Source organism: Elaeis guineensis, chromosome 8 (genome assembly GCF_000442705.2).
Source record: "Elaeis guineensis isolate ETL-2024a chromosome 8, EG11, whole genome shotgun sequence".
Taxonomy (NCBI): domain Eukaryota; kingdom Viridiplantae; phylum Streptophyta; class Magnoliopsida; order Arecales; family Arecaceae; genus Elaeis; species Elaeis guineensis.
Window position 1 is genome coordinate 126520344 of NC_026000.2, and position 72089 is coordinate 126592432.

Genomic DNA, 72089 nt, shown 5'->3' on the forward strand with positions numbered 1-72089 from the left:
TAGATTTTCAGATAAATTTTTATCCATAAAAGAATAGACCCTAAAGGGCCATCATTTTTAGTTGCTCATTTGCTTCCTTGATGGGGTCCAAGTCTGCCTCAAACTCTAAGTATTCAATTGGCCATCATTTTCATATATTTTGAATTAAGTTTAGTAATTGAAGTTTTCATCATGTGCTAACTTCTTGTTGCTCCTAACCTTCTCCATTGTGTTCATGTTCTAAAGCAGTGCAATTTTAGGATGTTGTTGATCCTTCATAAATCTAAGGACATAAATGATGTATTCACATGCCCACCATCATGTGGCACTTTTATATGGACTTTCAAGCATGAAGTTTCTAATAACTAACATATATATTTAGTTCATTAGTGTTGATAGAGGGGGCCAATCCAACCTAATCCCGGTCATCTAGAACCAAAGTCATACATATCATATCGCATATGTATAAGGAGAATTTAATAGTAGTCCTTGGCCTCTATCTAATTGTTTGGCTTTACATGATAAAAGTGTATTTAGGGAAATGAGTAGGGGTGGCAATCGAGTTGAGGTGGGTGGATATTGTTCAGCTTGGATGCAAATCCAAATATGATTTTTTTATTAAATAGATAACCCGATCTGACCTATATATTCTATTTAATAAATAGGTTGGACTAAGTTAACAGAGTTAAATGGGTCTTAGATAGATTAACTAGGTCAAGTCATGATCTAACCCAATTATTAAAAGGGTCAAAGATGGGATAAATAGGTTAGAAGTCTAACTTTTAACTTAGCCCATTCACTAAATATGTATAGGTAGGTCAACTTATTTATTATGGCCGAACAGGCTTACTATAAACTTGAACTTAATAGAGTTTGGTTGCGGTCAGATTGATGGGTCGAAACATAAATTATCATCCATATTAATAAGAATTTGCATAAAAGCTGGTTAGTGCTATATTGATCTATAATTACTATCTCAAATTTCAATTTGTATAAGCAACTAAAGCTTAGTATAGTCTTGAGCCGTTCCCAAAGTAGTTAGACCCCAAGCTTTTTCCAAGAGAGCTCATGTACCCACTCATTAGCATGACCTCTTTATTTGTCTCTCTTTGAGATGGGGTGAGGGAGTGCTATCTTGTAGGAGAAGAGAAGGTATCTAAGTTTGTTTAGGACATGAATGCATGCACTAAGGATTTTTACATAGAAATACCCCCAAAGGTCGAATGTCCTATGGAATTTGAACATTTGGCCCCTTGCTTGGAGGGAAGGGACTGTGGTACTAAGCTAAAGCTTAATTTACACTTATTGGCATAAGCTATCTAAATGAAACTATGTTGAAGCCGAATAATAATACCTTACATTATCTTACAATATTATTTATTTTGTTGAGAGTAATATAAAAATTTTATTTATGAATGTTAAATAAAATTCCTTTTATTTCTCTTGGATAACAAACCAAGCTACAAGGAATACTTTGGCAATAGGTGATGTTATGCAACATGAGATGGAAATAGGCTAAAATAGATAAGATATGGCTCAAATATTGGTATGTTCATATCTACTGTCTTCAATGAATATAAATATGAATGAAGGTATTAAGCGAATACTCAAGTTTCCATCTGTATTTCTTCTAAATGAATATAGATATGAATTGGATACTAATGAAATCTGTATTTGTTTTAAATAGATAGTAATATAAATTAGATATTATTTTGGATACAAATATTAAGCAATTTTGATTGAAAAATATTTGAGACAATACTAAAAATATTATTGAATTATACCATTTAGGGATGTTTGGATGTCGGGGCCTAAAATCCCATAGGATTCGTGGGTTGGATCAAAACAACCAAGTTAGGCTGGATTAAACTTATATATGTAAGAACACTTAATTCGGTCTAGCCCACTCTAATGATTTTTTGGATACAAAGATAAGCCTAGCCTAGCTTGATCTAACTAGTCATGTTGGTTCAACTCATGAATCCCATGGGATCTTGGGGGTCCAGACATCAAACAGAACCTTAGATATATATTTATTTTAAAAAAGTAAGAGAATGATGTGTATCTTACATTGAAAATCGCTATATGTATACTTTGAAAGAGTTTACAATTTCCTTCCAAGAATTACTAGTTTGTTTTTGCTTAAATCTTAATTGACATAACTTGTACTTCCTTGACTACATTTTTTTGTTATATTAATAATTGATGCAATCTTTTCATTGGATATTATATTCTAAACTAATGATTAGTATCAAATGCTAAGACTTGTTTTGGTGTCAATTTTTTTTAAAAAAATGAGCTTCTATATTTGATTGGTCCAACAATTGTTGGCAATTACTTATGCACTTCTTAAAGATTATAAAGAATTATCAAATGTTATATTCTCTGGCTTAAAGGATTTTTAGATAGGATTAATAATCATCTTTGTATGTGCATGCATAGGTATGTACTTATAAGCCACAACATGTTTGGTCACAATAATGAATTTGTTTTTGAATGGGTTTAGTTGCAAGTTTTCACCCACCGATTGCTGCATATATTCTTATCACCTATCTAAAGTCAAATTTACAACAAAAATCTTTTATGCATTTTGTTTATTAGGATATCTTAGAATTTAACTCATAGTTCCCACATTGAAAAAGTAATTAACGTAACATAAAATTGTGGTTATGTGTAACACAGTAGAGATATGAGGTATACTTTGGATATTCATTAGAATAATTAATGTAAGTTATATACAACATCTATTTAATACATTAAACGATAGCTCTCCCAGTATGCCATCTATTGGAAGCAGGGCGAACCATGTATCAAGTCCATGGCTCTTTCAGAATATCGTCTATCAATAGTTAGCTATGCCACGTGTTGACATAGGATGGTGCCATGTGGCTTGCTACTAGTTTTTATCTGAATGAAGTAAAAAATATACAAAAAAAAATTATAAAATAAAATAAAATAATGAGTTATGGTATTGTCATATATCGCTCATTGGAGTATTGATGTGTTGTCGCCACTAAGCAGTAGCCATCATCAGTCAATGCGCGAGATCAGCCATGGCATGTTGTCTATAAAATAACTAATCAAAAAAATATTGAAAAAACTATAAAAAAAATGAGGCACTATAGAATAGTCAGAGACAAAATTAATGCTGATCGATGATCCTTACCATCAAAATTAAGATGGCTTTTAGAAAAATAAATTAAACCTACTATATTTCACACTCCTGTAACTCCAGTGTACTACACTACAGAAAAATAGAAGCTGGGATACCATAGTGGAGGGGATGGTTTAGGATGATAGGGATGGAGAAGGGACGGGCATGTGCCATAGGGTGGAGAGGAGGCCTGCTAGCCCACTCCTTCGATCATTTCAACATGGTTTTAGGGATTACAGCATGGCCGACCCATATATAGAGGTTGTTCAGCTATGTCATCAACCAGACTTCATGTTGATATGCAATCAAGGTGAGTTTTTACATTAGCTTATTTTATCTCTCGCTTGTATCAGTACCCATCAGAGGAACTAATGAGAGATTGCTACAGGGACCTACAGCATTTTCTTTTCCATTCCACATCATTTGAGTAGCAAGGGATTTGCTTAAGTATTACTGGTAGGTTTTCTTTCCCTATTATAATTTTTTCTATTCATTAGCACATTGGCACGTTGCTATCAGTGGATGGCAGCCATCACCAACCAATATTGCATCATTTGAAAAAGGATAGAAAAATAGGTCGGGAGAGAGAATGAGGTGTGGATTGTATAATTAGAGTATTGCTATCGAGATGGCAGTAAGATGTAAGGTAGAGAGAGTGAATGCATTAGGGGAAGAGCACAAAGAGAAGGAAAAAGATTGAAATAAAAAGAAATGGAATTCCAACTTATGGTATCAAAAAAATGGTCACAGATAGGTGGATTTGTATAGGTTGGAAAAAGAAAAAATGGATCGGACCTTAGCCCAAAGCTTTTGTTTGAAGAAAACATGGGCTTCGACTAAGGATTGGGGTTGGCCCAGGTATAGTTGAGCATGGGAAGAAAAAAAAGATAAGATAAGATGGCTGTAGTTGGATCTATGGATCAGGCTTCGATCTAGAGTTTCGGGCTAAGGCCCAGGCTCATGACTTTCTGCTTGGGCTGAAGCTTGAGCCAGCTGTTGGGCCAAATGTTAGACCAAGTTTGGACTAAGGTCCAAGTTCGGGACAGGCCTCAATGGACAGGGGCAAGATAAAAATGGATAGATTTTCGATCCAAACTTTCAATTAAAAAAATTAAAATTTTGGGTTGAGGCCCAGTCTCCTGGCTAAGGCTTGGGCTGATGTTTGGGCTGAGGCTCGGGCCAGCACTTGGGCCGAGGCTTGGGCTGGGATTTGGGTCGAATCTTAGGCCAAACTTGAACTGAGGCCCAAGGTCGAGTCTGAGATAGATGGATCATCTAGGTTAGTATGGATAAAGATTCAGCCCAACAAAAGAAGTCTTCAGGTTCCAGCAGTGGCTTGCCTGTGGAGGACCTGGTAGGTGGGGCTTTTTTTTTTCTTTTGGAATAAGTGGTAGCTAGGGTTTGAGGAAAAGAAAGAAGGAAGAAATAAATGACTATCAGGGAAGAGAAGGTTCGACGATGATCCACTTAGGAATGTGGGGTGGTCATGCTCCAATAATATCATCGAAGAGATAGAGTATAAAGAAAATAAGAAAGAAATTTACATAATAGAGCTGATGGATGTAGGAGGTGGCAGTCGTGGTCGAATGGAGTTACCGGCATGTTGGAATATTCCTCTTCAGAGATCAAACATATATATGGACCCCGAGGAACACAGAATGACGATGGTGATTGAAGAAAAAATTACACAAAGAATCTTTGAGGGAGGAAAGAGGTGGAGAAGAGGGTTAGATTATGGTTGATCTATTTAGATCCACGAAGTTAGAGAAGCCCATTGAGACCTATGTCGCTAGATTTAAGTTGAAGAGGACTAGTGAAAAGAAGATTTTGGTGGAGAGAAAGAAGAGGTTGAGAAAAAGGAGGAGAAGGGAATCAGTCCGACTTTGGTAGGGAAGAGGGAGGAGAAGGGGATCAATCCGGTGAGTGAGAGAAAAGGTTGGGAAGAGGGAGAGAAGGCAATGGTTTGATGAGAGAGAGAGAAGTTGGGAAGAGAAAGGAGAAGAGGATCAGTTTGGTTTTGATGGAAAAGAGGAGAGATTTAGGGAAGAAGATTGTAAAAGGTGGAAAATAATATGATGAAGAGGAGAAGAAAATGGGAAAAAGAAAAAGGAGTGGGTGATTTTTCAGAAAACCCCCAAATATGTATTTTTAAAAAATCCTCCATTTCCTAAAAATATATGTTGACCCCAAAAAATTTAAAAATAAAGTTAGTAAATAAAAAATATTTGATTGTCCCATCTAGTGGTTATTTTTTTGCCTTAGCAAAATAAAGAAGAATTGAATTGAAGATTTTATAGTCAAAGAAGAATCCTGTCGATAAAAAATCTCCAAACCCCAAAGAATATTATGCTTCTACCAAGATTAAGCTCTCAAAACCTCAAGAGACCAACTCACACTGCCACAACTCGCACAAAATCCCAATCGAAACCTAAGAAACCCCTTTGATCTCTCTCAAGTGCCCTCTTTCCCCATAGATCTCTGTAAAAAAAAAATGAAAACAAAACAAAAAGAAGCAAAATGAAAAAAATTATCAATCTATGTGAGAAAATATCTTATCCTTCTATTTTTTTCCATCTTTCCTTTGTTTTCATTGATTTTTCCTATGTTTTCCATTGGTTTTTCCTCCATTTTCTTTCCATCCTTGGGGGTTTCAATCAGGTGGGAGGCTCGGGGTGGCCAAATAGGGAAGTTGAGATAATAAGACAAAGCTAGGATTTTGTGTTGGGTATTTATATATAAGAGTCTAAAGATTTAGATATATTATCAATTTGTTTATTGATCCTTTATTTTTTCCATCCTTGGGATTTCAATCGAATGGGAGGCTTGGGCAACCAAATAGGGAAGCTTAGAATGTGGCTAGAATTTTGTGTTGTTTATTAATATGTAAGAGTCCAAAGGATTTAAAAATATTATTAATTAATTTAAAAATAGATATGATTATGATAGTAGGTGGGCCATCTTTGCAGCTCAAATTTTTTATCCTCCTTTGAAATTTTTTCAGAAGTGGGTCTTGATTTTCTAAAAAAAATATTTTAGCTCCAATAAAAAAAATTATGATGAAATTAATATCAAAAAAAATTCTAAACTCAACTTGATAGTTTACTAAAAGATCCTGTAGCGGTTCTTCTTCATCTCAATTTCTGCAAAAATCTGTTATTTCAATACCTAAAAAATAGATTCATAATGAACTTTTTGAGGATGCAACTCCTTCAAAAAAAACTCCAAGTTCAACTCAGTAATTAAGATACTTTAGTTTTTGATATTTTTTTTATTTTTTTAATTCATGATATAGATGAACGTGTGTGTGGGTGCATATGTATATCACTTTGTATTGTTTTTGTAGGAAATCACTAACAGTAATAGCTACCAAAAAAATTACAATGGAGATAATTTAGATCACATTTTTTTTAAGAGAAAATTATAGAAATCCTCCATCAACTTTAGTCTAATTTTACTTACACCCCTGTACTTTAAAAAATATCAAACTGATCCTTCTAGTTATCGAAATATTTCAATATGGTCCAGCAGTTTATCTCTGTTAATGAAATGGTATCACATGACCATCACATGATATTATTATTTTATAAAATGATAAAAATATCCTTATCTCTATCTCTTTTCTTTCTCCTTCCTCCTCTCTGATTGATCCCCTCTTCCTCCATCACGACGATCCTCTTTCTCCCTCCTCCTTCTCCTCTCCTTCTTCCTCACCAATTTTAGCTCCTCCTCCATAGCGGCTCCCTTTACCTTCACCCGTTCCTCCTCCACCTCCCTTCCTCCTCCTTCTCCTTCCTCTTCTTTGATTGATCTCTTCCTTCTTTATTGTCAGTATCCCTCTTCTCCCTCCTCCTTCCTTCTCCTCTTCTTCTCTCTAATTTTTTCTCTTCTATGGTAGCTCCTCCATCTCCACCCATTCTTCTACTGCCTCTCCTTTCTCCTCTTCCTCCTCCTCCTCTCTCCTTTCTCTTCTCTCTCCCTCCTCTCTGATTGATCTCCTTCTCCTCTATCACGACATCCCTCTTTCTTCCTTCTCCCTTTCCTCCTCACCCATTTTTCTCTTCCATGGGAGCTCTCTCTATCTCCACCAATTCCTCCACCGCCTCTCCTTCCTCCTCCTCCTCCTCATCCGCCTCTCTTCTTCCTCTTTTTTTCTCTCCGATTGATCCCCTCCTCCTCCTCCTCCAAGCCATCCATAAGCCATTTCCATCAATGCGGCCCCCTCCTCCTCCATCTCCTCTTCCTCTTACTCCCTCCTCCTCTTCCTCTCTCCTCCCTCTTTCCTCCTCTCCAATTAATCACCTCCTCTCTTGTCCTTCTCCTCCTCCTTCAAGCCACCTATAAGCCATCCCCTCCACGACGGCTCCCTCATCCTCCTCTTCATCTTTTTCTTCCTCATTCAAACCCACCAGGAGCAAAGGTATTTCTATCGTTGAGAAAAAAGATAATACGTTTATGAGTAAATAAATGATTGAAGCATATTGGAACATATCGATAACTAGAAGAACTAGTTTGATACTTTTTAAAGTATAGGAGGTATAAGTGAAATGGAACTAAAGTTGAAGGGATGTTTCTATATATTTTTTTAATTTTTTAATTGATTACATATTTTTTTATGAAATATTTTTTATTCAATATACTTGGTTTTTTTTATAATTTGCCTGGATGAAAAGCATATGAATGATGAAGATTAAAATAGCTATTATTGCGATAGAAATTCATCTTGAGATCAGATTGATTGGAGCTTGGTAGCGACTGCAGGACTGTGATAATTGGACGACGATGGTAGGACGTGCAAAATTTTTTTTGATCATAGTTGGCTTCGATGAGGATCCTCCGATGCTCAAGTCAAATCTATATAACAAAAAGAAAGGAGTGAGTGTGTTGGAAAGAAGAAGTTTTATATATTGGAGTCCCCTGTGGTCTTTATTTATAGGTAAAGACTGAAGAGCCGTGAGAAGAAAGAAGAATTAGATGGTTAGTCTTGACTTATTAGGCGAGATACGCCTATTGTCTCCTACTTTATTAGGAGAGATATATTTGTTATCTCTTACCTCAATAAGAATGCTGGCTTAAATGGTTAGCTTTGACTTATCAGATGCAATATGCCTATTATCTTCTTTCTTATCTACTCTGTGGCCAACTGTCATGTTATGGTCATTTGAATTTCAAAAGAGATGCAGATTTTTCAGATCAGGTCGGCCCAACAAGGAGACCTCGGATCGATTAATGGCATAGCTGGTAGGGATGTCTCTCTGATGCTGAAAATTAGGATTGATGATCGAAATCGAGATCGACGATCGAAGTCAAGAGATTGATAGTATCACTCAAGGTGGTTCATCGAAAGGTGGGATTGGTAAGGTCCAAACTTAGATCTTTCATTTGCCTCATATCTTTAGCTAGTAAGAAATCACCTCCAACATAAGCTCCTTACTCCTGAGTTCGAACTAGAATTAGATCGGATGAAGGGAGTATATCAAGTCGAAGCTGTCGAAGATATGGGTCCATGCTTCTATTTTAGTTTGGTCACTGAGGTCTTCGTAGGTTCTGCTTGCAGAAAAATGAGGGATCTTCGATTTCATTGGCTCTGCTCATTGAAAAGCGAGGGACCTTTGGTCTCCATCAGCTCTGCTCACTAAAAAATAAGGAACCTTTGGTCTTTGTCGGCTCTGCACGCTGAAAAGTGAGGGGCCTTCGGAGGTCCTTATAGGTTAGCCCCCACTTGTTAGTCATCGAGATCTTCAGTCTGAATGATTTAAAATTTGTTGGTTCTACTCTACTTGTCCATGGACAAAAAGCATCATGAGCTGCTATCATCATGGCTACCTTTGTCAGGGGAATGAGGCATCTAGCATCATGATTACTTCATTGTTGAGGGAACGAAGCATCCTTCTCGTGGTTATATTCATTCAGAGATGGAGCACCTTTCTAATGGCTATATTCATCTGGAGATGAAGCATCTTCGAGAACTCCTGACTATATTCATCCAAAGACGAAGCACCTTTCTCGTGGCTATATTCGTTCGGAGATGAAGCACCTTCGAGAAACTTCTGGCTATATTCATCCAAAGATGAAGTATCCTTCTCGTTGAGAACTCATGGCTATATTCGTTCGGAGACAAAGTGCCCTTCTCATGGCTATATTCATTTGGAGATGAAGCATCTTCAAAAAACTTCTAACTATATTCGTCCGGAGATGAAGCACCATTCTCATGGCTATATTCATCCAGAGATGAAGCACCTTCGAGAAACTCCTAGTTACATTCATCCATCCTTCTTGTAGCTATATTTATCATTCGAGGAACTCCTAACTATATTTGTCTGGAGATGAAGCACTCTTCTTGTGGCTATATTTATCCAGAGATAAAGTACATTCGAGGAACTTCTGGTTATATTCATCCGAAGATGAAGCATCTTCAAGGAACTCCTGGCTATATTCATCCGAGATGAAGTTTTCTTCTCGTGGCTATATTCATCCAGAGATGAAGTGCCTTAAAAAAACTTCTGGCTATATTCGTCTAGAGACGAAGCATCCTTCTCATGGCTATATTCATCCAAAGATAAAGCACTTTCGAGAAACTTCTGACTACATTCATCTAGAAATGAAGTACCTTTCTTATGGTTATATTCGTCTGAAGATGAAGTACCTTCGAGAAACTCCTACGGCTTGACTGTGGCTTCTTTATCTCGGATGGTTGAACTTTGTAGGTTTCGCTCGATGCCTTTTAACCATTGCCATTATGGCTTTCGCTCGACTTGTCTATGGATAAGGAGTGTTGATCGATCTTGAAGTTGTGGATCACATTTTGGTCAATTTGCCTCTAGTCAGCCTTCATTGGTTGGTATTCTTTAAGTCAATCCTTTCACTCTAGTTTTCGGGAGCTTGACTTTAAGAGGTTGGCCTTTGGAAGTTCAGCTTTCAGGAGCTTGGCCTTTAGGAGGTCAGCTTCCAGGAGTTTGACCTTTAGGAGGTTGGCTTTCAAGTGGTTGGCTTTGAGTGCTCGGGGTCAGCTTCTAACTTTGCTTCAGCTGTACTCAAGGACCTATGATCCTACGAAAAGAACAGAAAATAGAATAGTGGATGGGGGCTTGAAAGCCTCTTATCATGAGAATTGAGTTTTGTTTGAGAGTCCTTGGGTTCTGCTTGATTTTTTCATGTTATTTGTCTCGATTTGGACTTGATCTTTGCTCCAACTTGATCTTGTTTTTGCTTCAATTTTATCTTGTTCCGTGCCTTGGTTCAGCCTTGATTTTGACTTCGGATTAGACTTATTTTTGACTTTAGATCGACTTGGATTTGACTTCAGACTGGTCTGATCTTGACTTCAGTTTGATCTTGATTTGGACTTTGGATTGGCCATCATTTTAACTTCAGACTGGTTTGATCTTGATTTTAGATTGACCTTGATTTCAGCTTCAAATTAACCTTCATTTTGACTTTGAATTGGCCAGGATTTGGGTTTCAGATTGGCCTTCATTTTGACTTCGGATTGGCTTGGTCCTAACTTTCGAATTGGATTTTATTTTGACTTTGGATTGGTCTGGATCTGAATTTCGGATTGACTTTTAATTTGACTTCAGATTGGTCTGAATCTAAACTTCAGATTGGCCTTCATCTTGACTTCAGATTGGTCTGATTTTGGCTTTGGATTGGCCTGGTTCTGAGCTTCGAATTGACCTTTATTGTGTTTTCAAATTGGCTTGGATCTAGCTTCGGATTGGCCTTCATTTTGATTTCAAACTGGCCTAAATCTAGCTTCAGATTGGTCTTCATTTTGGCTTGGATTGGCTTGGATTTGGCTTCGGATTGATCTTTATTTTGACTTTAAATTGACTTGGATCTGGCTTCAGATTGGCCTTGATATTGCCTTTGGATTACTTTGATTTTTACCTCAGATTGGTTTGATTTTCACTTTGGATGGACTTGATTTTGACTTCAGATTGGCTTGATTTTTAGCTCAGATTGGCTTGATTTTCACTTTACATTGGCCTTAATTTTGACTTCGGATTGCTTTGATTTTTACCTCAGATTTGCTTGATTTTCACTTCAGATTGACTTGATTTTGACCTCGGATTGCCTTGATTTTTACCTTGGATTAGCTAAATTTTTACTTCGAATTGGCTTTGATTTTGATTTTAGATTGCCTTGATTTTTATCTTGAATTGGCCTTGATCTTCACCCTCTTATGACATGTGGACCCACAGGAAGAAAAGAAAACATAATGATGGAAGAGGGCATATGAGCCTCTTACTATGAGAGATTTGAATTGTGGGAGTCTCTCCCTCTTAGGGTCTGTTTTCTTGGAATGTCTTTGATTCTATTCAAATAGATGAGGAAATATGGATCCATTATGATTTAAGAGGCAGAATTTGGGAGATTTTCATAATTTTTTTCCTTACTTGGATTTCAATCTATCGCAATCTCTTTCTTTGTTTGGATCTCGCTAAGAATTCAAATTTAAAATATAGGTAAAAAAATAAAAATAATTTATAAATTGAAGAACTTTTGTAGTCTTCTTTCTTAGTTGGACATTGAGATCTCCTTCATCATTTGGATCCTCCTTTTTTATCTGGATATTAAGATCTCCTTCTTTGTTTGGATCGTAAGCCCCTTGATTCTGTGGCCAATTAGGATAGTTTGGAGGACGTTGATTGATTCGGAGGTGATTAGATCGGATCAATATCGGTCGATTATGAGATGGCCAGCCTGGATCTCATCGACATCTGATAGATTTGATTGTCGGGATCTTAATGGCGTTGGGATGATGCGATGAAGTTTTTTTAACTAGAGGCTTGCTCCTTCCTGTTAATGGGCCTGGATCCTTCTTCTAGCATTAATCTATTACGGCAGAAATCTATTTTGAGATCGGATTGGCTGGAGCTCGACAGTAACTATAGGACTGCGACGGCTGAACGATGGCACATGACTTGCAAAAAAAATCTCTGATCGAAGTTGGCTTTGATAGGGATCCTCCGATGCTCAAGTCAAATCTTTAGCACAGATGAAAAGAAGAGAGCGTGTTGGAAAAAAAAAAGTTTCATATCTTAGGAGTCTCATGTGGATCTTTATTTATAAGCAGAGACTGAAGCGCTATTAGAAGATGGAGAATTAGGCGGTTAGCCTTATTTTATCTGATGAGATTCAACTGTTATCCTTTCCTTATCTGAAGAGATTTATTTGTTATTTATTCTTATCTACTCATCATCATTTATTCCTGATGGTTACGGAATTTGAAGATTTGCATGGGGACTGAAGGTCAATCTTTCCCATTATACCGAACAAGATCTGCTCAAGTATCTTATTGGGTCGGCTGGCATCAAGGCTTGGTGGAGATAGATCGTCGAAGTAAGAACAGCGATTAAGGGTCAGGATTGGAGAGACTGCCGAGCCTCTATCGGATTTCAGATCAGAAACTATCCAAAGTAAGGAATCAGGGAAGCTGATCAAGCCTGAGGTACCTTTGTGTCCTCGTATCCTTTTTGTCTTTAACTAGTACGAATCCATCCCCAACAGCTATAAATTGATTGATTTTTCAAATATTATATTTATCATTATATATATATATATATTTATAGATTACTTAAAAAGTTTCTATGATTGCAGATGGATTTGATCATATGTTGCAAGCTATGGATTCCCTATTTATCCTAATTTTTTGAAAAAAATCTCACTACGTAGAATGGGTTAAACGCTAGTTTCCTATGAATCATGTATATCTACTTATACAACAAGTATAAGAGACACAAGAATAATAAATTAAAATAAAAAAACAATGCCTCAACAATAATGTATTATATTGTTATTCTTTTAAATATAAAGATGTCTTAAATTGGTCATGACTAGGCCATGAATAAATTGTAAAATCTATATTTTGATTCCTCTCACAAAATAATTTGGAAAACTATTAATCCATGAGAAAAGCAGGAATCATTTAAAAATTTTTTAATAACCAAGAAAATATTGTCACTAATGCCTTGGTTGGGAGAGAAGAATACAAGAGAAGAAAAAAGAATAGAAAAAAAAGTTTCTCATATGTGAAAAAAAAAATTAATATCGCTGCAGCATATTTATTTTCACAACATACTTATTTTATTAAAATTTAAATTAAAATGGGCGAAAGATGGAAAGATAAGAAAATAAAAAAATAGATGAGTTTCTCTAATGGAAGAGAAGTTGATGACTAGCTGTCGCTAAAGTTATTTATCGTATTATAAATTTTATGGTACGATGTAGGTTTCATCGTTGTTGAAATTATATTGATCGTCTTATTAATCAATCTTCTATATAAAGGTGTGCAATATATAAGCACAAATGAAAGTATCGTGATGTTATTTGAATAGATATCATGATGTTATTTGAATGGATACACAAGCTTGTATAAATTTATGTGAGATTTTAGAAAAAAATAATGGTCTTCAACCCACCCAAAGAGCAATAATTGAAGAGTAAGTTGCTAAGTTCTTTATACGTTTCACATAATGTGAGGAATAGTATGATTTTATTCTTCTTTCATCACTCTAATGAGATCAATAGTCATCATTTTCATAGAGTACTAAAAGCAAAAATATCTTTAGAAGATCGATTCTTGATTCAAGCCAAAGGAAAACAAGTTCCCTTAGAAATACTTAACAATAGTAGGTTTTATCCATATTTCAAGATAAATCAATTTTTATTTAATTTATTTCTAATTGTGTAAACATGTATTTAAATGAATATTTTCATAAAATTCATATATTAGGATTGTGTGGGGGCTATCGTCAGGTAAATATTAACTTGTTGATGTGGGATATATGCTAAGAAGTGGACTTATCATACTTATAGAGAAGTATGCTATCACTTGAAAAAAATACTCCACTCAAGCATCAAAAAATTTTCGAGAGTTATTTACCCTTCAACATGCATCATTGCGTAATGCAATAGAATGAGCATTTGGTATATTAAAGAAATAATTTTCTATCATCGGAAGCACAATAGAGCTCCAATTACTCGATTAATACACAAACAAAGATTATTTTGGTATGTTACATCTTGCATAATTATTTAATAGGGATAGATCTTAATGAAAAACTTATTGATGAAGTAGATCAAGAGATTTTAAACCAATCTTCACCTCAATAAGAAGTTCTACTCCAATGGATGATGATGAAGATGTTATACGAGAAGAATTTTTAAGAAATCACATAATACTTGATATATGGAATGATTATATAGTGAATGGCATCCTGTATTAATTACTATATTATTTATTTATTTATTTCATTATGTATTGGGTTTATTACAACTGATTGTATTTGAATTTTTGTATAGTATTTATGGTTAAAACTTTTATACCAGTATTCAATATGCATTATATATATATATTGTATATTTTTATGATTTAGATATTATTAATGAGTGATACAAAAAAATATCAAGTGAAGAAAAAAGAACATTTGGGATGGATAGTTCATATGGATGATGCGTTGATTGAAGCAATGGTTTACCAACAGCGTGTAGAAAATAAGCCTGATGGAAATTTCATATCCACTGCTTATACTTAAATGATTAAAGAAGTGAGCGAAAATTTGGTATAGATTTGAACAAGGCTCATTTAAAGAATTGCTTAAAGTCTCTTAAGATTGATTTCAATGAATGATTTGAGTTATTTAGAAATAGATTAAGTGGTTTTGCTGGAAGTCTAATTACAAAACTATGTATAGCAGCATCTGAGGTTTGGAAGGAACTAATAGAAGTATATTTTTTAATTTGATTATTTATTTATTTTTATTTTTAATTTGATTATTGTTAATATAATATTTACATATATATATATATATATATATATATATTATATTTAGACTCATTCTAATGTAGAAAAATGGAGGACTAAACTTATTCATAATTATAAGAGTTTAATGAAACTATTTACTAAAGATAGGATAATAGATGAAGGTGTCAAACTGCAACAGAGAAATGGTGAAGGTGGGCTAGCTCAATTGAGAGTCATATAGATATTATTTATGATATTGATCAACTGATATCCCAAAATGAAGATTGTTGGAGGGCCTTTGATGATACAAATGATGGAATTGATACACCATCCCTAAAATCATAAGTTCTAGTTCAGACTAAAAGTGAAATAAGTTTAAAAGATAAAAAAAAAGTTTTCAACTAATATTAATCAAGAGATTGAAGTTTTAAAGTCAACAATTGACAATATTACCGATGTAATTAGAGAGAAAAATTCTATTATCCAAAAAAATCAGTCATGTGTCTATACAGAAGAAGAAATTTTTAATGAATTGATGGCCATAGGATTGGAGTCCCACTTACTTGATGATTCTTATCTTTTTCTCATCCAAATTCTAGAAAAAGTAAGGGCTATTTTTTGTTATTCAATTGAGAGGCATAAGAATATATTAAAAATGTATGACACCTAAGTAAATTCTTGATGGAATATAGTAATGACTATTTTTGATTGTCTGGTTAATTTGGAATTCTTACTAAATTATTAGTGTAGAACTCTTACTAGACTGATTTTGGAATGCATGACTGGGATATTTTGATCATCTTTGATCAAACTCTTACTAAACTAATTTTGAAATGTATGATTGGTATATTTTGATTGTCCTTGATGGAACTCTTATTAGACTCATTTTGGAACTCTTACTAGTTGGTTAGTGATGTATTGTTGCTGGTTCTGGCTGAGGTCGGAAGATGAGCGACTGAGTCTTGAGCAGTGGTATTGGAGTGACCTGTAAAATAAAATCTAGACTGAAGATTTTTACTTCGACGAGAACCCTCCGACACTCAAGTCAGGAATCAGTGAATAATAAAAGCAACAAGTGATTTACTGAGATGGATTGCCTTAGTCCTCAGGGCTTTGGTTATTTATAGAGTATGGTCAAACAACTTTGGAATGTGTAGTCCTGAGATTGTTGGATTGTTGGACGTATTGTTGTAGGCGAGATATTAATTCTAGCCCTTATCTGCTCCACAAGATTAGAGGGAGTTAGTTACATCTGAGTTTATCCACTTAGGATGGACAATTACTGCAAGTGCCAGAAAATTGATTGATTGAGATAATAGAAGAAGCTTACATGTCAGATGGGCGCACATCAGACTAGATGCACATAGCTCAACTTTGTGTACCTCAGCTTGATGTTCAGATCAGCATAGCCCACTGATTTGAAGTATCATACTGATCCGAGGTATCCATGATTATCACTGCAATACTATCCTCCTATTCTTGAGTTTGAGAATCAGATGAAAGGAGTACCTCTAAAGTCATACTTTAAATTTGGGGATGTACACCCTCGCATTTTCACTTATATCCCCAACATTTAAGGTTGGAGATGTCAGCCTATCGGGTAGGACTGTTGCAAATGATCACGACTAATGGGATTACTCAGCGGCGGTTCTCTCAAGAATTTAATTTTTCAATGATGGCTCTTTGTCTTCTCCTTTGTTTTCCTTTAAATCTACTTTTGAGTACCTTGAGAAGGTGATTGCGACCTCCTTGCTCCAGACTCTCACAGTGACTCTTAGAGATAGGATGAATCTGAAGCTCCTAAAAAAGCTTGAACTGGCATCAGCTCGAAGAAAGCAGACTAAAGTTTCGTCTGTTGGTCCTTCGACCTCAATAGGCAGTGATGATAAGGTTTTGATCACCGAATCAGCTACCATGGCCATGGAGAATGAAAATTCTCCTTTGATTATTGAGTCCACAGTTTCATCATTGGAGGTCATGATAAAAGCTCCATCAGAGAAGATTCTAACAAAGGAGACTCCAATGGAGGAGACACAGATAATAGATACGGTCAGCCATCTGGAAGAAATTTCAATGGCGGATGTGGAGATCGAGGATCCTTTGGAGCAAGTGATTCCTACCTAGTACCTTCCCCCAACTGTTTCCCAGGTGGGCCCTTCACAACCGGTGCCTTTTGCTTTGCCCGTAATGGAGAATCTCAAGACTACGATGGAGTTTTTGAAGAGTTTTTTTTTCGTCTGGTGAGAGACAACACTTGAATGGACAAGGGCTCAACATCAAATGACTGACATCCTAAGGTCTCTTGCTCAGGTAAGGAGTTTTTAGATCTCTTCTTTCGATCTCCTGTAACTCATTGTATTTAATCTCACACAATCTTATGCAAATTTTGTACAAATAGGGCATTATTTGGCCAGCTTCGTCGGCTCCACCTTTAAGGCTTTGATGTTGGAGCTTACAACAATGAAGGAGGAGATAGATTGGCTGAAGTACATTTTGGAGCAAGAGAAATTGGCTAACACTGAACTAACCAAAGAAGTCAACCTTTCTGAAGAGACCCTTCGAGAAGCCTGAGAGACGATCGATCATCGAGATGATGAGATAAGGAAGGCTGAAAAGAAGATCGAAGACCTTAAGAGGTAGAGATCTGAGGCTGAGAGAAACTGTGCCAAGCCCGTGATGATATAGAGTACCTAAGGAGGACACTCAAAGAAAAAAGGAGTCGAGATTTTACCCCCTCCGATATTCATTCTCGAAGGAGTCCCAACAGGCGCTCGACTACAAGGGCCAGAATCTCAGACAGATCAAGCCACATAGAGAAGACACTTTAGAGGGATGAAGGCTCTGCTTCAAAGGAGGTTCAGGTGACTCAGGATTGTCTGTACCTCAGACTGAACTTTAGAAGGCTCCATCGAAAGTGGAGCGTCTGAAGGAGAAACTAGAAGAGGAAAGAGAAGGTAAGGCTCTTCTCTATCACCGACTCTCAGATTAAGAGCTTCTTACTGTGAACGCTCTCAAAAGGATAGATCCGCTGGCGAGGAGGGGAGCCAAAATTATAAGCCAAGCTTGCAAGACAACATTCTCCATGAGCTTCTAGAGATGCAAGATAATGGCCCGAGCACACTTTTTGCTGACAGTGCTGAGGTTCTACAAGCCAACTTTTGAATGAAATCCTCAAGGCCGTGATGGAAGATAGCACAAGAAGATTCGCAAAAGTATCCCAATGCCTTATCGAACCGAATAAAGTCGATGTGGCTATCCAGACAGAAGGGACTGTTGGTTCTGAGGAAGGCTGCTCCGAGGCAAGTCGCCCTGATGGTGCTCCAAGGTATGTACTCAAACGTTCATATGAATGAATAAATTTATTTTTATCATTGTTCACTATGTTCAAATGTGTGAATGTGAACCATATTTCAAGTCATATTTGCTGAATTTCGATCTATACTAGTTAAGCATTTAACTATGATCCAAATCATAAGGCATGATCTGAGCCATAATCTAAGCCATGATCCAAGCTGTATGAATTATTTTAAAAATATTTATTACCTATTGTATAGGTTTGAAAGGATTGGGATTCGAATCACCTCCATGTGGTAAATACCATCGCACATCCCTGCACGTCTCTTCGAAAGTGATGCAAGGTATGATTTGCTTGTCACTAGTATTGATTACCATATCAACGGTAGGAGCTGTAATCAATCTGTGGTCACCATGCATCAAGCATCCGTTCAAACCCATTGATTCACACCTCCAATAATCAATGCTCTGAGAAGAAGTATCGTTAAGAGATTTTTGAATTGGGTATACTTAAACCCTCGATGAGACTGGATGCAGGATTCTAAAGTTTTCAATCATCCTTATCTTCTTTCGCTATAGGTCTTCCTTCTTCTTCATCTTTCTCTTCTAGAGCTACTTCCTGCAAAGGGAATGGATTCTTCTGGAGGCTCGACTTCATCCCACTGGTTTTCTCGATCGAACTAATGGAGATGGATGTGGTACTACTCCATGAGCAGTTTCAAATCCCTCTGAAGTTTCAATTGAAATTTCTAGGACTGAACGATCGAGTTTGCCAATCTCTCCCAGATCGGATGAGCCTCTATAAGGAATGCTTCCAAACTGGCTGAGGCTTCCTTTTCACCCATTTTTTGTAGCCTTTTTTAATTTTTTGAAATGTCGCTATGTTCGGTGGTTTCAAATTCATGGTGACACATCTACAATTTTACCGCAGTGTGTGTATTGGCTGGGATTGATCCCAGCATTACACTTTTTCGTTCTTTTTTCTCCTTCAAGATATATTTCGGATCATGTAGGTGGTGGTATGTGACACCTCAAAAGAAGAAAGGTATTCGTCCATGGATCCAAGATGCTGTTTCCACTGTCTATGGCTGGAAAGAGTGCTTTCTGTTCATCTAGCAACGTAGGCAAGAATTGGAGATTTGTCGCCTAACGTGAGCCTTGAGAAGAGGTGTTGAAGGAGCCCTTCTTAGATTAGCATCTGAGGTAGGAGTCGAAAAGGTTGTGTAGCTTTAAGATTTCGATGCTGAAAGAGCTTCTATTAGAGCAGACATTGTTTAATGCCGGCATCAGTCAGGTCGGTTCCTAAGCTGTGCATGGATCGTCTGCCTCAGAGCCACATATTTTTTTGATTCATGCATAATTTTTATGCTAACTACTTAATCGCTCTGTTTGCAGCAATTGATATAAAATTATTGAAGAAGTTGGACCAGAAGGCCCACCGAAAAAGGACAACAGAGCCTGCGGATGGCCGGAGCACCCACATCAAGATTAGTAGTTCCCCCTGCTACCGACTTTTGGGTTAGAGGGATCCGAACCTCCCCACGTCGATGACTTCAAAGTTGTAAGGGTTCAATCTGCTCGACTTCTTCAGCTTCTGATGGAGATCGAAGAAGCCAAATAGGTCGAGCCCCTGAAGAAGCAATTCTGAGCTTGCCACCCCTCCAAGTCATCGACTTTTCTCCAGAAGAAGAACCAGCCGAGGTAGCTGGGACTTTTGGGACCGCATCTACTGGTCTGAAGTTCGAGGCTTCAGTCTTGAGAGATTATAAGCTGGCGCACGAACTGTTTATTGGGATGCTCCTCCCGATCGATGCAAACGAGCTGCTGGTCGAATTGCATGGGGCGGTAAAGAAAAGAGTTGTGGAGTACTTCATCTAGGTAAGCTGAAGCTCCTTAAGTTTTATTTGTTTTAAGCATATACATGTTCTGTTACTGATATGAGATTTTTCAATAGCTTTTTCATTATTTGAATGGGTACATGGAGCACTCCCGTGAGCTTTTGGAGGCGAGAAAATACAAAGTCGATGCTGAAACGCTCAAGGTGTCAAAGGATAAGGTCAAGAAAGAGGTTGGAAAAGTCTCCATGAGGATTGATGCTGCTACAAGGAGAGCTGAAGACGCCAAAGCGGTCTGAGAGGAGCTATTGAGGAAAACTCCTGACCGCTAGGCATCCAAGAAGCACAAACAACAAGAATAAAAGAGCTTGAGGCCTTGCTAGAGAAGAATAAAGCTACGTTCGAGGCAGCAGAGAAAAAGATAGCAAAGGTGGAAAGTGATGCCGAGGCATAGGTTAGGGCCACCACCTCAAAGGTCATCCAGGATTTCGAGCATCAGAGAAGTATCATGACGAGAAAATTAATTTTGCCACTGATCCCTACATCGGTGGGAGCCAACTGGTCTGGGACAGAGTTGTCGCTCAGTATCCAAAATTAAATTTGAATTTTTTGGATGAAGTCTGGGAGCCCACTGCAATCGATACACCCACAACAAAGACTCCCATGCCAGATGCTACCCTTTAGGCTTTTTTTTTTTCTTTTTTTGTACTTAGACCTTTCGAGGTCATTGTAAAAAATTTTGAAAAAATGAATGAAATTTATATTTTTTCATACTATCTATATTGTCATTATTTTCGATGGGCTATGCTTGCATATTTTTATTCAGCACGTAAGGACTAATTTGATCCAAAAAACTCAAAATTATCCCAACCAAAAGAATATCTAATTCAATTCCGATCTTAGAAATTTAAATGAATCTTAAAGGACTCTGAGCTTTGCTATGAACTTAATTTCGATCTTAGGAAATTAAGTAGAACCATTCCAAGCGAAAGAACTTCAATGAAAATAGTTTCGATCAAGAAAACTTCAACAAGGATGGTTTCAATCAAAGAAACTTTAGTTTTGAATAAAAAAATCTAAGTTAGATTAGTTTCGATCAAAAAAAATTTTAGTAAGAATAGTTTCGATCAAAAAAACTTGAACAAGGATGGTTTCGATCAAAAAAATTTTGGTTTCAAATAAAAAATCTTAGTTAGATCAGTTTTGATCAAAGAAACTTTAGCAAGAATAGTTTTGATCAAAGAAACTTCAACAAGGATGGTTCTGATCAAAGAAATTTTAGTTTCGAATAAAGAAACCTTAGTTAGGTCAGTTCCGATCAAAAAATTTTTAGCAAGAATAGTTTTGATCAAAGAAACTTCAATCAAGATGGTTTTGATCAAGAAAATTTTGGTTTCGAACAAAAAAATCTTAGTTTGGTCAGTTCTAATCAAAAGAACTTTAGCAAGAATAGTTTTGATCAAAGAAACTTCAAGAAGAATGGTTTCGATTAAAAAAATTTTGGTTCCGAATAAAGAAACCTTAGTTAGATCAGTTTCGATCAAAGAAATTTCAGCACGAATAGTTTTAATTAAAGAAACTTCAACAAGGATGGTTCTGATCAAAAAAACTTTGGTTCTGAATAAAGAGACCTCTGTAAGGTCAATTTCGATCAAAAAAATTTAGCAAAAATAGTTTCAATTAAAAAAACTTCAACAAGGATGGTTTCGATCAAAGAAACTTTGGTTCCGAATAAAGAAATCTCTGTAAGGTAAGTTTCAATCAAAGAAACTTCAGCAAAAATAGTTTCGATCAAAGAAACTTCAACAAGGATAGTTCCAATCAAAAAAATTTTGGTTCCAAACAAAGGAACCTCTATAAGGTCTCATCGGATAGGAGCTTCGACCATTTTTATGTTTAAACACAAGTTAATGAATCTAGAAATTCATATATATATATAATATAAAAAATTATATATATATATATATATAATGACATTAAGCATTATTGATAATACATATGCAGATTGATCGAATTCTACGATCTGGAGAGTGGGGTTCCATCGAGTTGCTTCAGTCGATAAGTCCCAGAGCGTACTATCTCATCCACTTGATAGGGACCTTCCTAATTGGATGATAGCTTTTCTTATTCCATGGACTGCGAAATTTCAGCTCGCCGTAGTATTAAATCTTTGGCCTTAATCCAGGCGTTATAATACTTAGCTACCCTTTGGTGGTAGGCAGCCATTCTTATAGCGGCATGCCCCCTGCTTTCTTCGATGAAATCAATGTTGGTTAGAGCCACACTGAGTTGGTGTCTTCATTGTTCTCCTCAACTCTGAGAGAAGTGAGTCCAACCTCTATGAAAATGATTGCTTCGATCCCAAAAGTGAGGTTGAAAGGAGTCTCACCAGTTGAGATCCTTTAAGTGGTCTGGTAAACCCATAACACGTGATGAAGCTCATCTACCCATGACCCCACTATCCGATCTAATCTGGCCTTTAAGCTCTGTAGGAGAGTTCTATTAGTCATCTCTATCTCTCCATTTTCTTGTGGGTGACCTATCGATGTGAAGCGATGCTCTATTTTATGATCTTAACCAAATTCGTGAAGTCGAGCACCATCGAATTGTTTGTCATTATTGTGATCTACACTTTGGAAAGACCATACTGACAAATAATAAATTTTCAGATAAAATGTTTTACTCTTATCTCGATTATATGGGCCAAAGGCTTGGCTTTCACTCATTTTGTGAAATAATCAATAGCCATCAGAAAAAATTTATGCTGACCTGATGTCCGAGGAAAAGGATCAAGAATGTCCATTCCCCACTGAGCAAATCGCTAAGGGGCATTGATGGGAGTTAGAAGTACTGCCGACTGATGTTGAATGTTAGAGTTTCTCTGGCATCGATCGCACTTTCTGACAAAATTATCTGCATCTTGTTACATAGTGGGCCAGTAGTAGCCCTACTAAAAAATCTTGTAAGATAGGGATCTACCCCAAAAGTGATTTTCATAGATCTCCTTGTGAACCTTTCGTAATGCATAATCAACTCGAACGGCACAAGTACTTCAGAAGAGGCAAAGGGAACGACCGTTTGTATAGCTTGTCATCATACAGAACATAATGAACGGCTTGCTTCCTTATCTTTCAGAGCTCCTTGCGATTAGCCGGTAACTCACCCAACTCAAATACTTGAGCAGGAGATCTATCCATCTAGGTTCCTTATTAACTTGCTGGGCAACGAGGGGCTCTTCGAGGCTCGAGGCTTTTAATATCTCAAAGTAGATCTCTTTTTCTAAATCAGCAGGTAATGAGGCCGCAAATTTTGACAATGCATTTGTCCTAGCATTTTTCACTCTGGAGACTTGTTGCACATCAAAGCTTGAAAAGGATGAGGTGAAATCCTTTATCTTTTGAATGTACCTCTTCATGTTTTCCTCTTAAGCCTCGTATTCGCCTATGATTTGTCCAACTACCAATTGAGAGTAGCTGTAGACCTTCAGGTGTTGAGCCCTTGCTTTTCTTGCAACTTTTACACCAGTGATTAGAGCTTCATACTCTGCTTCCTTGTTGGTGGTCAGAAATTCAAAATATAGAGCGTACTTCACCACATCACCTTTAGGATCGATTAAGATAAGGCCAATCCCTATCCTGATGAATTCGATAAGCCATCAACATGTAAGATCCATAGCTCCTCAGGATCAGATCCCGTACTCACTTCTTCACTTCTTGAGCTCTGTCCGTCTGGGATGGTGCATTCAAGAATGAAGTTCGCCAACACTTGGGCTTTGATGGAAGGCCTCAGACAGTATTGCACATCCAACTCCAAAAGTTCTAGAGCCCATTTTGCTATCTGTCTTGAGGTATCCGGACTATGGAGGACGGCCTTGATGGGCTGATCAGTAAGCAATATAATGGTGTGAGCTTGAAAATAAGGTCGAAGTTTCCTCGCCGTGATGACTGGTGCAAATATCAGCTTCTCTAGCTTGGAATATCTGGTCTCTGCATTATGAAAGACTTTACTTGTATAGTATATGAGCTTCTAAATCCATCCTTCTCGGATAAGGATTGAGCTAATCGCCACTGGAGAAATAGTGAGATATAGTACAAGCTCTTCACCAAGTTAAAGCTTCGTAAGCAATGGTGCAGAGTTAAGATATTGTTTCAACTCCTCAAATACCTTTTGGCACTCAGTAGTCTACTGAAAGTCTTTTGACTACTTGAGGGTTTGAAAAAAAGAGAGATACCTCTCAGTCGATTTGAAGATGAAGCAGTTGAGCGAAGCAACCTTGCTGGTGAGATATTGTACCTCTTTGATAGTTCTTGATGGTGTCATCTCAAGGACTGCCTTGATCTTCTCAGGATTTACCTCGATGCCTCTTCGTGAGATTATAAATCTGAAAAATTTATCGGAGATAACTTCGAAGGTATACTTTACTGGGTTCAGCCTAATCTGAAATTGGTGGAGAGTGTCGAAAGTTTCTTGGAGATTAGCAATATGATCTGGAGTAGCTCAGCTCTTGACGAGCATGTCATCTACATATACCTCTATATTACCGTCGATTTGATCTTTGAAGATCTTATTCACCAATCGTTGGTAGGTAGCCCCTGCATTTTTTAAGCTAAAGGGCATCACTCTGTAACAAAAAAGCCCATGATCAGTAATAAAGACTCTTTTCTCCTCATCTTCAGATGCCATCTGGATCTAATTATAGCCAGAGAAGGCATTCATGAAGGTGAGGAGCTCATACTCTGAAGTTGCATCCATCAACTGTCGATTCGAGACAACGGATAGCTATCTTTGGGACAGATTTTATTCAAGTCGGTGAAGTCGATGCACATGCGCCACTTTTCATTTACCTTCTTAATCAAGACGATATTCGCCAACTAGTCTGGATACATTGCTTCTCTAATGAAGTCAGTCTTGACCAGCTTGTCCACCTTTTCGGCTATAGTCTTCTGGCACTTGGGGTGAAGCTTTGCTTCTTTTGCTTCATGGATGACAGGTCAAATCCACTTTTAGGTAGTGGGACATAACTTTCAGATCTATGCTAGGCATGTTCGTAGCCGACCAAGCAAAGAGATCTATATTTTTCTACAAAAGAGTGGTTAGCCGATCTTTGGTTACCTTATCTAGATGCGAGCCGATCTTCATTGTCTGGTGGGGATTCTCCTTCCTTAGTGGGACCTCTAGGAGGTCCTTAAATGGTTGGGCACGCTCTTCTGTCAGATCATCCCAGGCATCCAACCCTATTAAAAGTTCAGGCTGGGCCTTTGCTGGGAGTTTGGTAGTAAAACATTATCGATCCATAGCCTAGTTGCCTCGAATTTGCCCTACTCAATTCTTTGTTGGAAATTTCACCATCAAGTGATAGCTCGACACTATGGCTTTCAGAGTCCACAAACTCGGATAGCCAAAGATTGCATTATAGGCTGAAGGAAATTTAACCATCAGAAAATCGACTTGGATCGTCATTCATGGAGGTGGGGTGCCTACTGTGATAGGCTGCCTGATCATTCCCTCAGAATCATCGAGCAACTGGAGAAACCTTGAATTGAGGTGTCGAATCTACTCAACTAATCTGGAGTAAATCTCATTTGGGAGAAGATAGAAAAATACAAAATATTAGCCGATCTTTTATTATCAATAAGTACATGATGTACATTATGTCAGCAATATTTGCAGTTACAACCATCGCATCATTTTGCAGAGCTTGCACACCCTCTGTATCCTGCTCAGTGAATATAATGGAATCCTTGAGCTCATCCTCAAGCCTCGATCTTTTCATATCTAGAAGCTCTGCTGACCATAAACAACCCCCAATTATCATATAGATTTCTTCCCTCAGGGGCGATCTTCTACTACTGCTTATCCCCCTATCTCTTGCCTCTCTGGGTACATCGGTGCTGGCTGGCAGAGCCCTTGGAGGAGGTTGACATGGAGGTGCTTCCCTCCGAATAAAATGGTCCAACCTCCCCTACTAAATAAACCTTTCGATCTTATCTCAGAGTTGGTGGTATTCTTCAGTATCATGTCTGTGGTCACGATGGTAGAGGCAGTGCTTATTTAGATTGCGGTGCTCAGACTTTTTCTGCATCTTCGGAGGTTGAGGCAGCTCGACTTGAATGTCATTAGTATCTTCTCCTTGGAGACGTTTAGAGGCATATAGTTGGTGTACCTCCTCGATGGTAAGGGTTGTCGATCTCTCCTTTGAGGACTTCGAGATTGGTGATTCCAAGGAAGGCTCCCATTTTTCCATCTTTGGAATGGGAGTCAGAAATGATGATGGGTTCTCCCCTCCCACCTTGGGGAGCATTCCTTATTCTATCCTTTCACAACAGAACTGGTAGGGGTTTTTTCAACGAAAACCTCCATGTGAGCATACTTCTCTGCACGGACAAGCATATCGAGATAATTTTGAGGAAAGATTTTCACCAATAACTTTTTAAAATCATTCTTCAAAAGTCTACTCATCATAACGGACATCGTAATCGACTGGTCTAGATCGCAAACCTCCAGGGTCACTGTATTAAAATGGTTGACAAAGATACGAATCGACTCCCCTCCTTCTACTTGATGGTGTGGAGATTGTCGGACTGCTTTTGTTGTCATCGGCTACTGATAAAGTCATCAACGAAAAACTGACACAACTCTTCAAAAAAGTGAATTGAGGCTGGCTTCAAACTTGAATACCATTGTCGAGTTGCCTCCTTGAGGGTAGTAGGGAACGCTCGACAGAGAATGCCATTTGTTGCTCCTTGAGGGAGCATCGCCGTCTTGAAAGTCTTCAGATGATTGACGGGATCGGCAGTCCCGTCGTAGGTCTCAAACTGGGATACTTTAAAGTGCTGAGAGAGTGGCTTCTGCATTATCTTCGGAGCGAAAGATGGCTCGCTGCTGACTCACTATAGGGTTGCATCGAGGAAGCATTATTGAGAGTATTGATCCGCTTATCGAGTGCCTGAAATCGTCTCTCGATGGCAAGATCTCGGACGGTACAAGCCTCAGAGTGCTGGGGAGAGTGGCGACCAGGGGTTAAATCATGCTCCGATAGTAGGTGGAAGATCGCCACCTTATCGATTGCTGGGTTCTAAGGCGGCTCTGATGGGTTTGCCTCCTCTCTAAACTCTATGGAGGTGCTGCGGCTGCTCAAGTTGTAGTGGTGACTGGGAAGCCGGATTCAGCTGGCGGTGCCGCCGTAGGAGACACTGGCGGTGCTGCCGAGGGTAGTGTTGGTGGCACCGCTAAAGGGAATGCAGAAGTAGCTTGATCAGATTGTGACATCGTCGGTGGAGGTGCAAGAACAGTTTGGACCGTCTGAACGATAGCCGTCAAAGTCTGAACCTATTGGAATAGCAGGTTGAACTGATCCGCCGTGACCCATACTAGTTGGGCTGATGGAAGAGCCTCCGTCACCGATGGCTGCACCTGGTTGTTAGCTTGGCTTCCCGCCTATTGGGAGGCGGTGGCATTGGTGAGACGAGACGAGACTCACTTTGGTGGTATGATGCGAAGATTGTGCCCTTCCTCTATTTATTGCTGTGATTTTTGCTGAAGTTGGAAGGTAAGCGATTGAGTTTTGAGCAGGGGTGCTGGAGTGACCTGCAAAATAAAATATGGACTGGAGGTTTTCGCTTCGACAAAGACCCTTCGATATTCAAATCAGGAATCAGTAAACAGCAAAAGCAACAAGTGATTTGCTGAGATGGATTGCCTACCTGGATCCTTGGAGCTTTGGTTATTTGTAGAGTATGGTCAAACAAATATGGAAATATGCAGTTTCGAGGTTGTCGGATTATTGGACGTGCTATTATAGGCAGATATTCTAGCCCTTATTGGCTCTCGTGAGATTAGAGGGAGTTAGTTATATCTGAGTTTATCCACTTAGGGTGGACAGCTGCTACACGTGTCAGAAAATTGACTGACTGAGGTAATGGAGGAAGCTTACGTGTCAAATAGGCCACGCATCAAACTAGATGCAAATAGTTTGGCTCTGTGTATCTGAGTTCGGTATTCGAATCGATATAGTCCACAAATCTGAAGTATCACACTGATCCGAGGTATCCACAATTATCACTGTAACATGATGTATTAATTGAGTGAATTATGCATTTTAGTTATCAAATACAATGATTTAGATTTTTCATAAATTGGTATTGTATGTGTTATATTCAAAGGTATAATAGTAAAATAAGATTATAATATTTTTTTTAATTTTTCTTCTTTGCTTTCAACTGAATTTTTTTTTTCTTTCTTTGAACTAAGAAAAAAAAATATACATCTATTTTTTTCTTCTCTCTCCTCACTATTTTTTTTTTTCTTTTCTTCCCCAGGCTCCCAACCAAAGTGCTAAGCGGGTCATTAGGTATGCATCAAAATTAAAAAAAAAAAAATTCTACCAAAAAAATAAAAAAAAAGTAAGGATCACAAATAACCATTTTATATTTTTTCTCACGTGTTTGGCACGTGGCCAGCACTAGCTTACATTTGGACGCTTTCCTACTCCGAAATGGAGCTTCTCCGGCTTTTTCAAACCTCGAAATGGAGGCAGAAGGCTTCGCCTCCCGGTCCCGGCCGCAAGGAACCGCGCCTCCGCCGAGCGATTCCGATCGGATGGGTGGAGGAGCTTCCAAATACCTCGCCAACCTCCCTTCCCGTGGCCTCTTCTCCAACACCGTCCCCTCCTCCAACCTGGTACTCTCCCCTCTTTCCCCAACCCTCTTCGTTCTCGCCCTCCCAAAACCCAAGCTCACCTTCGTTTTCCCTCCCTATTCCCCTCAATTTCCTTGACTTGTGGAGCGATTACTGTTTTCTTTTCAAGTTTTAAAGTTTTCGCATCTTGTTTCCGTTTTGTTTGCAGGGAGGCATCCGGGTTTATGTCTGTGACCATGATACGGCGCCCCCAGGTACCTTCCTTAACTCTTTCATTTCATAGAACTATGAAATTTTTTCGCTCTAAACGATCTTTGATTTTGTAAAACCCTCGTGAAATTACTTTTTTTTTTTTTTTAAATTATTGTGGTTAATGTGGTAGATAGATAACAGTATTTTTTTTTATAAAAACATTAGAGTGGAAAAAGGCAGTTCATTGTTGATGCAATGTGCAAATGTTACTTGTGGTTTTTGTTTCTTGTTGGATTTTATGTACCATTTGATGCATTCATGCAAACTCTGCATTGAGCATCCATCCTTGGATAAATTGCTAAGGAGCGGGGAAGAAGGGAGGAAGTACTGTGCGGTATACTATGAGTTCGTTCTTATGGGCATAAGATACTTTATCTGGTGGGTAATAGGCATCATGGTTAAATAATTTGTTTTGTTTGGACATGATATGTCCGTCATTTTGATATGTTATTGGCAGACAACTTGATCTCATCTATGTTCTCGCCTTAGTTAATATGCAAGCTCAGCCTGTTGGCTTTGATTACGAGATTGGTTTTTGTGCATGTTATTTTGTCGGTAGACTTTTGTTTACTCTAGGTTGGTTTAGGCTGTGTCTTGAATTATTGGTTAGTAAAGACTCTTTGAATGATTTGGTTTTCAGTTTGGACCTATTTGTAGTAGACCTAGAAGGCTAGACTGTATTTATTTGGAGAATCAACCTAGGCTTGGGGGTTGGTTCAACCCAGTGTTTTCCAGATCTGAGTTCAGACACAGTATAACCCTCGGTTCCAGTCTATGAGGCATAGATATCATAGATACAAGTAAAGTTTAGTCCTAACTGCAACCCATTTTGTGGTTATTTGGCCGATATATTCTAGTCAAGGGCATGTACTTTCGAATGCGAAGTGTCTATAAATTCCAATATTTTAAATACTTTATGCTGTAAACAGCTACCTAGAGGCTGCTAAATACCAAGGTGCTAGGTAGGTGCCTAATCGATCATGTAGAGATTAAGGTGGCCAATTTTTAAAGGTCAATATCAGGGGATATTAAAAAGATATCTATAGGTAGTCAATAGGAACGACCAACTTGCAATCAATTAATACCAATTCACAAAACAATCTTAACTTCATGCTCAGACATGATTCAAAACATTTAGATGGATGCTTGGGTTATCTCTTGAAACACCAGTCAGTTCTGGTAGAATATTTGATTCAAAACATAATCCTTAACAAACCAAGTTGGGATATGCAAGTTTCCCTGGCAACTTGGGTAAAATTAAAGTATATGCTTGCCAATAACGTGTTGGAAATTCCACCGACTTATCACACATGGAGTAAGCCATGCCCCTTGATGATCATTGTGGAGAGCTATAGGTAATCTGGTTGCAAATGGAGGCGGAGAATTGACATAGTGGATATTAGCTACATGGAACATGGGGAGGACATCTAGAAAGTGGTATTACATAGAGAAGAAATGTGGGATAATCAATGAAGAGGGTTTTGGTGAAGGTAGTTATAATGTGATAATACCATGCACTGTTATGTTGTTAGAGAGTTTAGATCTCTGCTTAGTGCTTGATGAAGATGGTTTGGTGCTTCTCCATAGCAAACTGATCAATTCATTTGTTAGCTAAAATGGAATTCAATGACAGCAAAAATTTATGTAGTGACCTTCACACATTACTGGTCCATAATAAAACATTGTTATCAAAATATGCATGATTTGGGTGGACAAATGAGTAGAATATGTGTGCATATTGCTACCTGTCAAGTGTGGTAAAGGGAGGTTGAGCTCTTGTTTAGAGTGGGAATGAGGAATAATACTTATGGTTTGATGATTCACAATGAATAGTCCATTATTAGCACATGGGTTTGGTCTTTCTTGAGGTGATATAGGATTAGCTCAAATGCTGTGTGAAATAGAACCAAAACTTTTTAAGTAGTTGGGAAACTTCAATCGAGCATACTGAATAAAGCAGTGGACAAAACTTGGTTTATGATTGTTTTGTAACTCTCATTCTTGTACTCAAGGGGGCTAGCTCACAACTTATGTCATACTCAAATGGTAATTTTGCTTTCTATTTATAATTAGTTGGAACCATGCAGGATGACTGGAGAAAAGAAAAAGGAGGCAAGAAATATTTTATATCTTCTTTTTTACGGGTTAGAAGATGAAGAAGGAGAAAAGAGAGAAAGTCCCAAAAGTTCCTTATTCATTCATTCTTTATCCTAAGGTGGTATGGTAGAGCCATTATATGTAATATTAGGGGGTTGGGTGGGTTCCTTATCGGAGATCAGTCGATAGTTATAGGACCTGTATATATGGAAAGTAATATCATACAACAATAAGCATATAAAATCTTCTGGGCTCTACTCTAAGTGTCTATATCACTATGCATATATTATATACCTTCGTACATTTTTGGAGTCCTCAGTATGCATTCATTCATCCCTCTTTCCTCTCATGCTTTCATCTTACTCTGTACTTTATTCTGCCTCATCTTTTGAGTAATACTTAAAATGTCAAGTGCTGATTCCAATTGTTAAAATTAGGAGGGAATGTTAGTACTATATCCTTCCATGTTGTGTTTTTACTTATTCTTTAAAAAAAAAAAAAAAACCTTGATTATGTTTGTGATTCTCTCTGTGAGTTGTGTGTGTGTGGGAGAGAGAGATTATAGTTTCTAGAATATCAGAAATTTTAACAACTAATGATTCGGATTTCTGATGTTCATTGTGTGTCTGTTTAGATGAACAATTAATTAAGACAAACACAACGAACATATTGATTAGAGCTCTCCAAATCAACAAACAAAAGAGTGATTCAAAGGATGCAGCAACTAAAGCTACACCGGAGAGCAAGAAAGGAAAAAGGTATCGTTTTCTTTGCTTTGAAAAGTGATGTACATATTCGCCCATCACCCACCTTTGCATGTGTTTCTATTGCAAAACATATAGTAAATATTGTTATCTTGTATATCAGCTTTGCTGAGTTGCTTTAACCATGCCTATGTTAATAAAAAATCTAAATATCATCAATGTGTTTATCCAGTTCAGATGGTGTGTTGTTTTATACCTAGCCTGCAACTGGTGCATATTGAGACAGAAAAAGGAAAGTACTGAAAGATACGCCAAAGATACAATAAAGTGGATAGAAACCAAACTTTTGGCACATGGGCTACCTTCGGTTGCTTTCCAGTGAGAAATAGATATTTTATGAACTCTCATATGAGGTTCAGCCTTTCTCATGGTATCTTTAGTCAAAATAAATGCATGGTTTTGCCAATGGCAACAACATAAACATGCGATCCACGTTAGGTAAAGAAATTGACCCTCATAAGTTATACAAATGCTACATATTGAAATGTACAGACAAGAAATGCAAGGAGCTTAACTTCTAATGCTTTTTTCTTTTCCTTTTTGTTATTCTTCAATAATATATACATGAGTACTATAATGTGTGTTGACATTGCTTAGATAATCCACTAGTATTATTTGATTCAGTAGGTTATCACCCTGTTCTCTCCTGTATCATTAAGTGAACAAATGAAATTACCTAGTTTTTCTCAGCCATCAAAAGGAAAAATTCTGTTTCCAAGCTGCAACAGGTTGAACTTTAGATTCTTGAGAATTCAAACTGTGATTTTTTTAATATATATGTATTTAAGGAATGGTGATGGCAAATTTATAGATCATGCTGGAAAAGATATAAAAATGATATCCACGAAGGAAAAGTAATAAAAGAGCTTGCTTCTTTTTTAAAAGTGATATTTTTCATCTTTAACAAACATATCTAGATTTTATTGATAAAAGGATATTTTGTTTCTCCTTGGTTACATCCACTTAGACTTCATAACTATTAGTCTCTGATGTTGCCAACCAATCCTCTTCATTTCATGGTAGGTACTAGGTTCATTCTCTCTTGTTTCCCTATAGTTGGCTTGGTGAGGAAGTTGGTTTCTTTAGTTCAGGTTGGTTGTAAATATTGGAACATGTGAATGGATCTTAACCTGGATCCATAAAACTAGTCTCAAATAGAAAAAACAAGGCTTTTCTGCTGATTGGTTGTATTAATGACATATATCAACAATGTGTATTTTGGATTGATGAGTCATTTATACTGATTATTTGTTCTTGCTGAGCTCAAGTCTTCTTGTTCACTTCATACATCATTGAGTTAAGAGATGAGCAGTGAATCATTCTGTCGAAGACTGGGAGGTAGAAGAGCACAATAAGTATGAAAATGAATACCTAGGGGAAATGCATAAGGATAATCCAACAAATATATAGGATGGTATATAGCAAGATTGTATGTTCTTTGAGTCATTTGAAGATGATTTCTTTGTATATTTCCCATATTATTGCCACACAAGGTCTGCAGTTAACCCCCCCACCCCACCTCCAGCCACAACCCTACCGAAAAGAAAAAACATTATAACATTGATGGGCTTTGGTATTTTTTAACATTTATATGTCGTATAGGTGGAAAGTAAAGTCAGAACATGCATTTTTATGTCTTGAAGGAAATCAATAGTGAAAATTGGATGCGTACAATAGCTATAACAGGTCATCTCTTTTAATACTGTTGGGACATGAAGTTTTAGCTACTAGCACAATCATTCAATTGCACCTGATGTGATCAGATTTACAATATGTGCTAGAGTTGCCTCTTCCATTCAAAAAATGATGAGGATGCATCTCTTAAACAAGCCAATTCATGAGGTAGTGGAGCATTCAGTTAAGGAGAGGATATGCAAACTGTCTATTCACTAGAAAGGATTGTAGAAACCATGTGGACAGGACTAGGAAACATGAACTTGGAGATTGAGCAGGCTCTTTGAGATGTTTCAACAACTTGCAAACTCAAAAATCAAACATCTTTTACTGTTGGGATATGGATGAAAAGGTTGCTTTGGAGATGTTTCTCAGGCTGATGCTAGGTCTATGGATTAGACATGAGCTATATTAATTGAAAATTGTCCTTATGTGTCATTTCTCTGTTAATGGGAGCCAACTACCATGATCAATATGTATTGTTCAAATCTAACCAGATTGATGACCCTTTCTTGGAGCCACTAGGCCGCTAGTGGACCTAGTACCTTATTTTTAACAAAGAACTCTAAACACTGAAATACACACCCCAAACCGGTGCACTCGGAGGGGCTAGGTAAAGTTTCAAAATAAAGATATTTTGAAAGTCCTTTTTATTATGGACTCATTTGATTCGAAGGAATAATTTTTTTTCAAGAAAGTAACTTTTTAAGAAGTTACTTCCTTGGAAGTTATTTTCTGAGAATAGAATTTTGGCATTTTTGGTGGACTCTGGGAAAGTGACTTATTGCAGAGTAGTTTATGTTTGATTGAGCACCTATTTTCTTGAGAAAACTATATAAAATACCTATTATACCCTTAATAGATATAGGACCGTACTTTTTGCTCCTAAATTTTATATAAATATTAATATTATATTTATATTAATATAAATATAAATTAATATATTAAATATAACATTATACTATAATAATTTATTATATTATTATAATACTAATATATATTAATATTATATTAATATAATTTTAGTATTTTAACTAATATAAATTTATTAATAGATATAAATATAATATTAAATACAATATAATATTAATATATTAATATAAATATTGTATTAATATTAATAAAATATTGTATTAATATAAATATTAAAATAATATAAAATATAATATAATATTAATATATTAATATTAATATTATATTTATATAAATATTAAGATAATATTAATATAATATTATATCACTATTCAGTAGTTCATCTTAACTATCCATTGATATTTTGTAAAATCTTAGCCGTAGATTTTAAAAAGATGTTTTGGGAAAGAAAAAAGTACCATCATTTTTTATCCTATCGGAAGTATCAAAACCCACCTCCCTCATGGGTTTTCACTTTTCATGAAATGTGGGAAGTGATTTTCCATGAGAAAAATTTTTTCACTTTCTCTCTTCTTAAAACTCCGACCAAACAAAGGCTCCCTCTTCATTTTTTAGAATTGGCTCTTCCCCCCACCACCTCCCATCAATCAAACGAGTCCTCTGTTGTTGTTGATTCCCTTTATGTTATTGTCTATGAATTGCACCAAAAATTGAATAACATGTTGATGATTAATTTGATGCTGCTCTTTATTACTAGTTTTTCATGAAATGACCAAAATTAGTGGTTTATATGGAATTTTAAAAACTTAGAATCTTAACAATAATTGTTTCTAATAGGCAATATATTCTACTATTGTGAATTCATTGTCTGCTTCTAAGCTTTTTTTTTATGGAAAATCATAAAAATGGAAAGATGTCATGGTAAAGAACAAAAGATAGGTATTAAGATACAATACAAAAGTAATGACAAAAGCATAAATAAAATATAAAAATATACATACTTGGATTCTTCTTCTTTATAGGTGGCCTTATATTTTTTCTTCATTTAAAAGTTCAAGAAATCAATGAAGAAAAATAAAAGTCTGTACTGAAATAGAACTTCTTATATTGTTTCTTTTCTCCTTCTCTTACTCTTTGACTGTGAAATTTGACATTGATTCCTTGTCTCTTTTCTGTTTTTGTTCTTTGGTTTGTGGGTGCAAAAAAGAATAGTGCATCAGATGATTTCAGAAGTTGGTTTGCCTTTCCCCCCTTTTCCAGTAATTAAAAAGTTGTTATTATAGTTCATCACATCCTTTGATATGAAATGGATAGCTGTGATCAACTGAGCTAGTAAAGGCAATAAGTTGTCTCTTTGTTAGGATAACAATACCTGCTAATCTATTTTCCACATTTTCCTCTTAGTTATAGGGGTAGAACTCGTTAGTCGTTGGGGGGGGGGGGGCAAATTTATATGGAATCCCAAGAAATAGAGAAATTCTATTGAGATTTAAAAATTCAAGGGGGAAATTGCCCACCCACCTCCACGTCCATTGGGATTTAATAATATAAACTCAAGTTCTTCCGGTCTCACTTGTTGTGAGTCTTATACTAAATCAAATGTATATAGATACTACTTGACATTAAAATACACATTGTGATGTACTTAGAACCAAGGGTTTTCAACTTCGAACCGGACCTCATACTAGTTAGTCGGTGGTATGAGTCGGTATGCCTCCATACCGGACTGTACTAGGCCCGAACTGACATTGAAATGAGAGATAAATCGGGGAGAAAAAGAGAGAAAAAGAGAGGGGGAGGGAGGGAAGGAAAGAAAAGCCGGCGAAGACGTCGATAGTGGCCACTAGAGGGCTGCGGAGGCCATCGAGGCCTCTTGGGCTTCGCAGTCCTCCCAGGCTCTCTCTTCCTCTCTTCCTCTCTTTCCTTCTCCATTGCTCCGTTTTTCTAGCATTTTGAATTGAATGCTCGAATTGTATTGGTTAGCAGCTGGTACCGAACCGTCTAGTTTGCGGCGGTTTGGCCAACAATGGTTTGAACTGTTATTTAACTTTCTCCACTATCATGAGGGAATTTTGTGCAAGTAATTCAGTTTATGTATGAACTTGAATTAGTAAACTAATTTTAGAGAATGAAAAGTTAACACTTGGTCTTCATTTAGATCATCAAAGAAGCCTGATGCTTTCACAATACTAAGAAAAAATGATCTGCATAACTCACAAGGGCCAGTATGTTATGATTCAAAGATGGCTTTACTTTGACTGGACATGTCATAGAAAGGTAAAATAAAGGTCACATATTCTCCAAGAGAATAAAGTAGCAGGTATAAAGCAAACACCCCATCATACCGCATTTGACCGCTTAACTGTAACCATTTCTTGTTGGCTTTTGAATCTGTTCTTGCTGGCTCTTGCGTGAGGACAAAAATGTGGCACATTGGCACAAGCAACTGTGGCAGGATTCATTGATGCTGTCAGCTTTTGATCATCATAGGCATGATATATGATACTCTACATCTTGTTTTGAATATCTGGCAATTGCATTTCCACCCTATGAAATTTATGGCTGGCTGGAGCATAGCTGAGTGATTGGAAGGAAGGAAAGGGAAGAAGGGGGCTGGGGCAGGGCCTGGTAGGGGAGGGATGGAGGGAGACATAAACATGGAGTTGCTAGAACGTAAGAGGCATGAGAGAGTATGACTGCATAGTATCCTTGAACTTCTAGTTTGTGAATACCATGCTTGTTGTGGCCAGAATTCCAATGTGTTGTCTCTCTTCTTGTTTGTATGCTTCTGTTTTGAACATGTCAGGCCCTCTGATTCATAAAAATTGAATTTATTGGAATCTAATAAGTCCATGATTATTTATGTATAGTATATCTTTATAGAACAAATTTATTCCCCCCTTCTCTTTCTCTCTACCGACAGTCAAAAGAGATGGTATGCTCCCATGCTTCATTTGGTCATGTCTCTTTGCCATGGAAAGTCCACTTCTATTTAACTGTTGTTGCCAAAATTTGGTTGCTACCTAGGGTCTTTGCAGACAGTAGTTTCTGTTTGGTGGTAATGACTACATATACTCAAAATTTCAAGATCATCCTTGCTAAGCAAGCATGACTTATGTTAACATTTGATTCCTTTTGTTGAAGGTCCTTGTTGTTTATGAATTTTTACAATTTACAATTTTTTTTTCTTTTTTGACATCACCCAATCTGCACGGAACTTTCATTTGGTAGATCTGCTGAACGAACTTCAGAAGGAAGGACTCCTAAAAGAGCAAAAACTAAAACTGCTCCTGGTAATTCCCATCAAGGTATGTCATAATGATTCTCAGTTGATTAATTACTGAAGGGACTGAAAGTATCAGGGCGATGAATTCATTAGTCACTGTTATTTTCTTTTCTGGAAGTTCAATTAAAATATCTCTAACGTTTATTGTTCTTGAGCTAATTTAGCAATATGTTATATACTTCCAAGCTGTGCTCTCTTTGCCTTGTCCATATCAAGAAACTTGTTCTTGATGACTTCTCCATGTATATGATTATAAATAAATGCAAATTAGTAGCACTGCAAACAGTGATAGATATGGAATTTATCACAATTCTGACTTATAAATGTGTTCTTGCACATGCATTCTATAGTTTTTCTTCAAATATACGCATATCACCTCTATACATTAATGTATGGAGGTAATCATTCACTTGAATGATAAAGCGATGATACAAAATCCATAACTTTTGGTTCCCCTCAATAATCTCCAGACCTAGAATGGAAATTCTGCCTTTTCATTCCGCTAATCAAGTGCTATGACATATTACTCCTTAATTGTTAGGATATTTATTTTCAAAAATTAGTAAAGATAGCATTTAAAATATAAGATTAAAATATCAATGACACATTACTCCATAAACGTTAGGATATTTATTTTCAAAAATTAGTAAATATAGCATCTTAAAATATAAGATTAAAATATCAACACCAATATCTAAATTTTGATAAATGATTCTACAAGTTCAAATAAGAGGAGATATATTTTAATTAATTTTAGATTATGTCAAGCACTGTATTGAAAATGATATCTTGGTTACTTGTTTGTGTGTGTTTCAAATAAGAGGAACATATATTTGAATTAATTTTAGGCCATGTGGGTTACTGTGTTGAAAATGATATTGGAGTGCATACATACTCGGGTGCATTAACCTCTATCCATTAATGAAATGATATTAGTCCCTTGTACATTTTGTACACAAGCAAAAGTTTGTGGAGGTAATCCTTAACTTACAAGGTAGACCAATGGTACAACAGCCATGACTGTGGTTTTCTTCAAGAATCTCCACACCTAGAATGAAAATTCTGCCTCTTCCTTCCATTAATCAACTGCTGTGACATATGACTTCTTAACCACCAGGACATTTATTTTCAGATAAGTAAAGATGACATCTTAAAATATAAAACTTAAAATAGTCAATCAATGATGAAGTTTTGATAAATGATTCAACGATTTCAAATAAGAGGACCATATATTTGAATTGATTTAAGACTGCACCAGTCTCTTTGTGGAAATGATATCTTGGTTGTGTGCTTGCTTGTGCACTGCAATGTGTGCACATGTGCTTGCTTGCTTGTTGTGGAAACAAAGTCTACTTGGTGGTTCCGTGAGATTTGTAGAGACTTGAGAATCATCTCTTTAATGCCATTTTGCTTCACATTCAACATCCAAAGCCAAATTCATCCTCAATTAACCCATGAATTCCATATGTTCACCTGTACTTTATGTCTTTAACTCATTCTAAAGTTCTAGCTTCCAATTTGGGAAAAAATTCAACTCATTTCACACAAATTAGTACCAGTAAAAGTTTTAAGGAACCTGTCAATTTTGAGGTGACAAGTTCTAGAAGCTCGCTATTTTTAAATACACTGACACATGCAAAACTCTTCAGTAGAACTGCTTGCAGCATTACATATTTTGGAAAAGCAGCCTTATTATCTATCAATAATCAGAACACCAGCAAAGCATTTTCTGTAGGCGCTCTCAATGGGTAAAATGACCATGATTTTATTTTGCATGATATTTTTAGGGTTTTCTTTGGCTGTTTAGGCTTTAGACCCTTTGATTGTAACTTTATTCTGTGTTCTGGAAGTAAGAATGGAAAAACTGGAACTTCTTTGTTGTTTTATGACCGACTTTTGATACCCAAGAATATGTCCAACATGGCTCTCCTCTGGGCCCTGAACTATTGAATGCATTATTACAAGACTAGATTTTTTTAATATCTGGTATGCGGGCATCATGTTCCTCCTTCGGCAAGTTGGTATCTCTTAGAGTGCATAACTATAATTTGAAGTGTGCAAAGGAACACTGAATGGTCTTGACTCTTCTTGCATTTGTGGTTACTGAGGATACATGCGTTTATTGCTTTTTGGCCAGAAAATTTCGCATAAGAGCACAAATATGTTTCAATCTTTGTGTTGTAACAAGCATTCTGTTCTTCTTCCGAGTTTAAAGAACTGTTCATTTGGCTTGTAGAGGGAACCAGTTCTGGCTTTTCTCGGAGGATGCTTCAGACTATGACTGTAGAGCGGTTGCGTGCACTACTGAAAGAGAGAGGGTTCTCCCCAAGAGGGAAAAAGGCAAGGATTCTGTGCTGCACCATTGTGATCCATATCTTTTTATTCTGTTGAATAGTTATACTGCACTGTGGGCCTTTAAATAAGTCAGTATCATTTTTAAGCTACATCTCTTCATAACAGTGTAAATTTTGATAATGAGAGTCTGGTGGTTGTGATTTTGAATATGTCTGGTTGGTCAAATGTAGGCCTTCCTTTGAGATGAGCATTCTTTTTACTTAAAAAGGTAGAGTTACATTGCTTCGGTTTTGGACTGAGTTTATAACACAGTACTATCAAAAAATAACAATATTACCTCTACATATGGAATTGGATAATTTGTATGGTCTGTCATTCAGTTTTTTCCCATTGATGCATCAAAGTAAAGCAGTCATTGCATGAAAAAATGGTATATAACTGGGATTGTTAAATGACAACAGCCTTATGCATGTACAGCTAATCACTGCAATACAAGGGAGTAAGACTGTCATTTCCCAGTGGTTGGAGTAATGTGACTCCACCATACTTATAATGAGCATAAATTGTATAATTTAACTCTTAAGGTCTCAACTTCCATCTGTATTTCCTGATTATTTGCTCTCTTTGTGCAGGATGAACTGATTGCACGCTTGCAAAATGATGCATAGGTGGAAAGGGTAACTAGCAAGTTTCCATGGGGGTGTTCCATCAAAATGTATGGTGTAGGATTTGTTGAACCCAGTGTTCAGCTTAAAATGTTATATCTGAAGCACTCAAATGGTTTGCCATCTGTCTATGAATATTTAGGTGTATCTTGTTGCATAACAGGGCATGTCAAGTGGTGACTGTGATTTTGGTTGTCCAATGCGCTCTATTGTGGAACTGCATATATGTTAGTAGTCTTTATGGACATCAAATTCCATAGATCCTCAGTATGATTAGGTTTCTCATCTATCTGGAAAGGTAAAAGGAGAATCAGCAATGGTGCCTTTTGCATGTCTGCAAACCATTAAAAAGTCAGCATTCTCTCCCAAGTTTAATGCGTCTCTCATTGTCCAGGCGTTTGTCCCAATGTTGATCCAGAGCTTAGGCATTTGTCCCAATGTTCCATATTTTGCAATCATCTAAATCAGGCAATCGATTTCTACCTTTAACCACCTCGTGGGTTCAGGTCAAAGCAGATGTTACTCATTCCTGTAGTCCTGGGCATGAATCTTGATGTGACATGCTTGGAATCCTCTAACATGAATCTTATTTCGGTCCATCCAGCTTTGTGCTTAGCTTGCTTTCAAGCTGAGCGGTGGAACTTGAGCTTTGACCCCAAGATGAAATTACCATGCAGAGATAAAAATAGGAGCTCTTATGAACGTAGATCATGATATTTTTTTTCCTGTGTTATTTGGATCTCGTTTCAGCAAGTTTGTCCTTTATGGTTGCTATGAAAATAGATCTTTAATAATTATATGGAACCGATATAATTATCATCCCTCTTAATCTAGTGGTTAATGATCTGTGTTTTAGGGCCTGGAAATGTTTATTGTTGAAATATGTTATATGCCTTTTTTGATTGATGAATAATTAAGCTGGCAATCATTGTGAACGACTTTGCCGTCCGTCATACTGTTAGCAATTGAAGAGGGGGACTGCAATACAAAAGATTTCTCTGAAAGGCCTTGGTCCATGATCCCCCAAGTTTGAAGGATACAAGACCTGACTACATGGAGTCTCGGCTCAAAAGTAAGGGCCTAACGATGCTTGTCAAGAATCATGTTATTGATAAATCAATTATACAGTAATTTCACTCTGTTCAAAAGACAGTTCAAATGAGAAAGCAAATTACAAGTATGTTTTGCCTGTATGTGTAATCTAACCGAACATGTACTGAATTGTTGACAAGTTGTCGCAGAATAGCATTCATAATTACCCTTTAGCAAAAATGTGTTAGTCATTGTCAGAAATTTTGCAGAAAAATCTGCTCTACTTTCATTTTTACAAAAATCAGTCACTTACTGCTTTCAGTTTTATTTTCAGAAATGCTTTGTTTTCAACTTTAGTGAGCCACCATGCCTGTCCCCTAAAAGGATGCCTTCACTTAGTTGATGCACACAGGGTGGTAGTGGATGCCCATGGTACAGGTCGGTGAACAAGATGTTCTTAGATAGTTCTACAAAATTTCATTCATCATATTTTACTAATTTATGAATGCTAAATTTATTCATAAGTCATTTTGGTTATTCATGAAAAACACACGAGTTACATTAATGATGTTATATATATATTTTCAGCAAGTCGGCAATTAATATTTATTACTTTTTGTTTTTTCATTGTCCATAACCCTGCAAAACTTTTGGTAAATTCTCGGCATTTGTCATAAAAAGTAAAGGTAATTTACTGTAGTACCGCTGATTAAATGCATGTTGCTTGAAGCAACTGCTTTGGGATTAGAAAGCACAGGAGCATCCAGATAACAAAAGCCCTCTCTTCTCGGGTCTTAGACAATTCCATATTTACCTCAATTACCCATTCATCCCGGGAGACCACAGCCATGCTGGTCCCCAGGAAAGAGGGGAAAATAGATTGCTAGAAATGAAGGCAACCATGCGCTTTCCTATCGATGCAAGCTGCAGATATGCACCATTGGATTGTGCAATAGCTGCTGTACGATCTGTACAGACAGATGAAAGAGACAGTTTGGAGTGCTTTGAGAGCTGTGCGAAAGATGCAATCTGAACCCATAAATTAAGCCCAATGACTGACCACTCATTTGGTTCGACAAATCTTGTGTCCATACCTGTTTACCTATTTCAACCGTGTGCAGATCGATCAGATTCGTTCCAGACCCTAGGAAGTAACATCCAAAGACTGGTCGGATCTTATTGAGAAGACTTGAATGTAGGGATGTAAAATATCTGAACACGAGTGGGCTAAACCTAGTTCAAGTTGCACTCATTTTATAGTCGAGCCCAGACCATGAGAACCTTTTTAATTTCAAGCTAAACTCGAGCTGTCCCCACTCCTTGAGCTTGTCCCAGACTTTCATTTATAAATTTTGGCAATTTATCTCAATTATATTGTAATCTTATAGTGGAAGATACATTCAATTCTTTAGGATAATTTTATAATAAATAAATATAGAAAATAAATTTGTATATAGACAATAATAATTAACATAAGTAATAATAAATAATTTTATATTCATGTTTCGAGCTTAATTGAGCCAATTTGGGCAAACTAAACCTAAGTGAGTTGGACTTGTGCAAAATTTCGAGCCAAACATGAGATGGCTTGTGATAACTTGCTCGTTTGACAGTCCTACTTAAATCTCACAGATGAAATGATAAGAATCTAGTGGCGTTTGCTACAGGTTGGATTCAAGGCCTTGTTTGGGTCAACCCAACCACTTGCACCTGACCTGTTTGTGGACTTCAGCCAGGCAAGACGGTTGTTCTAAGTCAGCCATGCTTGTAGTTAAAAGAGAAGCAGGGTTGCATCCCCGCAAGTTCAAGTCCATATGTCACGTTGGGCAGCCATATTTGTTGCAACAGGAATAGAGTCGGAAAGAAGACATAGAGGGAACAATATTTAGATGGTCTCTAAAGTTTGAAATATAAAGAATAGAGAAAAGCACAAAAATATCTTCTTAATTTTAAATCAATTTTATTTTATTTTCTGTATTTAAAAGTATCAAACTAACTCTGCTAATTATCGATATGTTTCAATCCAGCCGTTTACTTACTAACAAATGCTATTAGCTTTCTTTCTCAATATATAAAAATATTCTCGCTCATAGAGGTGCTTAAAGGAGAAAGAGGATGAGAAGAAAAAGTAGAGGGAGGAAGAGCAGGAGGGGAGAGAACCACTGGTGAAAAATGATTGTAAGAGGAGAAAGCGGATAAGAAGGAGAAGAGGATGGAGAGGAAGAGAAGGAGAAAGATGGATTGTCGATGAGAAAGGGCGAGGATAGAAAGGACCGTCGTGGAGAAGGATGATTTATAAACAGCTTAGAAGAGGAGGATGAAGAGGAGAAGAAATAGATGAGAAAGAGGAGGTGGAGGAAAAGATAGAGATAGAAGACCTACTATGAGGAGGAGAAATGGATGAGAAAGAGAAGAAGAAGGATGGGTTGCCGATGAGAAGGGATGAATATAGAGGGATTTATCGTAGAGGAGCAGGACTCATGGGTGAATTTAGAGGAGGAAAATGGATGAGGAGGAATGAATGAAGAGGAAAGAGAGGAGAGAGGAGCTGCCGGTAAGAAATGGATTGGAGGAGGAGGATAAAAGGGAGAAGAGGATGGGAAGGAAAGAGAGGGGGAAGATGAGTTGCTAGTGAAAAGGGACGGAGATGGAGAGGGTTATCGTGAAGGGAGATGACTTATGGGCGACTTGAAAGAGGAGGAGGAAGAAGAGGTAGAAAAATGAGTGGATGTGGGGGAGCCGCCATAGAAAAGAAGAAATAGGTTAGAAGGAAGGTGAGAAAGGAGGAAGGAGAAGGAAGAACACCAGAGATGGAGAAGGGGATCAATTGGAGAGGAGGAAGGAATGAGGGAGGAGATGGAGATAAGGATATTTTATTATTTTATAAAATAATGGTGTCCTACGATGGCCATATGATATCATTTTGTTAATGAAGATAAATGGCTGGACCATATTGGAACATATCGATAACTAGAAAGTAAGTTTAATATTTTTTAAAGAATAAAGATGTAAGTAAAATTGAACTAAAATTGAAGAGGTGTTTCTGTAATTTTATTTTAAAGAATATTATCAATGCTAAATTAATAGGTGAGACGATGGTCAATAATAAAGTTAAATAGGATAGCATCGTAGGAATGAGTTTGCTATGATTTTGTACGTTTTACAAGTAAGGTCTCATTTGGTATTATTTTTGAAGGGTCAAAAAGAACTTCTTGAAAGGTTAGAATCTCTTTTGGATAATTTTTAAGGTATTTTATAAAGATTTTAAAATAATTTTATGTTTCTCCAAAAAATAAAAAATAAACTACTAGGAAATATATGCTTTGACAGTTTTTTTTGGCAAAAACTCTATTTGAAATGTGTCAGAAAGCTATTTTTTAAGGAATAAAGGCTAATCTGCCCAGCAATAAAATTTTTTAAAAAATAATTTAAAATATTTTATTGTCATATCATTTAAATCGATATTTTTTTTTATAATCATACAATTAAGGATTTTAAATTCATTTATCATATTATTAAGACTAAAATATAAAAAAATAATTTATAAATTAACAATACTTTATAATAACAGTTTTAGTACTATGATAATATAATATAGTATAATATAATAGTATTGTATTCTAATGTATAATATTATATTGAATTATATTATAATATTATATTATCATAATCATTATTCTAATGTAATAAGTGTACATAATATCATATTGTTATATTATAATAATGTTAATACAAGTTAATAATATTATAGAAATAGTTTTATATTTTTATAATGAATATAAAAGTTATTATTAACAATATTATTTAGATTAAAATGTCAAAATAGATAATTTACAAATTAAGAATGCTTTATTATAACAATATTTTATGATATAAATAATTCGATAATTGAAAGTACTATACAATATTTTTATTACCATTTCATGATACTAAAGTATTTTCTTGGTTTGATTATCAAACAAATGTTAAATTCCATTACATTTCAGAAATATAGTTACCAAATAGTAATAATTTTTTTTAAAAGCTTTACAACCTACAACAATGCCAAACAGGGCCTTCTAGCTCTTCGTATGTTTTAACCGAGTATTTTTCTGCATTTCCCAACCTCTGTATGCAGAGTCAAAGTTGTACATCATTTACCCTTCCTGCACCTTGCAGTGGTGAGGGCCTTGTATACTGTGCACCCTCTATTTTTCTATGCTTCCCATCTTGAAACCATTTTGCAAAAATCCTCTCTCAGAAACTTTAGGTTGAGCTAGAAATGTACATGCCAGCCAAAACGCAATCAACCATATAATACAGGCCCAAGATGATTCAGACACACCTTGATGTTTCAACCGCATTAACTGAGGCTCATTAACCTTAGAGCACGGTTGGGTACACGGTTCTACAGATTAATGTTTTGTTATTGAGTATGCTTTTTCTAGTTGGATTTTGCAATTTATTCACTTCTCCAGATAGATATCCTTTTTCTGTCTTTTGGTGTTTCAGGTCACATCCAAAAGCTCATTTTACTAGTATTAAGAACTTCAGCAGTGGGTTTCTCGAACCCTATTTTGGCTAATAAATGTTGGTGAATATTGAGAGCATTATGAAGAGTCTTTCATGCACTTGCTGCCTTATTTTATTTTATTTATTTTTTGGTAAGAAAAGTTTGATAATTTGCTTTTCACCTTGCTTGCAATGTGGAAATGTTTGAAGGCTGTTGCATGGATTCAATTCAGTAAACTTGCAATCATGTATCATGATTAATTTGGGAAAGAAATAGAAAAGTTTGCCAGATGTCAAAAATGATACCATACTTACCAAGGGAAAGGCGGAGGCATATCTTATAATTATGAAAATAAGATCTAACTTATATTATACAGATATTTAATTATAACCAAGTCATGCTGGTTTTCTGGCCCTAATATCTCACTGTTTATGTGTTTACAGTTTCCTGTGCTTGTCCATGTCCATTAGAGGCGTCACCCTGAGATGGTAAAGTGTTGGAAACTTATTAGCTATCTGTCAATGGAGATATGTGCATCAATTTCATTGTAGCAACTACCAACTATAATTTAGGGCTAACACTTACCACATTTGACAACTGGTCTCTTATGAAGTACATGGACTTCAACATTGTTGCCAGAGTATCCTTTGCTAACTGGAATTTAACCTCTGTTTCCCCTGATAGAGATTGAGTATCACCTTGAAGCTGCAAAAAAGTCCACTCTGAGCAGGTCAGCACAATCATCCTTTAGAAATTTCCACTTTTCTTTTTCTTTGTTCCCTTATTCCTTTTCTCAAATATCATTGTGGTTTATAAAACACAAGCCTTAACTAATGCCAATGATTGTCAAACCATTCATCCATAACAGAGTTAAGCATATAAGACAATCACACATAAACATAAAAAGAAGAATAAGGTTTGGTGTTGGCCTCATATATACTAGCTAGGAGGTTGTGTTCCAAAGTGACAGCATATTAAACCTAGGTGCACCTTCCTGTGCAAGTAGATAAACAAAGAGTACCATATCCAATTGTAGTTGAATAGTTCTCTGCAACTAAATAAATGAATATGCAAATGGACAATTTTATATGTGGAGGCAACAATTTTGACTCCTGAAACAGTTGTGTTCATGGCTCGGTGAAGCCAGCAAAATATATTTTTCTCATTTCATATTTGTTTGATGTTGGCTTTGGTGCTTATTGGAGCACATTGAACACTGATCAATTTTTTTTTTACTGCACCAGTTGGAGTGAGAAAGCATTCCATACATCCAAGTTCTCTTTCTTCAATATTCAATCAATATTGAGTGATTGGGGAAAGAACAACACAAAAATGGAAAGGATATTCATGGTTGAGGTTTAGTGGTAGAATAACAAAAGCTTAAAAAGTTGTTCAATACCTTCAGATTAATAATAGCAACATGCTCAGTGGAATCTTGATTTTGATTTGCCATATTCCATGTCATTGCCTTTAAACGGGGTAAAGAAACCTGAAAACATTAAGAAAAAAAAAAGTTAGGCTTCGAATTCCTTAATTCATAAATTATTCAACATGGCTGGTCTTTGATTTGCAAAGGAACACTGGCTCATTCATTCTTTTAGGCTTTGTTAGATAATGTCAGTTATTAATTAAACAAGCAAAAGATGCTTAGCAAAACAAAAGGGCAAAAACGAATACAGTGTTGGGTGTTGTCTGTTAGGAAGGATTGACACTAAGTCTTGCAAAAAAATTCCAGAGAAGCCAAGATGGATAATTTATATTCATATAAACCAAAAGTCAGACCTGATCCTTAAGAACATCTTCTCGCCATTCTCTTTGAAACTTCTGCAACAGCAATGTGAGCAACCTTTGCAACTCAGGTAAGACCTCTTGTGGGAACAACTTCTGAATCTCATCCTTGGTAATATTTTCATAGACACACCTGCGTATCAACATGCGGAGGCACACCAAAAGCTGCATAGGAAATAGAAAGCCATAAAGTTACAACTTGGCCCGATGATATAAAGACCTATATAGTTTACGCAAGTCTGCTGCCTCAGCACATGATATCACTGTGAAAGGATGTCTGCATAAAATCATCAACCTATCAGATGTGTGGGTCCATAAGGGCTGCAAACAATCTGAGCTGTCATGAACAGCCTGCATTGGCCAAAAAACAAATCATTTGAGCTTGTCTCAGCTAAAACTAGGAAATTAGTTGAGCTGAAACAGATTTTAGAGGTTGGCTCCTAACCAAGCTGTGCCTGAACATTGAATGCTTGCACAAATACATTGAACTTCATTTCAACTTGCTAAGAAGCTTGACTCAGAGAAAAGCTTGAACAGCTTTTGTTAAGCTCTGTCAAGCTTGAGCTGAGGTTGACCGGACCTTCCACATAGTGAGCCAATCCTGAGCAGCCCATTACTTGGCTCAACTCGCTTGTTGACACTCCTAGGGTAGGGGTGGCAATCGGGTCGGGTCGGGTATAAATGGATCGGGTCAAATATGGGTCGACTGAAAAAAGCCTCAACCCGAACCCGATCTGTTTATTAAACAGGTTAAGTTTTAAAACCCAAACCCAACCTGTTTAATAAATACGTTATCCAGCCCGACCTATTTATGACCCATTTATGATCTAATTAAAAACAATAAAAACCCATCCATTTACAACCTGTTTACGACCCATTTAAAAAAAAAAAAAGAAACGAAGAAAATGAACCGGAGAAGGGGACTTCGCTGGCCTATCTGCTCTGGTTGCCTTGCCACCACTCCATCCTCACCCGCTCCAACGCTCCCCTTGTCTCCGGCTTGGTCCCGCAGCTCACTGTCCCTCGCTGCTCTACTCCAGCACTCCCCCTCATCTCTAGCTCGGTCCTCGGCCCATCGTCCCTCTCTGCTCCACTTCGGCACTCCCCCTCATCTCTGGCTCCGTCCCTTGGCTCGCAGTCGCTCACCGCTTTACTTCAGCACTTCTACTTGTCTCCGACTTGGTCCCACCATCCCTCGATGCTCCACTTCGGTGCTCCCCCTCATCTTCGGCTTGGTCCCTCCATCCCTCTGTTATCCTAACCAAAAAAAACGAGAGACCGAGCTGGGAGAGGTGGGGATCGTGGAGAGGAGAGGAGGCAAGGCTGCAAGGAAGAATGGGGAGGGAGAATTGGAGAAGTAAAAATGGGAGAAGAGAAAAGTACAACCGGTATTTGGGCACAATGATCGAGAGAGAGAAGTGGGTCACATGGATTAGTGGGTGGGTCAGTGAATCACGAGAGAGAAATGGGTTAGCGGGTGGGCACTGGGCACGTATGTTTTTATTTTGAAAAATAGCGATCATAGTCATAGCTGAACCGCGCACATAGGCGTGTTTTTTTATTTGGAAAAAAAGGTTCATAGCCAAGGAATTGTGCGTTTTTTTTTTCTCTTGGCAAGTTGCGCATTGGGATGAATGGGACCGTGGGACGGTAGAATTGGAAAAAGGTGCGCCGCATGGGAGGAGCCCATTAGCCCATTACTTAATCCATTTAAATTACCTAATATACTAGCTAATCTAGTCCAACCCAAAAATTATACTGGTTAAACAGATTAAGCAGGTTAGACATATGTGTTGTGGACAAGGGCTCGGCCCGACATGTGAGATATTGTCTGCTCTGACCCATGGCCTCACGATTTTGTCCTTCAAAAGGTACCTCACGTGAGAAAATGATCCTCTCCTTATAAGAGCGAGTCTCCCTTGACTCACAAATGATGTGGGACTATTGGTGCCCTACACATTATTAGAACAACAATAGAGCCCCCCAGTCAAGGGAGACTTGGATGTGTACAGTCTGAGGAGCCCCACATTCAGTTGAGACGGATCTCAGCCTAGAGAACCGAGACGGACCTCGACCCTTATTTGGCGTGCCATTATTGTGGATAAGGACTCGATCTGACACGTGAGATATTGTTCGCTCTAGCCCATGGACCTCACGATTTTGTCCTTCAAAAAGCACCTCACGTGGGAAGGATGATTCCCTCTTTATAAGTGCGAGCCCTTCTTGATTTACAATCGATGTAGAATTATTGGTGACCTCCACATTATTAGAACCAGAACAATATGAAATCTGAATCTGACCCAAATAATAAACAGGTTAAATGGGTTAACCTGTTTACGATTCGAACCTATTTAGCCCAAACCCAAACTTGTTTATGGCAAGTCAAACACGGGTCGAATTGGTTGGTCAGGTCATATTTTGCCACCCCTATCCTAGGGTCCATATCTTAAGCTCTACTTGTAATTTCTTCTATTTGTATTGTTCCATGCACAAGATACAAAAGCTTCAAGGCAGCAAAACTGTGAACTTTTTACAAATGACTTACATTTTGCATCTACCAATAGGCAACAATATATGAACTAAAACAGAAAGCAAAACACATTAAAGCAAAATCATGGAGATATAAGCTCTACTGCAAGTAATTAATACTTCCAATTATGCAAAAATAGTTGTAGAATAAAAAGTTTAATACTTCCTTCTAGCATTTCAATCATTAGCATGCATGAATCATGCTGGTAACACCAACAAACATGTGGCTTAATATGTTATAGCAACATAATTGTCATATAAACTCTCAATTGCAGATGTGATAGCTAAGCTCACATAAAAACCAGCTCTGAAAAGGAACTTGATCATATCAAACAATTCATCCAGAACTTATTATCAGGGGAATGAGTGCTTTGATAATGAGTATTTCATCATGAAATTCTGCATTTTAAAAGGTGAAATCACTGATTTAGAAGCCAGGATATATGGTATCTCAATCAATTTGCGTCCAAGTATCTCATAGGCCTTAGAGAAATGCCTAGCTTGTATTAAAAATGGATCACTATTTTTTGCCAATTGGATCACCATATAAAGAAAGACCCATGTCAATAATTTTCTGAGTTTTCTTATCCAAGCATAAGCGTTCTAAGAAAGCAACAACCAAATCCAATAGACTTTGGCTGTATCTTTTAAATGAAGAGGGATGCATAAATCTGTCTTTTTCTTATATATAATGTTTAATGAATAAATAGGTTGCTTACATGGCCACTGCAAGGCATTCCCTCTTGTTTTCTGTCAAATATCTATTTATGTTGCTGCTCATTTAAAAAAACTTCAATCATATTTTCAAACATAAAAAGTCCGAAGTGTGATGCATTAGTGATACTACCTTCAATTTCCTTAAAGTGCCAAAGACAAGTCTAACATCAACCGTCAAACTTAGTGCTGCAATACAAGGCCTTCAATTATTGAACATTCAACAGAAGCAAAATTAAATGACATAGAGCCTCTTGCAGGGGAATTAGCAAAATGTTCACCTATATCAGTATTGGAAATATTTGGGAATATAATGGCTATCCTAATGTGTCAGGGTACAAAACCACTGATATGCACCTTATAGATGTACACTAATAGAACCTCCATGCTAGCGATAATGGTTAGCATTTTGAGTGAACATTAATCAATAAATTTAGCTTTAAGTTCCATAAATCTAATACAAAAATATACCAACCTTTAAAGTATAGAGTTATGCTATATTCATCCAAGTGGTGAGAGAACAATGCAAACACTTTGGTTTGAAATTCATTACCTTGTTCAGTGAATTGCTGCAAGAATTTGTAGTCATACTAACTGCATTCACTGAATGAACTTGTGGTCTGCAATTAATGGAATTATGGATCTTGTTTTGATATATTCCACAACAATCACGTCGACACATATGGCTCTATTAGATAAAATCACCATATTGTCATGATGTGTTTTTCCACAGGAAGAGCATACCTTACAATTGATGCATTATAGTAATCACATCACTATATAGAATCTTTCACTCAATGCTAATCAAACAGCCAGAAAAACAAAGCCAAACAATTTGCTTAAGCTAGATCCACTACTTATTTCAGTTTCCATGATGTTGAATGCTTCCATACTTTGATGAATTTACACTGAAGTGGAATTTAATGCCAAAATATTAATTGCTTAAGGAATAGAAATTTCAAAGCCAAATTGTTAGACTGACATTAGCTTTGCGTAGAACCAAAGCAATAGTCCAACGACAACTATTCAAGCCTAGCAAAAAGAAAAAAAAAAAGGAGAAAAATACAAATTCCATTAGCACTTTCTATAAAAACAAATTTGTGGTATGTTAAGCAGGCTTTCCTACTATATATAGGATATGATGACCAAAGCACCTGGACCAAAATGTAACACTGGAGAACGTAAAAGAAAGCATACTTTTGTACACTAAAAAACTGATCCCAATATTATCAATGTCTAAGCTAGTCCAAATTTGCTGTTTGGTTACCACAAAATCCAAATAATGCCTTTTATCAAAGCACTCTAAAAACATAAATTTTAAAGTTGACAGTCCTAACATATAGCAGTTGTCGAAATTATATCTGAAGTAAAACAATTGCATTGAATTTTATCAAACGAACTGCACCATCAACCAACATTGTTGTCCATTCTGGGGTGTATCCTTAATAGTAGTCAGTAAATGGTTCTTTCCAGCAAATGACTCGACACCATTTTCTCTCATCAACCCAACATGATGAAGAAAACAAATATACCAAGCAAGACTCATGATGCAAGCAAACATGTGAAGATAGAGGCTTGTTAATTCCCGCTAAGAGCATTTATCTTGACAGTGCAACTACCATCCTTAATTTGCAAAGTTCACAAAAGCACTTAACTCTTTATAGCCAACCTTAATAAACCTTGAAGTCTTGGGCGAGTCCTAAAACTAATGCCTCCAATACTGCAGGCCCTATTGCTTTCACATTTTTCTTCATTGAAGCCTCATCCTCACACACATACACTACTCCACATGAACCTTCCCACCGACTTCATTCTAGATCTCTATAAACATAAATTTATTTTCATTGAAACATTAGTTCCCTTCTTTTTTCCAATTTCATTTTCACGGCTTTACTGGTGTTTTTAAATTGTTATCCTTCAAAATTTTTTCATCATCCAATTTTAGCATCCATGACTACTAGATTTCCATCAATAACACTATCATCAGTAAATAGCAAACACTATGAGTTATTGCAAGCATCAATAATTAGTTCAATAAATAAGTTGTGCTAAATTTAAAAATTTATGTAAAAGAATAGGCATTCTGGCCATCATGTCTTGATCAAATCAATAAAAAGTTTAAGAAATAGAAAATATTTCAAAATTATGTAATACTTCAAAATATAATAAAACAGGTCAACCAACTGCAGACCAAACTAACAATTTCTGTACTTCAGAACTCCATATGGAGATTGGCATGCTTACACAATGCAAATGTTAATAAATTTTGAATAAAAATTTTTGGAAGAGTATATGAACTTAGCAAAAAAGTCCTTATATGTCACTTATTTATATATTAAAATTTAGAATGTCTCTCGTCATATCACCAAAAAATCAGCACCTACCTATATTCATTTTTAAAAGCACTTGTTAGAATCTTCAAACTTGCATTTGGACATCGAGACCTAAAGCTATCTGTACAACTCTTTGTCAACAACCAAACATACCAACTTAGAAATTTGAGTAGACATACCTTGGGCACTATACTTCTATAATGATCATTCCACATATAGAATAAAAAAGGAAATCCAATATATGCCTTGTTTTCTCAAGTGAGCCTTGCTTTAAAGATATGACATCCAATTTAGTAGACATTCTAAAAAAAATCTAATGCTGGTATAAATTATACTCATCACAGAAAACCATGAATTCTTAGGACCAACTTGAGGTTTAAATAATGTGAGATGTGACGGTCTCAATTTTTCCATGGAGTTATTGTCCCGACACAGGATGGTGGATGTCTCATCCCAGTCCATTTCCAGACTCATCCTGAACCAACACTCAAGACGGTGGGATGCCTGCCATTGCACCAGCATTTAAAAGCTTGGACCAAATAATATAAATATATTAAGTACCATACAACAAAGCATCAAAGGTTTCCATGTAAAATACTTGTTGATTACCAATATGCCCATATCAATATCATATTAAAGCTGACAAATTGCAATTCCTTGTCCCCTGTTCTATTCCACAACATCTATTACTTTTCATATTCCCTTCTTGAGAAGCTGATTTTACCTCCTTATTTGATAGGAGAATTAAGGCCATTATCATGGCAACATCACCTCAAGTAATTTTCTTACAAAGTGCATATTCATCGAGTTATCAATGCTCTCAAAGGATCTCCTTGTCCCCATAGACCTTGAGTTTACTGATGACAAAAGTCATGATGTTTCTTATGATCCTCCAACCATGAACTTTCATTATTGGTAGTTTCACCTAATATGTTCCCCTTACTTCTCTTTCATGTTTGCATTTATGGATCTTGGAAATATTAATAAATATCTTCTTCTATTTTTTCTGTCTTTTCTAAACTTCTTTCAATTTCATGACTTTGCCTACCCTTTTGATAGTTTTAGTTTCATTAAGAACCTAGGACCATAAGGATTTCACCAATGTTCTTGAAAGCTTGCACCCTTTTCACATGATCAATGACTAAGAAATTATGAGAAAGAGATTTGCTACTGCAATCATGGTGATTATCATGGGCCCATGGCAACATGGGATTCAGTAATTCTATAGAGTGCATATTTGTAAAGTCATCCGTGCTCCAAAAGTTATCTCCTTCTCCATGTTAACAACCTGGCATGCTCCTAAGATAAAAGTATTGTCGTTTCTTATATTTCTCCAACACTAATTTTGTCATCAGCAGTTGACCTGATATGTTCGTCTTACTTCTTTCATGATTAGCGCTTCTTATGAATTATAAAATATCAACTAATTTACTTCATTAATTGTCCCTTCTATTGCAAGCTCTTCCTTCATTTTTGTGACTTCGCTTGCTCATTCAGAAGAGTTAGTTTTAATTAATAACCTAATGCATAAAAGAGCTTAGTAGAGTTACTCAAAAATTTGCATCCTTGTGTACTATATGAAATATGACTCTAAATTAAATCTTCTAGCTTGTCAGCTTTATGGATCCATATTCACCAATTATTCCTATTTAGAGCCACCTTTGATGTTATTCTAAGTTTCTCCATATTTTTTCTCATAACCTCTATCTATGTTATCTTACGTCTTCCCTTCTTTTTCTTACCACCTTCAGCACAAATCAAAGTACCTCTTCTTCCTAGAGTTTTCTTAGATCTCCATTGTACATATGCATATCATCTCAATTGATTTTCCATCACTTTGTCTCAGCAATCTTTTTTTTAAAAAAATCCATTCTGAATCATAAGCTAGTAATTAGTTTTTCACATGATTGCTAACTTATGCAGTCAATACAATATTTCTCCAAGCATAAAACAAAAGTTATCACATAACAGAGAAATATAAATCTCTAGGAAAATGATTATCTCATCCAGTAATGCAACAATAAGTCATCATCTTGAGTAACTGGATGCATAAAAAGTTAAAAAGGGCTTCTCAACATAAAAATAAAAAAAAAAAGTTAAAAGGCTTCTCAACATTGAGTCGACAAGGAATCTCAAGCCATATTTAGACCTAACCTTAGGTTATTTTGGATTGATTATGGTTGAAGTGGACCAAAATATGTGAAAAAGAATTAACTGAGGGATAGGAAGCATAAACAAGAATGGTGATAGAAACAAAAATTATTCATGCAAATAAAACATATTTGAAATATCTTCTAAAAGTATTTGTCTTAACTATTCGTATATGAAGACTGTAGTATAGAACAAGCTCAATACTAGATTTGGTGGTAAACAAAGATTTGAAATATGCAATAACAAATTAAAATAACATTGTAGAAGCCTAATATATTATTAACATTAAGAATCTTGTTTGTGAACAATAGCTAAGATAAATATAGTGCTATACAATAATATGACCTTAAATAAGTGAATTCACTCATCAAATACAAATGAGGTCAAGTTATGTACTTATGGTGTCTTGTTTCAGTTCAGAAATATATATATGTATTTTTTTTAAAAAAAAACATGTAGCAAACATTAAGGGCCCACTTGGTATTGCTTTTGTTTTCAAAAGTCTAAGAACAAAATTGAACCAGACCGAACAAGTATCTGATGATGAAACTCTCCTGCCTTTTAAATTGTATGTAAAACCTTTCGAGCTCTTGGTAGCAAAGACTTATGCTTTCAGAAAACAAGTGCAATAGAAGAAAGAGATACCAGATGTTCCAAGCAAATTCCATTATCGACATCATTCTCCACATCATATTCCACTACTTTCTATAGAAACAAAAACAAGAACGACGCCAAACAGGCCCCAAGTTTTAAAAGATATTTCAGATCACGTAGTTCAGACATGCCTATCTCTATCCTTAGTCAAGATTAAACAATCATATAAAAAGGAATTTCCAATTCCCAGTCGAACTATCAATGAATAATAATGAAAAAAACAGAGAACGAATATATTGGTTAACTCGAGTCTCCACAAAGTAAACATAGGCAAAATAACTAGAGAAGAGGACAAGAGGAGAGGAGGCAATGATGGGTTATGAATAATAATGAAAAAAAAGAAGAAAAAAAAGAGAGAGGAAGAGTTAGTGGATTACGGGATCGAGGTCGGAGTCGGATTGGAGATGGAGCATTTCGCGGATGATGGCGCGGTCGGCGGCGTCGAGGCCGGTCTTGCGGGTCCTCCAAAGCGCCTGCAGTATGTACTCCACCGACTCCTTGGAGCTCGACCGCACGAGCAGTGGCAGGTGCCCCCACAGCCTGTGCCGCTCCATTCCCTCCTGCTCTCCCCTCTTCCGCACCCTCCCGATTTCAAGTGGGGGATGGAGTCTGGTTCAGGTTTATTGCAGGAAGGAAGAGTACTTGAGCTAAGCACGTGCGCGTAGGAAGGAAAGGGTGTCTTGTTTATGTGAATTTTGGGCCGGACTCTTGGTAGTTCGGCTCTACATTTTTTTCATTTTTTTTGATTTTTTAAGAAACTGAAAAAATAAGGATATGTTTGGTTGAAAAAATTGAATTTACAAATAAAAATAAAAACTGGTTTATAACCCATGCGGCGGAGGGGATCAATTTTTTTAAATAATATTTAATTTTATTTATCTATTTTATATTTATTATATATATTTTTAAAATAATTAAAATAATTTAAAAAATTATATTTTATGCACAGCATGCGTCGTAAGTCATCCAACAAATTTTATGAATATTTTACGATTTTAATTTCAAAAAACTTCTTCTTAAATATATTATTTTTTATTATTTTTATTTTTAATTATTTTATTTTATTTTTTTCTTCCTTCTTTGTCTCTTCCTTCCATACTTCCAACTCTAACGAAAAATTTCAAATCCATTCCGAAGTAATTTGTAATGATTTATAAGCTTCTACAGAAAAAGAAAGCAGACTCCAATGGAAATCCGCCTCCCTGTCTCATAAGTCCGTCACGTGGAGTTTCAAATTTTTTTTTTTAATTTTTATTTTAAATCTAATGCAAGAAAAATAACGGATCCGATTCTAGGTTGCATCACTTCAAAGAGAAGTACTTCATTTCAAAAAATGGAGCAAATCAAAATGCCCTCAATTTCGATTCAAAGGAGCAACCTGAGCCCTCTTATTCCCCAAACCATCTTTCCCCCATGTCACACCAAATCCTCTTCCCAGCAACCGAACGCCTCCACGTATTCATTCTGATGAATTTTCACCGCCAAATTAGTTACATAAACAAATCAGAAGGATTAAATTAGTAACATCAAATAATAGCATGAAGCAATTCCTGTAAAATCCAACAATGCTATTCTAAACATATATGTTTCAAGAGCACGTGAGAGCAATGATTCGAGTAGAAACAAATCAACATGCCTGTTGAAGATATTAAATAAATATAAATAAGCAAAACTGATGTGAGACGAGATTAGTTCCAGAAGATATAAGCAAACAAGATTAATAACAATATAGTAGATAACCAACAAACAATGATAACGGAAGTGATTATATTAAAATCAGAAAGAGATTACTGTTATGCATGCAAATAGTTCAATCTCCTAGATCTAGAAAAAGACCATAGATGATTGAGAAACTATCCATGATTAGGAAATCGGATCACAATTAAAAAATTCAGATCTAATTAATAAAGAAATACAGGATTAACTTTTTACAATAACAATCTACTCAGAAATTCATTTAGAAACAAGGAATCTCACAAACACGTCGATGAAGACTTCTGAATGAGGGAGGATGCGGATGTTGAATCAGGCCACGGTTGTTGGCAATTCTTTCTGTTGTCCAAGAACAAAGGGATTCGATCTGAGCATGTGAAGAATTACGGCGTAGGGAGGAAGCAGCTGTTGGGAAGGAGGGTTGATGTGTTGGGATCCTGCAGGTTGATGCATTGGGATCCTGCAGATTGGTTGGATACTTCTTCTTCAATTGAGCAAGACTTATGAGAAAAGAAAGAAGAGAGGGAAAGAAGAAGGAAGATGGAGAAGGGGGAGGAAGAAGAGAACTCGTGAGATGAGGAAACAGATTTTTTTTTCTAATCAATCACTGATTACAAGACCATTATTTTCTCTTTTAAAAGAGGAACCTAACAACCTAAATAGAGTAACGTTGAAGAGGGTGTTAGCGATAGAGATGAATCGCGAGTTTTGAGGAAGATGTTGAGAAGGCGATAATCTGATGGCATGCGATGAGGAGGGCGATGGATTTTTTGCGTGAAGAACCATGGAGATCTGAAATCACCGTGAAGAGGGCGCGCACACGTGGGAGGGCAGCACTCATTTGGTCATGTATCTTCAAATGGTATGCCTCCAAGTGGTTGACCATGAGACTCCTCAAACGACTGACTCGAACTAGGACTCAATTATGATGCAAATCTAATTTAAGGACTCAATTATAATCCCATTACAGGACTCAAAATAAAAACTACAGAACTCAAAATAAAAGGATTACAAAAATTAAAAGATTTTATCAATATTCAAGCTATAACGAATCACGGTGACTAGTGTCCATACCAATTCTCCCGGACTAGAGAGAATTCGATTCCGTCGAATAAAGGTCACCTCGATTTTGATAGTGCTCGAGTAGATCAGGATCAATTCTTTGCAGCTCTTCTCGAGTTATCCATGTGTCCTCGGACTCAGATCGGCCTTGCCAACGAATCAGGTATCTTTGATATCCTTTCCCTATGGTGAAAATTATCTACTCATCTAGAATTCTTTCAATACGATCATGTTTTACAGAAAATTTTGACTATAGACACTCGGGTTGGGATTCGCTCTCAATGGATGAGTTAGGCTCAAGAAGATCACTAGGTATCGTTATTGGTTCTTTATATTTAACCAGATCCGAAATATTAAAAGTAGAGTTGATGCCATAATCAGATGGTAAATCTATAATATATGCATTTGGTCCGATTTTCTTTAAGATCTTAAAGGGGCCTACTCTATGTGCATGCAATTTTTTGACGGTTCCCAAAGAAAATCGTTCTGGTCTAATCCGAATCATAACATAATCATCTTTAGTAAAATCATAGGCTCGTCAGTGTGAGTCTGCTAATTGTTTATCAATTTGATTGCTGACATTAATTTTGTCTACAATTTCTTTGTGTAGATTCTTAATGTGTTATGTGAATGATTCTGCTGTTTTAGATATTCTAGTATACAAGGGTACATGAATGAGGTCAACCAGTTTTCTAGGGTGATGGCCATACACAACCTCGAAGGGACTCATGCCAATAGTCCTATTAACGGAACTATTGTATGCAAATTCGGCTTTAGGTAACAGCAAGTTCCAATTTCTCATATTCTCACCAACTAAACACTGAAGTAAATTTTCTAAACTTCTATTTACCACTTCGGTTTGACCATAAGTCTGGGGGTGATTACTGACAAAAATTTCAATTTTGTTCCATTAAGTGCCACAAAGTCTTTCAAAAATAGCTAACAAACCTAACATCCCTATCAGACATAATCGATTCAAGTAATCCATACAGTCGGATAATTTCATCAAAATAAAGACAAGCAATTCTAGAGGCATCGGAGGACTTAGAACAGGAAAGAAAATGGGCCATTTTCAAAAATCGATCTACTACCACACAAATAGAGTCATTCTTTTTGGCTGTATGAGGCAATCTTAAAACAAAATCCATGCTCACATCTTTCTATGGACAATCAGGAATAGGTAGTGGGGTGTATAAGCCAGTATTTTGTCTACACTGTTTAGCTACAGTGCAGGTTCGACATTGGGCAACAATTTTGGCTATATCTCTTTTTAAACTTGATCAATAAAACTGATGTTCTACGGCCTCTATAGTTTTGGTCCTACTGAAATGACCAGACAAACCTCCCACATGCAATTCCCATACCAGAAAATCATGGATAGAGGTACGTGGGATACATATTATTTTTGAAAAGATATCCATCCTGAAAGGTATATTCACTAATTTCTCTAGATGGTCCTTGTCGGAGTGAAGACATAATTTTTTCAAAGTCCGGATAGTCATCGTAATCCTCTTTCAATTTTTCAAAGCCGATGATCTTAACACTCATTGCCAATAAAAGATCTACTCTTTGACGGAGTGCATTAGCAGTTCGGTTCTTATCAATAACTACTGTCGATAAAATGTCGATCTTTCGAGAGAGTGCATCAGCAGCATGGTTATCAACACCGGCACGGTGTTTTAACACAAAAATATAAGACTAAAGAAACTCAACCCATTTTTCATGTCTAGGGTTTAACTTTTTCTGAGAGTTGAGAAACCTAAGAGCTTCGTGATCAGAATATAGGATAAATTCTTATGGAAGCAAGTAGTGCCTCCAAAATCTAAGAACTTAGACCACTGCATAGAATTTCTTATCATAGGTGGAATACCTGTGCTTAGTGTCATTTAGCTTTTCACTAAAGAAAGCCACAGGATGACCCTCTTAACTAAGGACTCCACCAATTTCTATCCTGGATGCATCACAGGCAACTTCAAAAACCTTAGAGAAATCTGGTAGGTGTAACACAGGAGCGCTGGTCATACGGTCTTTAATTTTATGAAAAGCTCGGTCAGCAGCTTTGGTCCATTCAAAGGCTCTTTTTCTTATACAATCTGTAATGGGAGTCATAATCGTACTAAACCTTTAATGAATCTTCGATAAAAAGCTGCTAAACCATGAAACTTCTGACATTGTGAATATTTTGGGGTATAAGCCATTCTCTAATTACACGAACCTTTTCAGGATCCATGGACATACCATCGAGGGTCACAACAAACCTAAGAAAACGATGCGTGTGGTCATGAAATCACATTTCTTGATATTTGCAAATAGGCTTTCGGTTCTAAGAGTCTAGAACACTTGACGAAGATGCTCCAAGTGATCTTCCTCAGTCTTGCTATAAATGAGAATATCATCAAAGTACACGATCACAAATATATCCATAAATGGTCATAGCACTTGAGTCATGAGTCTCATAAATGTGCTAGGGGCATTAGACAGACCAAATGGTATGACCAACCATTCCTAAAGACCATCTTTCATTTTGAAAGCGATCTTTCACTCATCTCCTGGCCTAATTCTAACATGATGGTATCCACTTTTGAAGTCAACCTTGGAGAAAATACTAGATCCAGCTATCATGTCTAGCATGTCATCAAGCCAGGGAATCGAAAATCGATACCTTATCATTATCTTGTTAATTGCCTGACTGTCCACACACATTTTTCAAGTTCTATCCTTCTTGGGAGTCAAGAGTGTAGGTACCACACAAAGACTTAAACTTTCTCTAACAAATTCTTTCTTAAGGAGTTCTTCTACTTGATGTTTCAGCTCAGCGTGCTCTGTGGGATTAAGACGATAGTGGGGCAGATTGGGTAAGGTAGCTCCCGAAACAAGGTCTATTGTGTATTGGATATTCCTCATGGATGGCAAGTGATCTGAAAGATCCTCAGAAAAGATATCCTTAAAACTTTTAAGAAGGCTAGCTATCTTCTGAGGGTGATGATTTGTGTCCTTCATGCTAACTCCCTTAACAACAATCCAAATAGAAGAGTTTTCTTTTAAATCTTTTTCAAATTCTTTTACACTGATTCAATATAAGCTTTTATTCTGCTTCTCTTTTTTGGACTCTAAAGGACCATTTTTCTTTATGCTTCTAGGGGGTGAAGGCTATATCGTAATTTTTTTGCCCCTATTTATGAATGTATAAGAGTTGAATCGACCATGTAGCGTTGCATCTTGATCGAACAACCAAGGCCTTCCTAAGATTATGCTTCCTACATCCATGGGCATAACATCACACCACACTTTCTCTTGGTAAGACTAAAATTTAATAGAGATCAGACAACAGTTCCTAATTGGGATGGATGATGCATCTATCCAGATGATCTTGTATGATTTTGGATGATCTACGGATATCAGACCAAGTTTTGATATAGCATCAGATAAAATAGTATTGACATAACTATCACTATCAATTATGATCTTACACACTTTACTTTTCTGACCTATAAAGGTGTGAAAAATGGTAGTTCTACGTCAATCTTCACTTTCTTTTGACTGGACTAAAATGCATCTTACTATGCCCAATCTCTTTTTAGGGTCAACTTCTTCTAAAGTACTAGATTCTTCATAAGCTTCGGCTAACTTAGTGTCTGCTATGTATACTTCTTCATCTCCTAAAGAATTTTTTAGGTTCTTTTCTTCAGGTTTTTCAATGTGTAGAGCTCGAGATGGATACTGACTAGAGATGTGACCTAACCCGTTGCACTTGAAGCATCAGGTTTTCAAATTACTACCTCTTGAATTTTTTACAAAGGCTCCTTTGCCTTTATCATTCTATCTCAGTGGGAACCAACTGGTAGGATATGATTGGTTGAGTTCTGACTATAGCCGGATCTCGGAGTCCGATTAAAGTCAGATCTAAAACCAAGAATACTAGGTTTATGTGACTCAAGTTGTCAGGTTACCGATAATTTTTGGAATCTCTCACAATCCTAGACTAAGTGATAGGCTTGTTTTAGGCTATAGACCTCATGCATAAATAGTTCTCTCTGTATCTCATCCCTTAAACCAACTCTAAATCGTGACCAGGTGAAGATGGATCTTTGCTAACACCACATCGCATAAGATATTCATTGAATTTGGCGATGTACTCAGTAACAGACTTGCTACCTTGGGTCAACCTTTGCCATTGATCTAGAAGATGCTGCTGATAGGAGGTAGGGAGATATTTTTCATGAAGTTTATCTTTCATCTCGTCCCAAGTACTTATGGGATCCTGTCTCCTGTGCATGGTTAATCGCTCCATATTTTGTCAATATAATTTGGCTTGACCTAAAAGCTTCATTTTAGTGAACTTAATTTTTCTCTCTTCAGATATATCATACCATTCAAAATAATGGTTCATGTCCTCTTCCCAGTCAAGGTACTCATTAAGATCCAGACGGCCCATAGAGCTTGGGGCTTCAACCTTGACACTTCGAAGTATTCTCTCATTCTGGTCATTATAATCGTGATGGGGTAGGTGTTGGGAATAGTGTCCCAAAGTCAATCGTCAGCTGTTGACGGTTGTGCTCCTTTTGTATTAGTACATGAATTATAAATAAATAAAAGTTATTTTGATATTTTTTCATCACAAATGTTTCATCTTCTAATGAACTCCTGTGTTGTGGTGAAGTCCTTAGGACTATTTAGACTCGACAAAGGAGGATTTGTCGCTTAGTCCTTAAACATGTTCGCGACCAAATGATACGTTGTTACCAAGGACGACAACATTTATCAAGCATAGGTCATTGTGTGCCATATGGGTTGGTTGTTCTCATAACCAATGAGTGTGGAGACACTGGTATGGCATACAGGTGAGATGTAATGGTACATCTGCACTGAACGTGACCAACTCCGGAGCAATTTTTGCTGTCAAGATTTGCTCCGATGGGATATGGGTATAAATATCCCTCCGACCTGAGACCGCCACGGTGACTTGCAAACAACTCACTGCACTTAGGCACTGGACTACCTGAATTTCTAATTCAGTGACGGAAGGCTGCTGGGTGTAGTCAAGTACTTGACTTGTCGGTGCGTGTGTCAAGATGGGATTGACCACTCCAGTTTAGGAGCTGTGTACAGTCGTATTTCAATTTAGCAAAATCTTGACCAGGGTAGTCCTAGTGAGGAGTCACAGGACTAATTGAGTTGAGCACGATTCGGATGATATCATCAGGGTTGACAGTTTAACCCTGAGTCGTCCTAAACACAGGGGTCAAAAGGGATGAATTATACGGTAACCATATTCACGTAGGTTCTGAATGTTGCGATTGGATTATTCGACCTATCCGGTCATCGGGTACCATTGCTAGATGGTCACTTCGATTAGTACAGGAATTGGTTCCTGTGCTACCGGCTTAGGTTCGAACCTGCGGGATCACACACATTAGAGGTTCTTTTCTGATCTGATGGCTGATTATGAGTCTTATCTGTCTGAAACTTTATGATTGAGAATTAGGATTCTCTGATCATGAGTTCCACACATTTTGGATATCGGGGTCAAAGTTTTGAATTTCAAATTTTGAATTTAAAATTTGAATTCTTTGATCAGGGTTTCATATCGATGGTCTCTGATGCCTGATTGCCCATCGGATTTAGACTCAATATTTATGAGAGATTTAATTAATGATTTGATCGCTAATTAACTCAATTTGATTGAGTAATTATTTTTGGATCAAGTCCAATTGAATTGGATTCAGTTTGGATTGACCCGATTAGGTTAAATGTTGACTTAATCGCTAAGGTGGTTTAGTCCCTGATTTGATCAGGGGTTAGGATTAGTTAATTTTTGATTTAATTAGAATTTTATTGAGCCTAATTAAGTCTAATTATGTTGAGTTTAATCTATTCTAATTGTGTTTAACCTATTTAGATTAGGTTGGCTCAATTTGAATCAAACCATCTTGTTTTAAATTTCCTGCGACACCCAACTTCCTTGCACCCATTTGAATTCACGAGAAGAAACTTCTCGTAAAATTTTTCTCATGCAAAACCCTTCCCCATGCCCTCATTTGTGCACCATATGGATGGATAAAATAATTAGTTAGCCATTCAAATTTAAAGCATGTTTGAATTTGAATGGATAACTTATCACTTGCCCCTTCATCCTTATCATTTTGTGCGCCACATTAGTTACACGAGAAAAGGTTTCTCGTGAAATATTTTCCACGCACAAAGAGCCACACCCCTTCTCTTCTCACGCCCAAAAAGATAGGGATAAGTTAGTTTTCGTTTGAATTCAAATTTGATTTGAATTCAAATGTGTAACCTCTTGTCTTTATCCTCTCACGCGGATAAGACACGTTCGACGTTGTTTTAAAAATGAAAGAAAGGTGGGGCGTGCGTAGAAAAATTAAGAGAAAGAAAATGGGGCGTGAGGAAGGCTTGTGTGTGAGGTGAAGGTCCAAAACCTTCCGAGAGAAAAAGAAAGAAAAGAGAGAAAATTGGGCGTAGGGTTTTTGGTGTGTACCCTAGGGTTTCTACCTAGGGATCGGGAAGTGAGATTGGTGTGCCACGAGTGTTGTGAGTCCACCAAATTTTAGCGAGAGATCCATCATCCTCTTAAGCAACTGTGCAGACGATTGGAGTATCCAAAAAGTCGGCACACATCGATCGAAGGAGTTCGATCAACATCTGCCATCAAAAGGATGAAATCATGAACTAGCATTCGTGAGGAGCTGATCAGACGGAAGCTTCGTGTGGACGATCCGCAGAGGCCAGATATTTGTGTGGCTGTGATGTGATGATCAGAGCCCTCCAACGGTGATCAGATTGCGGTGATCGACTACCCGCAAAAGGTGATGTGTTCTGAATACAGTACTGTAAAAGGTTTACTGATTCAAATTTGAATTTCAAATTTAAATGCATACTGTTGTATCATATTTAGATTCTAGTGTAGGGTTAAGTAGTATTAATTAATGAGATTAATTAATAATTTCTTGTAAAATAATAATTTTGAAAAAGTTTTAAAATTACCATTTTGCCCCTGCATAAAATTTTCGCTACAAATGGTATCAGAGCATGGTTCTAGAATATGATATACATATGCATGCGTAGATTAAGGTGTAATCTATAAGTTTAAATTTGAAATTCAAAATTCAAAATTCAAAAATTTTGAAATTTGAAATTTGTTAGAAGTTTCAAATTTAAAATTCAAAATTTAAAATTTGAAATTTGGTTGAAATCTCAAATTTAAAATTTGAAATTTGAAATTCAAAATTTAAAATTTAAAATTCAAAATTTAAAATTCAAAGATTGGAAATTCGAAATTTGAAATTTGATTGAAATCTCAAATTTGAAATTTAAAATTTGAAATTTGAAATTTGAAATTTGAAATTCAAAATTTAAATTTTGAAATTGGTATATTTAGATATACTTGATCCAAGTAGCAAGTAATCTAATTGGGTTGGTTGCCATGGCCGTCCGGTCATAGGAGAAAAGTAAGGTTTAAAGGCCCTCTCTTCCCATTCGATGGGGTCTCCTATGGCGGTAGGGGTGCCGATGCAATTATATCCCATGCCGATGAAGCAGCGAAAGGACTTAATTATAAAATTTATCATGAATGTGTTAGATTAGATCTAAAAAAAAAATTATGATTTATTTTGAGTTATTTTCTGTTATGAAATGAGCAATAGGATTGCTGTTTATGAATTGTGCTGATCCATTTGTGAAATGAGTCAACACATTTGGTGAACAAAAAATAAAATCTTTCAAAATTTGAAAAATTATTTTCGAAAAGTCAAATCCTGACCCATCAGCCCAAGTACTTAATTAAAAGAAATTAAGTGTTGTCTAGTAGGTCTAGAATTGTGAATTAGGACCTAAGACAATTGCATAAACTTGTGGGTCAATGGGTTAGATGAATTAGGTCCATAATTGGGTTAGACCTAAGGTTAGCTTAAAAAATGGACTAAATGGAGTAATTGGTCAAATCTAATCAAAAGTTGAATTAGATTAGGTCAAGGATACTCTAGACTCAACTTCAATAGTTGTAGTTGAATGGGTCCATATCTTTAACTAGACCAAGATGGACTTAATTCATGGCTACGCGGTGGAGCCCTATTTACTAAGTTGATCAAAATTAAAACTAATAAACCGGTTGGTGTCTAAGGTAAGTTCGGCAGTTTTGACCAGTGGTTCTTAAGCGGGAGCTACTCGCATTGATTCGATCATTGACGAGTTAATGGCAAATCCCTACCACTGATCTCACTTACCTGGCCAATCTGGTAAGTTAGACTTTGATTAGATCACTTGGTGTTTAGAGCTCACCCATGTCATTAGGTAAATCAGTGTGACTGATTTAGGTGCTCCTAATGCCAGCTTTAATTAAATCTTTTTTTAATCTGACTTGGTGAAGTCAGTGGGAGGATTGAAATTGGCTGGATGATTTCTTCTCTACTATTCTTTAATAAAATCCTCAAAATTATTAGGTCCCTAAAATGATTAAGTTATAATGATAACTAAGTCATAGCCTCCCATTAAGTGAGTGATAATGAGTCCATTAGTTCAATGATCATTGGAGGCCCAAAGGCCTGATGCTCATTGGCTAATGAATTATTATTCATAATATGATAATTTGATTGAGTCTTTCTGATGGTGGTTAGGTTGGCCGGCCAAAGTCGGACCTGATCATTTATTGATCCGATTCACTAAATTAAGTCATGTTAATGGTTGGACCTAACCAGATCTTTTTAGTCGAGGCCAAAGCCTACTGATTAGGTTCTGGGGCAAAATCAATTACTAGAAGTTGTTTAGAGAAACAACTGGTTAAGAACCTACCCATAGATGCATATGGGTTGACCAACCAAAGTTGGGCTCGTGTGTAGTCTATGTGGATTCTAGTACCCATTAAGAATTAAAGTAATTCCTCAAATTAGAGGATGAGGCTACCAGTTCGTAAAAATATTGGAAAAAACTTTAGACTAAAGTCCAAGTCTTTAGTATTAATTTATGTACTAATAGAGGTCTCGTTTTCTTTTATGCAGCTATGGCCACTACCCTGTCGCTCCGGTCATTATTAGATAATGACAAGCTCATGGGACCCAATTTCGATAGCTGGTATCGAAAATTGAAAATTATCCTTGAGCATGAGCGGATCTTTATGTAGTAACGGATCCAACACCTGAGGAGCCAGCTCCGAACGCTAGTAAGGCGATCCGAGACACTTACTTGAAGTGGCTCAATGACCGCACCACCGTTCGATGTATTATGCTGGCAGCAATGAATGACGAGTTCAGCCGAAGGTTTGAGAACGTCCAGCCACAGGAGATGCTTCAAATGTTGAACGACTCCTTTGGCACGCCTGACGACGTTGAAAGGCACAAAACTAGTTGTGCCATTTTCAATGCTCGGATGAGGGATGGGGCCTCAGTCACTGATCATGTACTGTACATGATCGAGATGATTGAGCGCCTAAGCAAATTGGGCTTTTCTCTGCACGAGCAGCTCGGTAAGGATGCGATCCTTAATTCCTTGTCCAAGTCCTTCCTCCCATTCCTTACTCATTTTCGAATGACAAAGCCTCCAGTAAACTACCACGGATTGTTGGGATTGCTGCAGAACTTTGAGAAGGATCACCAACTCCATAAGGAGTCGGTGAATGTAGTGGGAGGGTCTTCTTTTCATCGTCAACCCTTTGGGAAGGGGAAGAAGAACAAGAAGAAGAAAAATAAGAAGGTGCAATCTCATGCTGGGACAGTAGCACAGGATCAGACCAAGAAGCGCAAGCACGACCAGAGCCAGGCGGAGTACTTCTTTTGTAAGAAGCACGGGCATTGGAAGAGGAACTGTCCTCAATACATTGCCTCCCTGGACCCGAACAGGCCAAAGAAGAAGCAAGGTAATTATATGATAACTCGTTGCAACTTTTCGATTTGTGATACTACTGCCTGGGTATTGGATACCGGAAGCCCTTATCATATTTGTAATTTGATGCAGGGTCTGCAGGTCAGTAGGAGATTTGATGAAGGCGAGAGGTTTCTGAACGTTGGAGGTGGAAGCAAAGTTCCAGTTCTATTTTTAGGAATCATGAGTCTTGTAATCAATTCTCGTAATGTAATTCTGAGTGAATGTCACTATTGTCAAGTTTTTTATTAAATATTATTTCTGTAGGCCTTTTGGCCATGTACGGTTATGATTTTTTAATAAAAAGAAATATTTGCAATATCATTTTGAATGGTGTTACAATATTTGTTGGATAATTAAATAATAGAATTTACTTACTATCACAGCCTGTTAATGTGGTTCAAAACTTCGATAAACGCTCTAGAATAGATAATGTGTCAGAAGTCTACCTTTGGCACTGTAGGCTAGGTCATATCAATAAGAACAGGATAAATAGGTTGGCTCAAGAAGAATTCTTGAAGTTAGTGATTGTGAATCACTTCCAACCTGTGAGTCCTGTCTTCTTGGAAAGATGACCAAGTCACCTTTTACTGAAAAAGGTGAGCGAGCCAGTGAACTCTTAGGTCTGGTACATTCTGATGCATGTGGACCCATGAGCTCAAGTGCAAGAGGTAGATTTTTCTACTTCATAACCTTCACAGACGACCTATCTAGGTATGGGTATGTCTATTTAATGAAGCATAAGTCGAAATCATTTGAAATGTTCAAACTATTCCGAAATGAGGTAGAAAAATAAACTGGGAAGTGTATTAAAACTCTTCGATCTGATCGAGGAGGTGAATACCTTTCCAATGAGTTTCTGACGTATCTAAGGGAGAATTGGATTCTCTCTCAGTGGACTCCTCCTGGAACACCACAGCATAATGGTGTGTCTGAAAGGAGGAATCGGACCCTGTTAGACATGGTTCGATCCATGATGAGGTTTACTGGTCTGCCGATCTCCCTCTGGGGATATGCGCTCGAATCGGCTTGTTACCTTCTAAATAGAGTTTCGAGTAAGTCTGTAGCCAAAATGCCATATGAGATATGGATAGGACGTAAGCCAGTACTCTCGCACCTTAGAGTTTGGAGGTGTCCGACTTATGTTAAACGTTTAATTACAGACAAACTTGGACCTAGGTCTGACAAGTGTAATTTTATTGGGTGTCTAAAAGAGACCAAAGGGTATTATTTCTACCTTGCTGATGAGCAAAAGGTGTTTGTCAGCCTTAAGGCAATCTTTTTAGAAAAGGAGTTCCTTAGTGAAGGAACTGTTGCCTCTAAAGTCGAACTTGACGAAGTTCGACAGGTAGAAAAACCGACACATGTTACTGAACCTGAACCGGATTTGATTAGATCAGATCCGGAGCCCATTGATTATGCACCCTTAAGGCGGTCTGGTAGAGTACCACATCAATCGGACAGATACTATGGTTTCTTGGTCCGGGATGGTGATCCTGTCGAACTTGATGAAAACGATGAGGATCCGATCACCTACATGGATGCAATGCAGAGACCTGACTCTGAGAAATGGCTAGAGGCCATGAAATCCGAAATGGAGTCCATGAAGGTCAACGATGTGTGGACATTGGTTGACCCACCCGAAGGAGTAAAACCCATAGGGTGTAAATGGGTCTTCAAAAGAAGAGGGGCGCAGACGGAAAGGTGGAGACCTATAAAGCCCGTCTGGTTGCCAAGGGATATCGTCAACGTTATGGTATAGACTATGACGAGATATTTTCTCCTGTGGCAATGCTCAAATCCATTCGGATTATGCTTGCGATAGCTGCCCATCTGGACTATGAAATCTGACAGATGGATGTGAAGACAACTTTCCTAAATGGAGAGCTGGACGAAGAGGTGTATATGATACAACCTGAAGGGTTCACATCCACAGATGAGTCTAAGGTGTGCAAGCTACAGAGGTCCATTTATGGACTTAAGCAGGCATCTCGGAGTTGGAACATACGTTTTGATAGGACGATCAAAACGTATGGCTTCGTTAAGAACGGAGAAGAGCCCTGCATTTATAAGTGGGCTAATGGTCCAGTAGTAGTATTTCTTGTATTATATATGGATGACATTCTCTTAATCGGGAATGATGTCCCTGCATTACAGGAAATAAAGATTTGGCTATCATCACAGTTCTCCATGAAGGATCTGGGAGAAGCTTCCTACATGCTAGGGATTAGGATCTATAGGGATAGATCCAAAAAGTTGCTTGGCTTATCCCAGTCCACGTACATTGATACTATGCTGAAAAGGTTCAGCATGAAAAATTTCAAGAAAGGCTATCTACCGATAGGCCATGAAATTTCTCTCTCGAAGAGAAATTGTCCGACAAACCTCAAGAGAGAGAGCATATGGGTAGGATTCCATATGCTTCAGCAGTGGGATCTATCATGTACGCCATGACATGTACACGACCAGATGTGGCATACTCACTAGGGGTAGTGAGTAGATACCAATCTGATCCAGGAGAGAATCACTGGAAGGTTGTTAAAACCATCCTGAAGTATTTAAGAAATACTAAGGACCAGTGGCTTATATATGGTGAATCGGACTTGAGACTTATAGGGTTTACAGACTCTAGTTTCCAGTCTGATCGCGATGATAGCAAGAGTGTGTCAGGATTTATTTTTACCCTTTATGGTGGGGCTGTCTGCTGGAAGAGTTCCAAGCAGTACACTGTGGCTGATTCAGTATGCGAGGCGGAGTATATTGCTGCATCAGATGCTGCCAAAGAAGCAGTGTGACTGAGAAATTTATCACCGAGCTCGGAGTAGCACCCTCCCTTGTTGGTCCAGTTCTGCTCTACTGCGACAGCTCTGGAGCCATTGCTCAGGCGAAGGAACCAAAGGCACACTAGCGGACGAAGCATATTCTGCGCTGCTACCATCTCATCCGGGAGATCGTGGATCGAGGTGACGTCGACCTTCAGAAGATCGACAGGAAGGAGAACCTGGCCGACCCATTCACTAAAGCCATTGCGGTGAAGGAGTTCAACGACTACAAGTCGAAGATGGGTATTAGATACTGCACCGATAGGCTTTAGGCCAAGTGGGAGATTGTTGGGAATAGTGTCCCAAAGCCAATCGTCAGTCTGTTGACGGTTGTGCTCCTTTTGTATTAGTACATGAAATATAAATAAATAAAAGTTA

The 72089-nt window shown here is 37.1% G+C and overlaps 2 protein-coding genes across 2 annotated transcripts; one reads left to right on the forward strand and one right to left on the reverse strand.

The window, feature by feature from the left end:
* The first annotated feature begins 28507 nt into the window (after positions 1-28507).
* Positions 28508-40838, forward strand: LOC105049687 (protein LOWER TEMPERATURE 1). The gene is made up of 6 exons (XM_010929425.3): positions 28508-28687; positions 28854-28899; positions 31629-31752; positions 37537-37613; positions 39828-39931; positions 40519-40838. Exons 1-6 carry the CDS (start codon positions 28535-28537, stop codon positions 40552-40554), a joined length of 540 nt encoding a protein of 179 aa, XP_010927727.1. The 5' UTR covers positions 28508-28534; the 3' UTR covers positions 40555-40838.
* A 5547-nt stretch (positions 40839-46385) lies between these two features.
* LOC105049686 (uncharacterized) lies at positions 46386-56881 on the reverse strand. The gene is made up of 5 exons (XM_010929424.3): positions 56622-56881; positions 47858-48028; positions 47475-47564; positions 46661-46780; positions 46386-46555 (listed from the first exon to the last, which is right to left on the reverse strand). The coding sequence occupies exons 1-5, from the start codon at positions 56796-56798 to the stop codon at positions 46505-46507; spliced, it is 609 nt and encodes a 202-aa protein (XP_010927726.1). The 5' UTR covers positions 56799-56881; the 3' UTR covers positions 46386-46504.
* Positions 56882-72089: the final 15208 nt, after the last annotated feature.

Coding starts and splice junctions, on each gene's coding strand:
- LOC105049687 (XM_010929425.3), top strand. CDS start 28,535: ATGGAGGCAGAAGGCTTCGCCTCCCGGTCCCGGCCGCAAGGAACCGCG. Junction 31,753..37,536: donor GAGAGCAAGAAAGGAAAAAG/GTATCGTTTTCT, acceptor TTCATTTGGTAG/ATCTGCTGAACGAACTTCAG. Junction 37,614..39,827: donor TCCTGGTAATTCCCATCAAG/GTATGTCATAAT, acceptor TTTGGCTTGTAG/AGGGAACCAGTTCTGGCTTT.
- LOC105049686 (XM_010929424.3), bottom strand. CDS start 56,798: ATGGAGCGGCACAGGCTGTGGGGGCACCTGCCACTGCTCGTGCGGTCG. Junction 48,029..56,621: donor CCGACTCCGACCTCGATCCC/GTAATCCACTAA, acceptor TTTCCTATGCAG/CTTTTGGTGTGCCTCCGCAT. Junction 46,556..46,660: donor GAGACCAGTTGTCAAATGTG/GTAAGTGTTAGC, acceptor TTACCATCTCAG/GGTGACGCCTCTAATGGACA.